The 60,948-nt window shown below is 38.9% G+C and overlaps 3 protein-coding genes across 3 annotated transcripts; all 3 read right to left on the bottom strand.

Moving 5' to 3' along the window:
* Nucleotides 1-35,896: 35,896 nt before the first annotated feature.
* LOC132115476 (alpha-2B adrenergic receptor-like) lies at nt 35,897-38,618 on the bottom strand. Its single transcript, XM_059523973.1, has one exon. It carries the CDS (start codon nt 37,446-37,448, stop codon nt 35,931-35,933), a length of 1,518 nt encoding a protein of 505 aa, XP_059379956.1. The 5' UTR covers nt 37,449-38,618; the 3' UTR covers nt 35,897-35,930.
* A 3,935-nt stretch (nt 38,619-42,553) lies between these two features.
* On the bottom strand, nt 42,554-45,513 carry LOC132115477 (dual specificity protein phosphatase 2-like). The gene is made up of 4 exons (XM_059523974.1): nt 44,839-45,513; nt 44,201-44,331; nt 43,880-44,099; nt 42,554-43,791 (listed from the first exon to the last, which is right to left on the bottom strand). The coding sequence occupies exons 1-4, from the start codon at nt 45,230-45,232 to the stop codon at nt 43,541-43,543; spliced, it is 996 nt and encodes a 331-aa protein (XP_059379957.1). The 5' UTR covers nt 45,233-45,513; the 3' UTR covers nt 42,554-43,540.
* Nucleotides 45,514-56,327: 10,814 nt separating this feature from the next.
* On the bottom strand, nt 56,328-60,606 carry LOC132115140 (izumo sperm-egg fusion protein 1-like). The gene is made up of 9 exons (XM_059523541.1): nt 60,200-60,606; nt 59,533-59,607; nt 59,297-59,380; nt 59,158-59,178; nt 58,775-58,864; nt 58,537-58,652; nt 57,581-57,734; nt 57,329-57,497; nt 56,328-56,476 (listed from the first exon to the last, which is right to left on the bottom strand). Exons 1-9 carry the CDS (start codon nt 60,417-60,419, stop codon nt 56,380-56,382), a joined length of 1,026 nt encoding a protein of 341 aa, XP_059379524.1. The 5' UTR covers nt 60,420-60,606; the 3' UTR covers nt 56,328-56,379.
* Nucleotides 60,607-60,948: the final 342 nt, after the last annotated feature.

The following is a 60,948-nucleotide window of genomic DNA, read 5'->3' on the forward strand; positions in this document are numbered from 1 at the left end:
AAAGAAGTCTCTTCTGCTCACCAAATCTGCATTTGTTTGATCCAAAGTACAGCAAAAACAGTAAAAATTGTCTATTCTGGTTCATGAAATTCAGCCTATCTTGGTCTTCACATATCACCGTCTATTGAGGTCTTCACTTAACATAGAGTATCTTTTTATGGTCCTGCTGATCTGGCTCATTTTCTATTTTTGGGGGGGAATTCCGTTTCCTCTGTGGGTTTTCTCAGTTAGATGGAGTTCTATCAAGCCTGCTCAGGAGTTTAGCCTAAAGCATGTTACGTGTTGGCGTATGCTCTTAAGTCGCTGCTAGGACCCTAATTCTACCTCTATCATTTAACCTAAACTAATGGCCTCTCTTAATCTATTCGGTGGTTTTGAATTCCCATAATCCTCATCTATTGCCATGTACATGACTGTCCCATCGTATTCAGATTAGACTCTAAACTATTTCACGTAAAACCCAAGGTACAATATAATACTCTTTGCAAACTACTGATGGTGGTCCTTCACATGTTCCTAATCCTAATTCCTAAGGGAATCACGGTCTTTCTCATACAATAGCCTATCGTGATCACACAAGGCTTTTAAGTCACACAGCCAGTCTGGCCTCACTTTACATGGCCTAACGAGGCTTCACATTACTCTCCCTATAGCAGCTTTTGCTCATCTGACCAATTGTGACCTTCAGGTAAGGTATTATTGTTTACGTAACTGTCTATTATGGTCCTTTGTGAAACTGACCTGGGATGTTTTTCTCGGCCTGCTAGGCTTTTCCCGTGGCCATTGTGGCGTTTCATTAAGGCCTATCGGGGCCGTTCCATTTTCTGTGGCCTATCGTGGCCCCTATTTCTGTTCGGCCATAATGGCCCATCTCCTCTACTCTATAAGCTAAATCCTTTTAAGATATAACCTGATACATTGTTAAATGCTTTAATAATTCCTCTTATTTTGACTATCTATTTGCAATTACTGGTGGTGGTGAAATACTAAGCATATTACCCCTTTCAATCAATGGTTTTTCATTCCATGACCTCCCCTTTGTTTGCCTATCTACGTGTCATTTTCTTTCTGTATCCGGTTTCTCTGGCCTTCCCCTCGTGGCATTCTTTCTGCTCATATCTTCCTTTTCGGGCTTAACCTTTGTAGCTATGAGGTAAGTCTTCTGCGTCTTCTAAGTCATCTTCATTGCCATATAAGATAATACGTTAGCTATAATCTGATTTTGTGTTATGTCTGGCTAGTGATCTATTCGCAAATACTGGTGGTGGTGAAATACTATTTTCCCCCTTTTCAAATAATCGTTACTACCTGCAGCTTAACTTAGCCTTTCTTTCTGAGACTTCCCCTCTGTTTGCCTATCTACGTGTCATTTCCTTCTGCATTCTGTTCCTCTGGCTTTTCACTCCGCGGCCCGCCGGGGCCGTTCCCACTCTGGCCCGCCGATGCTATTCCATGGCCCATCGTGGCCTCTGTCACTGTCCAGCCTATCGTGGCCTCTGTCTTGGTCTCGGTCTCGATGTCTCTCAGGCCCTGCGGCCCATCTTCTTCACCACATAAGCTAATACTTTAGCTATAATCTGTATGCTGTATTTTATGTTTGGCTAATTATCTCAATTTATCTCTTTTGTTCACGTTCCAGGATCCTCTAAGAAATACTTCATCTAGGTGTGTATTACATTTTTCTTTTCTTTTGGGGTAGGCTCCGCCCTGCCTTCGTCTTCGGCAAGATTAGCTGGAAGCTACAAACTTCAGATCCACGCTACGGATGGGGCCTACACCAAATTAATTCTGTTTTTGTATGTTTTGTAAATAAATTCTTCAGTCTTATCTACACATCCCAAGTCTTTCTAGTAGAACTGCATTGATGATGAAACAAACAAATCCACATCTTGGATAGCCTGAGGGCGAGTACATTTTCAGCAAATTTTTGTGAGGGCTATTCCTTTTAATACTGCACCATGTGATTACTAGCTTGATTCCAGGGTTTCCTTAGGGCAAAGCCACAATTAAATGTATTACAGTTTAGCACTTAATGAGCATTGCTTTGGGGCATTAGTCCCTCTTCCTCAACTTTGGCTTTTAAGACCTGCACAATTCCACTCATGCAAGGGCACACTTTTTCTCCTTTGCCCAATATGCATAAACATCCTTTTCCAAAGTTGTCAAAGTGCTGCATAATCATAAATCACAAATAAATCCATGCTACACACATACACAGCCATGTGAGCTGACTTCAGCATAAGCATTTTTCTGTACCACTGCTTGAGCATTCTGCCACACACACACAAAGACCAACACTTCACTTTATAACACACATCGTCTTGCTAATAGAGATCCATTCAGCAAACCCCCCAAAATAATAGCTTGCACTTCCACTTTCTGTAATAAAAGAACTTAGAATATAACAAGAAATGTACAGCACTTTGATTCATGAAACTTTGTTCCACTCAATAATGAAGAGGCAGAAGAAAGTAAATAAAACAAATTTGACAGATACTCAATCTGCATATTACATCTAAATCAACCACTTGCATACACACTGTCACACAACTGTGTCAGACTATTTATATCTCACATATCTAAAGTTTATATATCACAATTTTTATATATACAGTAATCATATACATCATGAAATAAAGAACTACAAGAACAACAACAAGAAGATAGTTGTGACTTTTAAAACAATTGTTTGTTTGATTGATTATTTAAAATAATAAATAAAGAAATATAAATTCTGAATGGCAAGGAAAAAGTCAGAATTGTGAGATAAGGAGTCTCTATTACTCCTATATATTTTTTATTTATTCCATGGTGGCAACAAGCTTCCATAGTAACTGTGATCTAGCAAAATCATGAAAACTAAACTGATTAAATATATCACAATATAAAATACTTTATAACATTAAATAACTCAGATTTTCCTGAATGTGTAAAAGATGGTTTGAGAGTTAAAGGTTTGTGATGAATACAGTTACAAACTACATGAAAACATGCATGACCTCAGAACTCATCCTCAAACATGAGACATAATTGGTGCTCTTTTCATTCACATGTGAATTCACATTTTGGAGATGCCAGTGAGTGGTGAAGCCCATAAAGAGATGGTGAGGATGACTCATATCAGTAATTCCAGAGGCACCAGTGAAATGACAATATTACAGCTCCTCAACACCCATTAAAGAGTAGAATGCCAACACCTTTAGTAACCTTCCAATAAAGCACTTTCATTTTGTGTAGCCATGAAGCAAATTATTGTCTCATAAAATTGGCAGTATTTTTCATCGTTCTCTTCTGGTTTCTTTCTTTTTGTTGGTCTGTCTGTCATTTTTGCTTCCCATACCTTATCTGTTTCCCATATGGAAAGCTTTTGTTTGAGTACACACAGTAACTATGTAGTTCTCTGCATGAGTTCTACTCAGGCTGAACACCTCAGCGGCAATTCCCTGTTTCCATGCTTTCAGTGTTCAAACATTACGTCCACAATGTCTGTCAGGTTTGACTGGTGTGGCAGACCACTGCTCAGCAGCATTCCTTGGCTATACACCTCTAAAGGTCACGTAAATAAAAAGAGAAATAATCAATGAAGTTGTGTTCACAGTAAATGGAGAAGTGCCTTAAAATGCTTGAACCCCGATAAATGCTGCTATATTGTATAATATAAATGGTTTAATAACAGTTTTTCATTATGGTTACACTTGAACTTTTTACAAAGGATGATAACAAGGATGAAGGTTTTAAAACAGAAAAAAATACAGTTAATTGTACCCAGCATGTGTAAATGTTACCTGAGAGAGAGAGAGAGAGAGAGAATAAATAAATAAATAGAAACAACTCTCCTGAATTGCACATTGCATTACTCAAACTTTTTAATTTAATTTTGAGTTCAGGTGTTTTTCCTGAGGTCTTGTACACAGGACTCATCTCTCCTATCTTTAAAAGTCGAGACAAAACCGATCCCAATAACTACAGAGGGATCTGTGTAACCAGTAGTTTGGGAAAAGTATTTTGCTCTATGATCAACTCTCGGATCGTTCTTAAAGCAGCACAATGTCATCAGCAGATCTCAGATTGACTTCCTCCCTAAACATTGAACCACTGATCATATTCACATACTACACACACTTATAAATAAACATGTACACCAAAAGAAAATTGGAAAAATATTTGTATGCTTCATAGATTTTAAGAAGGCTTTTGACTCCATTTGGCATAATGGACTGCTTTATAAAATCATTCAAAGTGGCAGAGGGAATAAAATATATGACTTAATTAACCTGTATAACCAAAATAAATGTGTAGTAAAAAATTGGACAGCAAAGGACAGACTATTTTCCTCAACAGAGAGGAGTGAGACAGGGCTGCTGCCTCAGCCTGACTTTATTTAACATATATATCAATTAATTAGCAGATCTACTGGACCAATCAAACAGTCAAGGACTACAATTATTTGACACAGAAGTCAAATCTTTACTGTATGCAGACGACTTGCTAAATCTAAAACACCAGAAGGTCTCAAAAAGACCCTTGACATTTTAACTAAATACTACCATGATTGAGCCTTAGACGTTAACATCCCAAAAACTGAAATGATATTTCAGAAAAATATTTATTTACTTTAAACAACGCCACACTTCAACATGCTTTACAACATACTTATATTGGTCTGGTTTTAACTCCCACTGGAAATTTCAAATTGGCAATTAAAACATTACTAATAAAAGCCTGCAGGGCACTGCACGATATATGAACAAAATTATTCAAAATAAACATCCCCATCAGAATTTGGACAAAGATCTTTGATAGCATCATACTGCCCATTGCTCTGTATGGAAGTGAGATCTGGGGCCCAGCGATTAACTCCAGCCATAAGGACCGGCACAAACACTCTTTAGAAGCTCTGCATGAACAAACCCGATTCCAAAAATGTTGGGACACTATACAAATTGTGAATAAAAACAGAATGCAATGATGTGGAAGTTTCCAATTTTAATATTTTATTCAGAATACAACATAGATGACATATCAAATGTTTAAAATGAGAAAATGTATAATTGTAAGGGAAAAATACATTGATTTTAAATTTCATGGCCTTCAACAAAAAAGTTGGGACAAGGCCATGTTTACCACTGTGTGGCATCCCCTTTTCTTTTTATAACAGTCTGCAATCGTCTGGGGACTGAGGAGACAAGTTGCTCAAGTTTAGGAATAGTAATGTTGTCCCATTCTTGTCTAATACAGGCTTCTAGTTGCTCAACTGTCTTAGGTCTTCTTTGTCACATCTTCCTCTTTATGATGCTCCAAATGTTTTCTATGGGTGAAAGATCTGGACTGCAGGCTGGCCATTTCAGTACCTGCATCCTTCTTCTACTCAGCCATGATGTTGTAATTGATGCAGTATGTGGTCTGGCATTGTCATGTTGGAAAATGCAAGGTCTTCCCTCAAAGAGACAATGTCTGGATGGAAGCATATGTTGTTCTAGAACTTGGATATACCTTTCAGCATTGATGGTGCCTTTCCAGATGTGTAAGCTGCCCATGCCACACACACTCATGGAACCCCATACCATCAGAGATGCAGGCTTCTGAACTGAGCGCTGATAACAACTTGGGTTGTCCTGGTCCTCTTTAGTCCGGAGGACATGGCATCCCAGTTTTCCAAAAAGAGCTTCAAATTTTGATTCGTTGGACCACAGAACAGTTTTCCACTTTGTCACAGTCCATTTTAAATGAGCCTTGGCCCAGCGAAAACGCCTGCGCTTCTGGATCATGTTTAGATATGGCTTCTTTTTTGACCTTTAGAGTTTTAGCCGGCAACGGTGAATGGCACGGTGGATTGTGTTCGCCGACAATGTTTTCTGGAAGTATTCCTGAGCCTATGTTGTGATTTCCATTACAGTAGCATTCCTGTATGTGATGCAGTGCCGTCTAAGGGCCCGAAGATCACGGGCATCCAGTATGGTTTTCCAGCCTTGACCCTTACGCACAGAGATTTTTCCAGATTCTCTGAATCTTCGGATGATATTATGCACTGTAGATGATGATAACTTCAAACTCTTTGCAGTTTTTCTCTGAGAAACTCCCTTCTGGTATTGCGTCACTATTTTTCGCCGCAGCATTGGGGGAATTGGTGATCCTCTGCCCATCTTGACTTCTGAGAGACACTGTCACTCTGAGAGGTTCTTTTTATACCCAATCATGTTGCCAATTGACATAATAAGTTGCAAATTGGTCCTCCAGCTGTTCTTTTAACTCTTATTGCTGCCTGTCCAAACGTTTTTGGAATGTGTAACTCTCATGAAATCCAAAAATGAGCCAATATTTGGCATGACATTTCAAAATGTCTCACTTTCAACATTTGATATGTTATCTATATTCTATTGTGTATAAAATATAAGTTTATGAGATTTGTAAATTATTCCATTCCTTTTTTACTCACAATTTGTACAGTCTCCCAACTTTTTTGGAATCGGGTTTGTAGAGTTCTAAAGAAGCATCCCTCATGTGTACAGAAACACACATAATAACGCCTGCAGAGCTGAGTTAGGCCATCTCCCCCTAAATCTAATCATTAAAAAAAGAGTTTTAAAGTTCTGGATCCACTTAAACTGTAGTGCAGAAGATTCTCTTCATTTTAAAGCACTAAAAATACACAAAAAAGAGTGATCCAAAAAGTCATCTTTGTGTAATAGTATCAGATCTGACTAACAAAGCACTTGATATCACCAATCCTGAAAAACATGGAAGAATCAAATAAATTATGAATGAAGAGGAGATTTACATACAGCACTAGAAAGAACAAACTAAAGACCAAAGTCATCTCCAGTGTTATCTAAAACTCATAACAGAGAGTACAGTCTGGCTGACTATCTGCTTTCAGTCAGGAATATAACACACAGACATTTACCGACTGTGACGAGTGGGGCGGGGCCGAGGGACATGGGAGCGAGGCCGGGGGAGTGATTGGAGATGAACTACACCTGTTCGTCCCACCGGTCTCGAGGCCCATGGAGGAGATGGAAGGATATAAAACTGGAGCGACGACAGTGAAGGACGAGAGAGGACCAGGCCTGGGCTTTTAGTTGTGGTTTGGTTTTATTTTATGCGCACCAGTCGTCCGTGAGGGGCTGGTGCGCTGTTTTGTGTTTGTTTTGTTATTAAAATGTTTTTGATTGTCCGCCGGTTCCCGCCTCCTTCTTCCGGATGAATATGAAGGTTGATATCGTTACAGTGGTGCCGAAGCCCGGGAGAAGGAGGGACGCGCTGCTGAAGATCCCTCGCCGCTGTGGTGAATCCGCGGTGCCATCGAGCTGGCGAGGAGTGTGCCGCCATGGACGCTCGAGGCGGTGGACTGGAGCGAGTTGCCGGGGACGGGCGAGCTCGCTACCGGCCGCCCACGATGTGGAGAGACGGCTGCCGTCCGTGAGGGAGCGGAGGAGTCGGCGCCGTTCGCCAGGTGGCCGGAGCCTGCTGCCTCCGCCGGAACGGGGAGGAGCAGGGAACGGGGGACTCCTGCCGGCTGCCCAAAACCGGAGGAGCCGTCGCCGTCCACCGGGCGGCGGAGGAGTGTCGTGCCGTCCGCCGAGGGCCGTCCAGTGCCACCGCCAGGCACCGCGGAGGAGATCACCCAGCTGGTGGAGGGCCGAGCAGCGGTGCGTCTGGGAACCGGAATTTTTTTTTTTTTTTTTTTCCTCTCTCCCCTCTCTCGTCTCTGTCGCTCCTCCTTCCATCTCCTTTTCTCTCGCCTCGCCTGTCCTACCCCCAGGTTCCCGCAGGTCCCCGGGAGCGGCCCCCCCGGAGGGAGGGGGGGGGGAGTAGAGCGCAGTCTCGGGAGTACCCCCCGGCCTGCGAGGGGCGATGGGGGTATGTGACGAGTGGGGCGGGGCCGAGGGACATGGGAGCGAGGCCGGGGGAGTGATTGGAGATGAACTACACCTGTTCGTCCCACCGGTCTCGAGGCCCATGGAGGAGATGGAAGGATATAAAACTGGAGCGACGACAGTGAAGGACGAGAGAGGACCAGGCCTGGGCTTTTAGTTGTGGTTTGGTTTTATTTTATGCGCACCAGTCGTCCGTGAGGGGCTGGTGCGCTGTTTTGTGTTTGTTTTGTTATTAAAATGTTTTTGATTGTCCGCCGGTTCCCGCCTCCTTCTTCCGGATGAATATGAAGGTTGATATCGTTACACCGACCAAGTACAGACCTGGTTACCTAAAGAGAGCGAATCTGTAATGAGTGTAGATCAGGATCAGTTCAGACGGAAGAGCACTTACTCTTCCACTGTGACAAATACACATCTCTAAGAGACTCACTGTACAGTCAAATACAGCAGAACACTCCTGAGTTCCAGTCACTCCCTGAACATGACAAATTAAAAATATTACTTGGTGAAGGACCTACTTCCTCTGTGGTAGCACATTATATTTACAAATGCCACAAACTAAGAGGTAAAGAGTGAAAACATCTACATTAGTATATTGGTGTATTTCACATGTATTTTTGTTTTGTTTGTTTTTATTAAACTATGTACAATGCTTTGGCAATATGCATCTAAGTATGTCATGCCAATAAAGCAATATGGATTGAACTGAATTGAATTGAATTGAAAGAGAGAGAGAGAGAGAGAGAGAGAGAGAGAAACAGAGACCAAAGAAAAGAGCCCCAGCAAACAGAGAGATCGCCATCCAGGAAAAGAGTCAGAGCAAGTTGCAATCTTCTTTTATCCCTACCTTGACCAAGTGACTAAAAGCCAAGACTGAGACATTCAAACTGACTTATCAGCAAATTACAGCTTTCCCCACCATACAAAAGGTTTGACAATCAGCAGACCCCTGAAGTACACACCTCATGGCCTGCAAGCCTTTATCACTATCAGCACCTCTGGGCCTTTAAGAATTCCAAATAGCCCTTTTGTTATGGAAGATAGGTGATAGGGTTTTCAACCCTACAAAAGTTGCCCTGAGTAAATACAGCTGGATAAAACAAAAAGGCAATAATATCAAAGAGAAGACCACTGCAGACCTTCATGAATGTGTGCCAAGGTCAAGACTCTTAAAATATCAAATAATTTGACCTTTTTATGATAACACAGGGATAATTCAGGTTGTAAAATGTCATGCGGTACAAACCTCCAGAAAAACAATAATTAATGATTTATTATTTTCTATTTAAAAAATGATAAAAACTGATTCATATTTTTATTGACAATCCACTGCCACCGACTAGGAATGTACTTTAAGACAAACATTACCAGGGTAGTGGTTAAATTACCATGCTGAATTTAAAATTGTCAAGCAGGAGAATATTTTGAACACAGCTTAGAGCGGTGTGACTGATTGTCATATTTGAATTCTTCAGAAGTAAACTGTTGGCAAAACATCTAAATTTTCAGCATTTCCGTGTTTACATTTTTAGCAGTGATTCTGGAAAGCTGGAACAGTAGCTTGGAGGGCCTGAACTTGAGCCAAATCAGCACAGATTGCTGTGAACATCATTTATGAGAAGTCTGATTCTCCCATGCACTCGCTGAGAAGAGTCACCCATGAATATTTATACTGTGTAGATGCGCCATAACGTTTAACAATTTCAAAACCGCTGTCGCCATTGTGGGAAAAAAAGGAACAGGGAGGGTGGATCTGGGAAGTGTGTGTCTTAATCAGAAAGGCTGCATGAGGAAATTTTGGGTGAGGCAAAAAAGTATGACTATTGTGTAAGATAGGACTAAAGGAGAGAAAAGAATAAAGAGACATCTGGAGATATGAGAGGACTAACGTCAAAAAATTAGAAAAAAAAACTGAGATGAAGAAAAACAGCTGAAACAGCTTGGAACAGAGTGAGAGGGATCGGGAATGGGTTCATGCAGGAAGACATAGAATAGAGAGAGCCATGTAATGTACACTAAAAAAGGAAACAAAACCATTTTCACTCAGAAATTGCTGATGATTTTCAAAATTAATTGCAAAGAAAATGGCAAATAACGCATTGAAATAAATGTAAAATTTTGAAGTAGAAAACTGAAAATATTTTCCTTGTAAAACAATAATCTTCAGTAATCTTTGTACATGGTAGAAGGGTAAAGATTTGATATATTGTTTCTTAAACTTTAGATATGTTTATAATGACATTCAGTTCTGTCTGAATGAAATATTATTTTCTTTTCTAATTATCTTTAATGACATTGCTTTTTTCAGCACCTTTGCAAAAATTTGGTACAATTTAAAACCCCAATAAACATTACATAAAATATTGATAAAAAAAAAAACATTCAACAAATACACCAGAATAGGTAACAGGGTTAAAAATATTAATGATACATCTATATTTACTATAAATGAAAAAATATATTTATATATCTATATATCTATATGGAGAACGTCTTGGTTACGTATGGTAACCCTCGTTCCCTGAAGGAGGGAACGGAGACGCCACGTCGGTGACCGACGAATTTGGGATATCGCTTCGATAAACCAATCTACTTTGAGTGTAAACTAAACGAGCCAATGCACATTGGCATGCAATTATTGCATCCAGCTGCCGCTGATCACTGCGTGAGTATAAGAGAGCAGCAGGTGCAATGCATACCAGTTTTTCGCTGAGGAGCCGAGCCGGGGACCCGGCAGCTCAGCGGCGGTACAGCAAACATGGCGACGGGACGTGGCGTCTCCGTTCCCTCCTTCAGGGAACGAGGGTTACCATACATAACCGAGACGTTCCCTTTCAGTCGGTCACTCTCGACGCCACGTCGGTGACCGACGAATATGGGATCCCTATCAAAGCGCCATGGGTGCTGCCCCTTCCAGTGCCCTGTGCGAGCCGCCTGCGCCCCTATTAGGTGTAGGCCGGGGCTCAGAACAAGTAGCTCCACTCACCATTGTCAAAGCACTACCTCACTGGGTCAGATTGGATAACACTGGGAAAACGTACCCGGTCCGCTTGGAGCCGGGACGCTGCGGAAGCCCCATCCTTCCTGAAGGAGGTCTCGGAGGCAAATACACATATAGCATCCGTTTAGGAGTATACGGAGAAATTTGAGGTGATTAGAACCCTCTTGGGAAGGCAGAAGTCTGCCGGGGAAACACGGGCTCTAAGGCTATACCGTGGACTATACACATATGAGTACCGCTTAGGTCTCAATATGGAACCCACCCTTCCATGGTTCTCACAGATTCATCATGAAGGTCTGGCGCCGGACGTTCCGCTGCGTCCAGCTGCTTAGGTTGATGGAGGATCTCAACAGGGTCTACAATACGGACACTCTGGAGCGGTTTAAGCAAGCCGACACTAACCGGGGCCTCTCAGTGCCACTACCCGTTTGAGGTGAGAACACAGGAGGATACCGGCTCTACACGAAGGCTATAGAACCTAGCGAACGTGTTAGGGGTCGCCCAGCCCGCAGCTCTACAAATATCTGTCAGCGAGGCGCCACGAGCCAGCGCCCAGGAGGATGCAACACTTCTAGTTGAGTGAGCTCGCAACCTGAACGGGCAGGGCACACCCTGAGCCTGATAAGCCAGGGTTATGGCATCCACAATCCAGTGGGCCATCCTCTGCTTAGAGACGGCACTCCCCTTCTGCCGGCCTCCGTAACAGACAAAGAGCTGGTCTGAGGTCCTGAAGCTTTGTGTCCGGTCTACATAGCACCTTAATGCTCGGACGGGACAAAGCAAAGCCAGGGCTGGGTCTGCCTCCTCCAGGGGCAGCGCTTGCAGGTTCACCACTTGGTCTTTGAAGGGTGTAGTGGGAACCTTGGGCACGTAGCCAGGCCGGGGCCTCAGGATTACCTGGGAGTCAGCCGGCCCGAACTGTAGGCACGAATCGTCGACCGAAAATGCATGCAGGTCCCCTACCCTCTTGATGGAGGCCAGTGCAAGCAGGAGCAGAGTTTTCAATGAAAGAAACTTTAGCTCAACTGAATGCAAAGGCTCGAATGGGCCCTGCTGTAGTGATTTAAGCACTAGAGACAGGTCCCAAGAGGGTATACAGGGGGGGCGGGAAGGATTTAACCTCCTGGCCCCTCTAAGGAACCTGATGATGAGGTCATGCTTACCCAGAGACTTCCCATTCACGGGGTCATGGTACGCAGCAATAGCGGCAACCTGGCCTTTGAGGGTGGAGGGAGACAGCCTTCGCTCCAACCCTTGCTGCAGAAATGATAGCACGACCGCAATCGGGCATCTTCGGGGGTCTTCTCGGCGAGAAGAACACCACTCAACGAACAGGTTCCACTTCAAGGCGTAAGCGTGTCTCGTAGACGGTGCTCTCGCCGAAGTGATGGTGTTCACTACCTCTTGGGGTAGGTCACCTAGAACCTCCGCGTCCCGTCCAGGGACCAGACATGGAGTTTCCAGAGGTCTGGACGCGGGTGCCAGATGGTGCCCCGTCTCTGAGTCAGTAAATCCCTCCTCAGAGGAATTGGCCAAGGAGGTACGCTCGTTGTAGAGGGCCCAGCGCGTTCCGTGGGTTGCTCCACTGGATCGGAGGTGCAAGAGGAGCGGTGGTCCCCAGAGGGTTGGTTCCCTGCGGGGTTTGCCACCACTGTGACCCTCAAACCGCCCGAGCCACTACCGGAAGTGGACCTCGTCTGTCCGCCAGAATGAGCCCCAGATCGCGGCAGAGGCAGCGGGACTCCGCCCCCCTGAAGGTAGCGGAGCCTGGTTCGCAACTCCGAGATGGTCATCTTCCCGCAATGGGAACAGGACTCATCCACGAAAGCCACCTCAGCATGCTTAACGCCCAGACACGTGAGGCAGCGATCGTGACCATCACCCTGGTGCCAGGAAACGACCGCACCCAGAAACGCACGGGTGAAACGGCATCCTTAAAAGGACGACCCGTCGTCTTTAAAAAGACGCACCCGTGAAGCTCTTTTAGAGAAAATTTGCTCTTTTAGGAAATTGCTCTTTTCAGTGCTGAGGCGCACAGGGGAGATGGCCGCTTGCCACACGACAGGGATAGTGCAGCCTGAAGTGTGCAACCCACTCGATACTGGAACGACCGCCGCTGTAGCGCCGTCCCGCCAACACAGAAAGCTTCCCAGAGCGTGCTGAACTCGCAGTTCACCGTAGACACAGTTCAAGGTAAGCAGAACGACACTGTCGCTCGGCTTCGAAGCGAAAAGCTGGTATGCATTGCACCTGCTGCTCTCTTATACTCACGCAGTGATCAGCGGCAGCTGGATGCAATAATTGCATGCCAATGTGCATTGGCTCGTTTAGTTTACACTCAAAGTAGATTGGTCTATCGAAGCGATATCCCATATTCGTCGGTCACCGACGTGGCGTCAAGAGTGACCGACTGAAAGGGAACTACCGTTCAAACATTACTTACTAAATCATACATTTCTGTTTCAGGTTGTGCTCATTTTACACCACACGATTTCCAATGAAATGTATCAACTCAAAAAATATAGTAAAAATATGTGTCTCTTTGTAAAGCACATGCTTGTTGTGTATGGTAAAGCAATACAGCAATTTAAGAGAAAAATACAAGAAAATCTCTCACTGCAGCTGTCATCTACTAGAACCTACAAAGAGTCATGCATTTTTTATATGAATTGTGGGTTGGTTTGCTTGTATGGTGAGGGTCAGCTGAAGTTCTCCATGTGTGAAGAATTACAACTGCAGTGTAGAATTTCATCTGAATCTCCCGTCTTCAGTAAGCAACATCCCAGCCTGTGAGCAACTTGCCTTCTGTCAATAAACGAAAGCCATTTTTGTAGCATACTTCCTGCTCCCCACAACATCTTTTTCTTAGCAAGCAAGCCAAAGATATGAATGACACCAGCTAATTAATCAAATTCTAATACGTTAACAAACACAGAAAAGCCAAAAGCACTGAGCTGTCTTTCACAAGTTTTACTGAAACATCTGCAAGAGCCCAGATTGAGGCTGGTACCATAAGATGCGTAACTGTGGTGCTATAAGTGACAATGCAAACAAATATCACAGTTCCAAACCTGAGGGAGGGATGACAGCATGTTCGGCAACTGTTATTATGACTTAACATCCAGTGAAACCATATGGTGATTCACACATCACTATGTGTCCACACTACTCAGAAGATAGTGTATAATTACCAAGAGTCTAAATGAAAGCTTTGCAAATTACCACATTTTCCCTCTGTGCTGGTACAGTAAGTAATGAGTGTGTGCACGCAGAGGCATCCAAGAGATACAAATAAGACAATGTTCCTGCCCAACTACTCATGTGGAGGTGGACAGGAGTGGCTAATTGCTGTGTTATTGGCCCAGAATGAACGTAAAACTTAATTAGACCTTTATGCACAAGAATAAAAAGGAAAAAGTTCATAATTTAAAAATTTCATCAAAGTATAAAAATACTGCGGATTAAAGGGATACTCCATTCAAACAATGAAAATTTTGTCATTTATCACTGTCGTTTCAAACCCTTAAACGCTTTGTTCGTCTTCGGAACAGAATTTAAGATATCTTGGATGAAAACCGAGAGGCTTGAGACTGTCCCATAGACTGCCAAGTAAAATACACTGTCAAGGTCCAGTAAAGTATGAAAGACATCATCAGAATAGTCCATCTGCCATCAGTGTTTCAACCATAATGTTATGAAGCGACAAGAATACTGTTTGCAAGCAAAGAAAACAAAAATAACCACTTTATTCAACAATTCCTTTGTCAACAGTCTCCTCCGTGTCTCTCCACATCACAGTTTGCTGCGTATGCTCTTCTGTATCAGCTGCGGCACAAGGATGCTTTTCATACTTTTCTGGACTCATTTGACAATGTGACTTACTTGGCAGTCTATGGGACAGTCGCAAGCTTCCTGGTTTTCATTCTAAATATCTTAAATTGTGTTCTGAAGAAGAACAAAGCTTTCCACAGGTTTGAAACAACGTGGGGGTAAGTGATTGTTGACAAAAAAATTATTCTGGGGTGGAGTATACCTTTAACACTATACAAAAGCATTGAATAAATGTTTTATTTATCGTGTGTCATGATAAAAGGAATAGTTGACCCAAAAATCAAAATTTTCTGAAATTTTTTTAAAATTTTACTCAGACCATCCAATATATAGATGAGTTTGTTACTTCATTGGATAATAATAATCCACAAGTAATCCATACAACTCCAGTCCATAAATGATTGCCTTAATGCAGTGAAAAGTGACTTTTCAGTGCGCGAAAGCAATATGTAAATAAATATATAAATATGATGGATTTGTTTTGTACAAAAAAAAAAATCTGCGTTTCACTTCAAAATATGTTAATTGATTGACTGGAGTCATTTGGGTTACTTGTGGATTATTATGATGTTTTTATTATTTTATTATTATTTTATTATGATGTCAACATCCTTTGTTACCTTTATTAGCTTTGTTAGACTGCTTGAGTGATCTCAAGAAGATTGGAATTTTCTATGTCTCAATGATAAAAAGACTGAAATTGTTGTTTGGTCGTGCGGGACATTTAAGTGATTGTGCAGATGCTCTTGGTACTCTATGTTCCCATGTTTAACCTTTTACCAGGAATCTCGGTGTAATTTTTGACAGTGCTTTTAAATTTGACAAACAAATTAGTTCAGTTGTTAAAACTAGCTTGTTCCACTTGAGACTTCTGGCTAAGGTCAAGCAATACATGCTACGCAAAGACTTTGAAAGAGTCATACATGCCTTTATTACGTCGCGATTAGACTACTGTAACTTTTTGTATGCCGTTTTGGATCAGTCATCACTCCAACGGCTATGGTTAGTGCAGAACGCAGCAGCTCGACTTTTAACCGGGACCAAAAAACGTGAACACATTTCATCTGTATTGGCCTCACTTCACTGGCTTCCTGTTTGTTTTAGAATTCAATTTAAAATTGCATTAATTGTTTTTAAAATCTTGGGTGGGTTGTCGTCTTCATATTTGACGGAGCTTCTACATGTCCACACACCTGTCAAAGTACTGAGGTCTTCTGACCAGATGCTCCTCGATGGGCCCAGATCTAGGCTAAAAACAAAGGGGACAGAGCATTTGCAGTAGCTGCTCCTAATATCTGGAATACTCTACCAATTTATGTAAGAAAAGCTAAGACTATTGAAATTTTCAAGTCCTTGCTTAAGACGTATTACTATGCTTTGGCTTTTAATTCTAGTTGAGCTTTGATATCTTGACCTGTTGGTTATTTTGTTTGCACTTGGTGTAATATTGTCTGTATAATAATTTTTTTTTTTTCTTTGTTGGATCTTGTGAAGCACTTTGGTCAATTATGATTAATTAAAATATGATTTTTTAAAATTTGTATATAAATAAAATTGAACTTGAACTTATATCAACTCTTTGGACTCTCATTTTGACGGCACCCATTCACTGCAGAGGATCGTTTTTTTGAGCAAGTGCTGCAATGCTACATTTCTCCAAATTTGTTCCGGTGAAGGAACAAACTCATCTAAATGTTGTATGGCCTGAGGGTGAGTAAATGTTAAGAATGAGTAAATTTTTATTAGTATTATTATTTTCTCTTTTAATGAGTATGAAATTACTGTGACAGATAATTAATTATAAGTCCACCTTTGATTCATGAATGTTTGTTTAAATGTCACTTGCTGTTGTTCGGTACAGTAGATGCTTTTGGGATTTTAGACAACCATGCAAAGTAATTACCAGAGTCAATCAAGTATGCTTAACAACCTCAACATTTTCTTGCTTTTGTGCGACTGAAAAAACCTAATGTATTGCTGAACTGAGACTTGGAAAACAATGTAAAATGAATTTCTGTGCAAATTTCCCAGCACAGAGTCAGCCGTGTCCAATGTGCCTTCTCATATATTTCAATATTAACAAATTCACTGACAAACTTAAATACCTAAATGACCCATTGTACACCCCATCTACTTTTTAATTAAGGTTGCAAAGAAAGTTTGGTGAAATTCCAATGTAGCCAGACTGATGTTAAGCCCAGGAACTGCCTTTTGAATTTCAAAGTATTTTATATTATGCTTGCCCCTCTGATCACAAGCTCCCCTGAAAGTCTTAATCTGTATTAATTCTACTTTACATCATACAGGTTGGTCCAAATATCTGAGCCTGCCATTTAAAATGCTTATTTTTTTTTCCTATTTTTTAATAGTCTATATAAATATAATAAAAAATAATAATTAAATAATAAATTAATTTATATATATATATATATATATATATATATATATATATATATATATATATATATATATATATATACTGCTTGATGTTAAAGTGCTGCACAGGTGGATATGGACTCTGACATAGGCTTTGTCAAACAAATAGGCCTATCATTACATAAAATTTTTTGGAAAAAGTTCAATTAAAAGATAACATGCCTTGCCATTTATGTGAAACCTGATGGACCATGATTTGAGATCCAAAGAGCATGTTCAGCAGAAGAACTTAAGTGCATATGAAAAATGAAAGCATTACACATTACTTAGCAAAGATAAAAATCCAGGAAAATCCAGGTAATTTGCCAGGTAGAAATCTGGTTATTTTTAATGATTATGACTGTTACAGTGCCACCAGTGGTCCAATCTCTACAAAACTTTGCATGTTTGTTTAGAATCATCTGTCGCATGTGCTCACATTCGTGTGAGTTTTACTCACTTTATAGGCTTTAGGGTATATCCGGACACACCCCCTTTCTAAACGACCCCATTATAGCTACCAAAGGGTAAATTTCAACATTTTATTAATTATTATTATTCCTATAGAGTCCAGAGATTGTACTACAGTCAGTTTTTCGAGAAAACCTAGGACTAGTTTGCAAAAGGAGTTTTTTTGTTGTTGTTGTTGTTGTTTTGTTTGTTTTTTTACGTATTCTCAATTATTTAACATACATTAATTGACAGCAGCAGTTCTAGACACAAAGTTGTTTGGAATGAGGAGGTCTATCAGATTGGAGACTGCTGATCCTTGGCTATGCGCTTGAATCCCTTTGTGTGTGCTAGTCTTGATACAACATTAACACTGAAGTGATAATTTCAATACAATATAGTCACTCAATAGCAATGCTATTGACACATATTTTGCAATTCTAACTGTGTTTATTTCCGTTGTTGGTATAAGTGGCAGTGGCTTGTAATAGATAAGAAATTTACAGTTTTTAACCATCGTGCTCTTAAAGTTTATTTTGTTTTTCAGCAATCCTACAGCCTGAAGCACTGTAGGGAAACCACCTTTACACTTTAACATCCAAGTGAAAGATACAACTCCAAAATGTCAGAAAAAAATTAAAATAAAATAAAGCCAAATCACTAAATTGGGAATAAGCATCACCCTTTGTGTCAGTATTTTGTTGAACCACATTTTCCTTTAATTACAGCCTTTAGTCTACTGGGATATGTCTTTGCTAACTTTGCACATCTAGACTTTGCAATATTAGCCCACTCTTCTTTGCAGAACTGCTCAAGTTCAGTTAAATTTGATGGTGACCGTGTGTGTACTGCAGCCTTCAAGTCATTTCACAGATATTCAATGGGGTTTAATTTTGGGCTCTGACAAGGCCATGCAAGGACATTCAACTTTTTCTCCTTCAACCACTGTGTGGTCAAGTTTGCTGTGTGCTTTGGGTCATTGTCATGTTGGAAGGTAAACCTTCTTCCCATTGACAACTTTCTGGCAGAAGGCAGCAGATTTTCCTAAAAAATTTCATGGTATTTTGCGCCTTCCATTTTTCTTTCTATCCTGACAAGTCAAGTCTTGTGACAAAAGATAAAGATTGTGACAAAGTAACCGTAAAGCATTAAATAGGAAATTAGTGTGTCAATAATGCAAAAAGGTAGTTCATAATTGAATTCAGTTATGTCATCATCCAGCTCAGTTCAGTTTATATAATATCTGTACCATCAAGTCGACAAAATCTTTGGAAATTAAGTGTCCCCAACTAAGCAAGCCAGAGGCGAACCAAAACTCCATCAGTGACATAATGGAGAAAAAAAAACCTTTGTTAGAAACCAGTCTCAGTTAGGGGGCCAGTTCTCCACTGGCCAGAAGAAACCTGCAGTTCAATTCCAAGCTGCAGCAAAGTCAGATTGTGCAAAATAAAAATCTGTTTCCTATGGTCTTGTGTCTGTGGCCGTCTAGGAGACAAGTTCTTGAGTGTGGAGATGTCTCTGGTGATCATCTAGCTGTCCTAGTGTCTGCAGATATTCAGGGCTGATGAGGTCATCTCTAAGTTATAATCCACCATCTGGGCTGGATACGTACTGGATTCGGGTGATTGCAGTAACCATCTGATCTGGATACAGACTGGATCTGGTGGCTACGGTGATCTTGGAATAAGAGAGAAACAGACTAATATTAGCGTGGATGCCATTCTTCTAACTTTGTAGCAAGTACATTGCGTATTATGGGAATTGTTCTAGGTTCCAGTTTTCCTAATTTATGCAGCCTAAAAATATTTTTTTTGTCCTTGATTTGAATATTAGAAATGTGTTAGTGTGTTATGTGTAAACCAGGTTAAAGAGATGGGTCTTTAATCTAGATTTAAACTGACAGAGTTTGTATGCCTCCCGAACAATGTTAGGTAGGTTATTCCAGAGTTTGTGTGCTAAATAGGAAAAGGATCTGCCACCCGCAGTTGATTTTGATATCCTAGGTATTATCAAATTGCCAGATTTTTGAGAATGCAGTGTACATATGTTCAAATACTGAGGTGCTAAACCATTCAGGGCTTTATAAGTACTAAGCAAGATTTAAAAATGTATACAATGTTTGATAGGGAGCCAGTGTAGTATTGACAGAACTGGGCTTATGTGGTTTTACTGTCTTAGACAGGGTTCTGGGTTATTACTGTACATGCAGAGTTTTTAGGTCCTATTATTAACACCTCTGTTTTTTTTTTCTTCTGAATTTAGCATTAAGAAATTACTCCTTATCCTGTTTTTTATATCGGCTATGTTTTCAATACATTTTTCGAATTGGTATGTTTCTCCATTCCACAAAGAAATATAGAGCTGAGTATTATCAGCATAACAGTGAAAGCTAACACCATGCTTCCTGATGATATCTCCCAAGGGTAACGTGTAAAGCGTGAAAAGTAACGGCCCTATACTGAGCCTTGAGGTACTCCATACTGCACTTGTGATCGATATGATACCTCTTCATTCACTGCAACGAATTGATGGCAGTCAGATTTGAACCATGCTAATGCACTCCCATTATTGCCAGGAAAGTTTTCTAGTCTATTCAAGAGAATGTTGTGGTTAATAGTGTCGAATGCAGCACTAAGATCCAGTAGCACTTATAGAGAGATAAAACCATGATCAGATGATAAGAGCAGGTCATTTGTAACTCTAAAGAGAGCAGTCACAGTAGTATGATATGGTCTAAATACTAACTGGAAATCCTTACAGATACTATTTTTCTCTAAGAAGGAATATAATTGTGAGGATACTACATTTTCTAGTATCTTGGACCGAAAAGGAAAATTCAAGAGTGGTCTGTAATTAACTAGTTCTTTGGGGGTAAGTTGTGTTTTTTTTTGATGAGAGGTTTAATAACAGCCAGTTTGAAGGTTTTGGGGACATACCCTAATGACAATGATGAATTAATAATAGTCAGAAGGGGATTTATGACTTTTGAAAGTGCCTCTTTTAGGAGCTTAGATGAAATAGGGTCTAACAACCGCATGTTGTTGGTTTAGATGATAGAGTTGTTGGTTTAGATTATTGCTTTCCCAGTAAGCAATACGAAATACCTCTACTTTTGTTTTTCTCCAGGCTGCTCTCTTAGGGGTTTGAGTGTGCTCATTATACCATGGTGTCAGACTGTGTTCCTTAATCTTCCTTAAGCATGAACGAGAAACAGTATCTAAAATGCTAGAAATGTTTGAGTCCATAGTCCATGAGTGCTCCAGTCCATGCTGCAGAGAAACAGACCCCATAACAGGATATTACCACCTCCATGCTTTACTGTAGGAATGCTGTTATTTGGATGGTGAGTTATATTGGATTTCCATCAGACAAATCGTTTGGTACTGAGGCAAAATAATTAAATTTTTAGTCTCATCTGCCTCAGAATATTCAAGATTTGTTTTGGCAAATCTCAATCATGACTGCATGTGGCCTTTCTTGAGGAGTTGCTTTTTTCTTGCAACCCTCCCATACAGCCACATTTGTGGAGAATTTGTGATATTGTTGTCACATAAATTCCAGCAACTGCTTCAGAGTGGCTGTAGGACTCTTGGTCACCTCTCTGATCAGTTTCCTCCTTCTCATTCACCCAGTTTGGAGCGATGTCCTGATTCAGGGAGGATCTGTGTAGTACCGAATACCTTCATCTTTACTCTGTTTTTTTTCCATCTATGCCTGTCCACAACTATATCCCAGAGATATTTTGACAGTGCATTGCCACCCATAGTTGACTGTATGCTTCATTTGCAGTACCAAGGACTGAAATGCAATGCAAAATGCAAAATGACCAAAGCTGATCAAAGTTGAAAGTCAAATGGCTTTTTTATTGCCATCGAGAAGGTGATTAGCTACACCTGATTGGGTCATTTTTAGGAAAGGGTGATAATTTTTCCAACTCAGTGATTCTGTTTTCTCTGACTCTTTTCATGGTTTTGGCGATCTCTCTTTGTTTGCTGGGGCTCTTTTCTTTGGTCTCTCTCTCTCTCTCTCTCTCTCTTTCTCTCTCTCTCTCTCTCTCTGACATGTTGGTGTTATACCTTTTACTTGGATGTTATAAGTTGCACTGATTAAATACAGCTGGATGAAACAAACTGTGTCCGTCTTTATTTCAGGCTGCAAAGCAACAAAACGTGATTATTTTAAAGAGGAGTGATTATTTTCTATGCCCACTGTGTGTGTGTGTGTGTGTGTGTGTGTGTGTGTGTGTGTGTGTGTGTGTGTGTGTGTGTGTGTGTGTGTGTGTGTGTGTGTGTGTGTGTGTGTGTTTGTTTTTGTGGTTTACGAGGACTTTTGACCTGAATACGCACCGGCACTATGGGGACATTTGGGTTTATGAGGACAGAGGCCATGTCCTCATAAATCTGACAGCGTAGATGTCATTTACTACGTTCCAGACGCTCCCTCTCAAAGTTTGGCGCCATGTCCTTACATACCACAAAACCCTGAAATTTTACCATACACAGTGTATCCCTGATTTCGAGAGTGCGCCCCTTTAGCCAGGTCCGGGTATTACACCCGCGTCATCAAAAATTTGCATTTTGCATTTTGCATTTTGCAAAAATTTGCATTTTGCTTTGGGGCCTGTGATTGGACAGATAGGTACCGGTAGGCGGGAAATCACGAAAACAAAATGGCGCCAGTGGGCGGAGCTTCAATCGGCTTTAGTGATTGGTAGGATCTGTACCGGTAGGCGGGAAATCGTGAAGACAAGATGGCGCCAGTGGGCGGAGCTTCAATCAACGCTGCTTGACTGCATACCATACTGCATACACGTGAGTTAATACAAAATACCAAGTAATTATTATAATTCTCAATAATTTATCGGTTGTGAATTAAATATGTGATGCATAGTGATTATGCAATGAAACGCATTCCTTAAATATAATATAATAAAGTATCAAAATATCTTGAAAGCATATAACACGAAACGTGATGTACAAACTATTATCTCATTAGCTTATAATTAGAAGTATAAACACACAGTTTACTCATAGGCGTACATCATAGATGCTAATTTAAATACGTATTTAGATTTTAGATCTTAGATCTTAGATTTTTAGAAGTTTATATTATAATCAACGTGTTAATCAGAGGTGTAACGTTATAGTGATGCGTCACTTTAATTTCCAGTTTGGATCGGATAGAAACACCACGTGTGAAGACCTGTTTGAACCATTTCACCTGCTTGAAGCAACTGTTACTGGAAAGGTAAGTTATATTGCTGTTTAATCGCTTGTGGGTTAGTCTGGCTTGTTTGTGCATGTCTTGCAAGATCTTCGCTGCTCATTTTACAGTCAGAAAGGAGCTGATGGAACGGCGCTAGCATAGTGATTGTCAACAGATTGTCAGCAGAGAGTCAGCAATGTTGTCAGTTTCAACTTGTTTTCGATTTCAATAGAATTGTAACTGGAACTTTTTGAACACATAAAATAGTCTATCCATCCTAATAATGCATTGTCATGACGTCTTTTGAAGGGGAGGGGAATGGATATATATTCTATTATATTAATACCACGTACAGTATCCTGACATTTTGCTGTTAAATATAACTGCAGTTCTGCTGGGTATTAAATATATTGTTCAAGATGCCCTCTTATTACTCTTGAATGTAATAACATATACTCTGTACCAATAGAACTGTCAGTCTTAATGTTTACAGAAAACAAACTTGCTTAATAATTTGTCAAATGAAATGCAATATTTAGAATTATTGAGTGTCTTTTTCTGTGACAGCCGACACTTCAGATAATGGCTGAAGTGAAACGGCGAAGGAGAAAGCCCAAGCCTCTGGAGGAGGCCATACAGTTTTCCCTTCTTAAAAAAGACAAAGAAGGGCTTGATGGCAGATTTATCAATGATTCTAAAGGTGAGTTAAATAAGTGAGTTTGTTTCATAAAGCTGTGTCAGATACATTATATGCCATTTACAGTGAGGATTTGACTTTTTCTCTGTTGTTGTGTAGGGAGAGGTGTGTTCAGTTGCACTGAGTTTGATAAGGGAGATTTCCTGCTGGAATACAGAGGAGACCTCATAAGCAAAGAAGAATGTGAGCGGAGGCAACGAGTATATCATGACGCCCTCAAAGTATTCTTGTTTGAATTTCGTTACGATGGAAAACTCCTCTGGTATGTACATGTATTGAATGTACAGTACTGTGCAGAAGTGTTGGACACTTTATTTTCACCCTGTAAAAAGGTTTTAAGCCAGTTACTTTTATATTTTGCTGCAATGTGTCATTATGAAATATAATTTTACATTTCCACACATTAATTGTGCCATTAATTGTTATAATCCAGTGAGATCTGTATGCACATGGAGTCTGACAACAGCCAGTGCTCCACACGGAGATCTGATCTCACCATCATCGAGTCTGGGGTTAGGCTACATGAAGAAACTGCGGCAACATCTCTAAGATGCTTTAAGAAACCTTCCTGTAAATTTAACTGAAAAACTTTGCAAATGTACCTAGACAAAAGCCGTTTTAAACACACAGTGTGATCACACCAAATATTGATTTGATTTAGTTTTGATAAATAAAATATATTCTTGACATTATTTTTGAAAGCATCCTGACTTTACAGCCTTTTTGCACATGTGCCTAAAACTTTTCATAATACAGTAGCTTTGCAGGAAGGTTTCTTCAAGCATCTTGGAGACATTGCTGCGGTTCTTCTGGATTTAGTTTGTCTCAGTTTTTTCTGTTTCTTCATGTAATCACAGACAGACTCAATGATGGTGAGATCAGATCAGACCGGCTGTTGTCAGACTCCTTGTTGTGATACAGTAATCTCACTGGATTATTACAGTTAATGGCAAAATAAATCTGTGTAAATGTAAACAGATATTTCCTACTGACACACTACAGCAAAATTTATTTAAAGGAACACTTCGAATTTTTGGGACTTTATCTTATTCACCGTATCCCCCAGAGTTAGATAAGTCCATACATACCTTTTTCATCTCCGTGCGTGCTTTAAGTCTGTTTGACGCACCCAGCGCTAGCCTAGCTTAGCACAAAGACTGGATGTAAATGGCTACAGCTAGCATACTAATCCCAATAAGTGACAAAATAACGCCAATATTTTCCTATTTACATGTTGTGATTTGTATAGTCACAGTGTGTACAAATAACAAGGTCATATGAGACACAGCCATTTTTTAAACGTTTAAATACTGGGAACTATTTTCTCAGAAGGCGAAGCACTGCTACTTGGGCGGAGTGATGAGCGCAGCACCCGAGAAGCGCCGTTCTGTCAACAAAACCAACGTGACTAACTAGCTAGTAGCGAACGTGATTCCTGATCATGGCTAACTTTGAGGACTTGTCAGAGGATTTTTATTTGGTATCAAACCAAGATCCAGAACCATATCGTTTTAAGCCAGAATACACAGACGAGGAGTTACAAACTTTGGAAGCTGAAAGATAATGCCGAACAGACTGAGGTCGAGGGGAGAATCAGAACGGGAATAGCCTATTATTTCACAAACAAGGTCACTGTTTCTCAAAAATGAGTGTGGAGATGTCTCTGGTGATCATCTAGCTGTCCTAGTGTCTGCAGATATTCAGGGCTGATGAGGTCATCTCTAAGTTATAATCCACCATCTGGGCTGGATATGTACTGGATTCGGGTGATTGCAGTAACCATCTGATCTGGATACAGACTGGATCTGGTGGCTACGGTGATCTTGGAATAAGAGAGAAACAGACTAATATTAGCGTGGATGCCATTCTTCTAACTTTGTAGCAAGTACATTGCGTATTATGGGAATTGTTCTCGGTTCCAGTTTTCCTAATTTATGTTATATTTTTTTTGTCCTTGATTTGAATATTAGAAATGTGTTAGTGTGTTATGTGTAAACCAGGTTAAAGAGATGGGTCTTTAATCTAGATTTAAACTGACAGAGTTTGTATGCCTCCCGAACAATGTTAGGTAGGTTATTCCAGAGTTTGTGTGCTAAATAGGAAAAGGATCTGCCACCCGCAGTTGATTTTGATATCCTAGGTATTATCAAATTGCCAGATTTTTGAGAATGCAGTGTACATATGTTCAAATACTGAGGTGCTAAACCATTCAGGGCTTTATAAGTAATAAGCAAGATTTAAAAATGTATACAATGTTTGATAGGGAGCCAGTGCAGTATTGACAGAACTGGGCTTATGTGGTTTTACTGTCTTAGACAGGGTTCTGGGTTATTACTGTACATGCAGAGTTTTTAGGTCCTATTATTAACACCTCTGTTTTTTTTTCTGAATTTAGCATTAAGAAATTACTCCTTATCCTGTTTTTTATATCGGCTATGTTTTCAATACATTTTTAGAATTGGTATGTTTCTCCATTCCACAAAGAAATATAGAGCTGAGTATTATCAGCATAACAGTGAAAGCTAACACCATGCTTCCTGATGATATCTCCCAAGGGTAACGTGTAAAGCGTGAAAAGTAACGGCCCTATAGTGTCGAATGCAGCACTAAGATCCAGTAGCACTTATAGAGAGATAAAACCATGATCAGATGATAAGAGCAGGTCATTTGTAACTCTAAAGAGAGCAGTCACAGTAGTATGATATGGTCTAAATACTAACTGGAAATCCTTACAGATACTATTTTTCTCTAAGAAGGAATATAATTGTGAGGATACTACATTTTCTAGTATCTTGGACAGAAAAGGAAAATTCAAGAGTGTTCTGTAATTAACTAGTTCTTTGGGGGTAAGTTGTTTTTTTTTTTATGAGAGGTTTAATAACAGCCAGTTTGAAGGTTTTGGGGACATACCCTAATGACAATGATGAATCAATAATAGTCAGAAGGGGATTTATGACTTTTGGAAGTGCCTCTTTTAGGAGCTTAGATGAAATAGGGTCTAACAACCGCATGTTGTTGGTTTAGATTATTGCTTTCCCAGTAAGCAATACGAAATACCTCTACTTTTGTTTTTCTCCAGGCTGCTCTCTTAGGGGTTTGAGTGTGCTCATTATACCATGGTGTCAGACTGTGTTCCTTAATCTTCCTTAAGCATGAACGAGAAACAGTATCTAAAATGCTAGAAATGTTTGAGTCCATAGTCCATGAGTGCTCCAGTCCATGCTGCAGAGAAACAGACCCCATAACAGGATATTACCACCTCCATGCTTTACTGTAGGAATGCTGTTATTTGGATGGTGAGTTATATTGGATTTCCATCAGACAAATCGTTTGGTACTGAGGCAAAATAATTAAATTTTTAGTCTCATCTGCCTCAGAATATTCAAGATTTGTTTTGGCAAATCTCAATCATGACTGCATGTGGCCTTTCTTGAGGAGTTGCTTTTTTCTTGCAACCCTCCCATACAGCCACATTTGTGGAGAATTTGTGATATTGTTGTCACATAAATTCCAGCAACTGCTTCAGAGTGGCTGTAGGACTCTTGGTCACCTCTCTGATCAGTTTCCTCCTTCTCATTCACCCAGTTTGGAGCGATGTCCTGATTCAGGGAGGATCTGTGTAGTACCGAATACCTTCATCTTTACTCTGTTTTTTTTCCATCTATGCCTGTCCACAACTATATCCCAGAGATATTTTGACAGTGCATTGCCACCCATAGTTGACTGTATGCTTCATTTGCAGTACCAAGGACTGAAATGCAATGCAAAATGCAAAATGACCAAAGCTGATCAAAGTTGAAAGTCAAATGGCTTTTTTATTGCCATCGAGAAGGTGATTAGCTACACCTGATTGGGTCATTTTTAGGAAAGGGTGATAATTTTTCCAACTCAGTGATTCTGTTTTCTCTGACTCTTTTCATGGTTTTGGCGATCTCTCTTTGTTTGCTGGGGCTCTTTTCTTTGGTCTCTCTCTCTCTCTCTCTCTCTTTCTCTCTCTCTCTCTCTCTCTCTCTCTCTCTCTCTGACATGTTGGTGTTATACCTTTTACTTGGATGTTATAAGTTGCACTGATTAAATACAGCTGGATGAAACAAACTGTGTCCGTCTTTATTTCAGGCTGCAAAGCAACAAAACGTGATTATTTTAAAGAGGAGTGATTATTTTCTATGCCCAGTGTGTGTGTGTGTGTGTGTGTGTGTGTGTGTATATATATATATATATATATATATATATATATATATATATATATATATATATATAGTTGGGTTGGGAGCTGGGTCTATACTAAGCAAGCTATGATGACTTTCACCTTGATATTTTATATAACCGACTGGCTGAGGCCAGCCTAAAAAGATGCTCAGGACAGTTGACGGGCCACTGCTGCACATCGTCACGAAAGCTTATCTTTTTCATGTGTTTTTAAGCCTTAACGCTTGTCGATTTAAACATTAAAGCATTCCAAAACAAGACGCGGAAAAGCTGAACAGAGTAGCTGGTTACTCGCGTGCTGTTTTCGGTCCGCACGAGAGAGAGAGCCGCGTATCACGGACAGCGACACTGAACCGAGCTCTCTTCTGCAAATTTCTCCTCGAAGTCCCTCCTGCACCTGAGCGAACAAATACAAATCGCAGTTTGAACAAACAAAAAGATGTGAAAGAGCCCAATTCAGTACACGCGGTATTCTGGAAAAAAATGGGATGTGTAGTATATTGGATGCGTTCATCGTCTCTTAAAGTGACTGCGCCTAATTTAGCTACTGCTGCTGTAATGTTAATCCAAGAAAATGAAAATGAAAATCACTCACTGCTCTTGACTGAATTACTTTGTAGTTTTAACAGTCAAATCAAAAATTATTCAGAGACCAGATATAATTTTTGATATATAGCAAAACTGTAATAATGTGAGAAATGTTGAAGGTGTCGGAATAAATGTACACTGTAAAAAATAATTCTGTGGCTTAGTAAATATTACAGAAATTTGTAACTTTATTAACTTAAAATCTCTGAATATCGTGTACTTGATTGTTTGAGTTAAACTTACCAAAATAATTGAGTAAAAATCCAACAGTTCATTTCATCTAAAATTTACAGATATATTTAAGTTTTTTCAATAAAATTATTTAGTATTTGACTAACCAATTATTTATTTATAATATACTTAATATATTTGTGAAATTTCTATCAAAATATTTGAGAATGTTGAATTAAACTGATCTGTTTCAAGAAACAAAAATATTACTTAATTCAAATCAATATTATTAATATATTTAACACACTCTTAAAATTTGAGTAAGTTTAATCAATTAAAACAATGCACCCCTCCCCCACCCTCTGACGTGAGGACAACTCGACGGTTGGTTGAGTCAGTGAGCGCAGGCAGTCTCCAGACAACAGCTCTCTTCTCAGCGTCGCAGATTTGGTGCATTTCCTCTGTGAAATTCGGGTTTATGTTTTATTTTATCTATAAAATCTTTACTGTGCTTTAAATCATATTTAATGAAAAACAACATACAGAGGCGTAATTCGACACTTAAACGAGAGTCGCGCCTGTCTTTTTGCATGATTGAAACGCTTTGCATAAACACATGACTTTATTCCTAATGATAATAAATATAATTATTATCATTTGGATGATAAAATGTCCTCAGAACTGTCACTGTTTGTTTATTGGCAGGTTATGTCAGTCACTCGCAGTATCTATCGGCTGTGAGTGAAACTCAGGACGGCGGTATGAAGTTCAAAGTTCCGGCACGAGGACCAGCGCTGATCCGGTGGATATTGGGTTGATTTGATTACACTTGAATTAGGCTACCTGAATTTTTAAATATTTAATTTTTACTTATAAAATGTTTGTTAAATGAGTTTAAATGTAGGCAATATTGTATACAGTGTAAAATGTGCTGTATTGCTGTACTCATTGACAATAAAGGCCAATGTCATGTATACTGGTGGTTGTGTGGAGTACTATTTTACAAAGGTTTAGAGAAAATAAAAAGTTAATATTACTCATTAATAAAAACAGTTAATATTACTCATAAATATTGTTTTTAAATGTTTAAATGTTCAATTATTTCTACTCAATTTTATTTGTTAATGTACCAGATGCAGTTACTCAGATTTACTTAATTTTCTTACTTGCATTTAATCAATTCATACAGTATATTTCATTGATTTCACAGCTTTAAAATTTACTCAATTTTTTTGAGTGTAAAAATGTTTCACCAATAAAATTGAGTAAATAATAGGTAAACTTTTTACAGTGTAGGTTTGATTGTATATTTCATTTTTACATTGAAGACTATGCAGTGCTATTTTACATTTAATTATTTGGTTTCTGTACCTTGACACCTACAAACATGAAAAAAAAACTTAAACATTGTGTAAATAGCACAAATAAATTAAAATAAACGAACATACAAATTAAACAATTTCAAACAGGGCCCACTGGTACAACCTTCACCGGGTCCCCGCTGACCCCAGCTACGCCCTGCTCACGCCTGTTTCACACATACTCCGTCTGCAGTGCGTATGCAGCCCGTGTGCGTTACATATGTGGTGCAGCATGGACTCAATGTGCTTTCACACAGGACCCGTTTGCAGTTCGCTACTCGGTACGTAAACGATCGCACGCAACTGGAATCCGTTAAAATGGGTGCGTAAAAAATATGAAACGCATTCGCACTCCAGACGGAGTATGTGTGAAACAGGTGTAAGGTTGTTTGCACCTTGTGCAATGTGGAATTAGTTTACAGCTTTTTCAAGCACTTTGTGATGCATTTTGGAAACAGGAGATGAGCCCCTTTTCCAATGCACCACCTAGCTTGATAAACCCCTTCTCAAAGGCTTACTGTTTGTCAGTTTTATTTGGGTAACACACATATTCTGAATGCCTTCGGCGGAATTCGAATGAGCCATTTTAATTTAGATCAATCTAGATTATTCTATATTAATTTCAAAATCACAGTGAGATTAATCTAGATTAAATATATATATATATATATATATATATATATATATGATTATTTTAAACACATAATAAGTTTTTATATTCAAATATTTATTTTCTGGTCTGGTCTTGTTGTTACCCTTGCATGACTTACCTGGCTACTTGTCTGCATTGGTCCTCCATGCAGCCATCATTCCTCAGCATCCTGTTGTGCTTTTATTGCTTTGGACCCGTAAGTCCTTACCATTACTCACCTCTTTCTCAGATAAGTATGCATTGCTCATGCATCTGTTTCATTTACTATTCCATTATCAATAAACACCATATCCGTGGCAGCTCCTGTCTCTCGTTTCTCTTGTCCTGCTAGTTTTTTTCTTCTTCCTTTTCATTTACTGTTCACCTTGATTTTATTTTTAATGCAGCCAGAAACATACCAAAATTTATTGAAATAAGGAAATTTACGACTTGCTCATCATAAGTGTTTTATATGTTTATGTATGAACTGCATTTTTAAATATTTTTGAATAAATTAGTAGAACCATGAAACCATTTTAAGAAATATTAATACATGTTTATGTTAAACCATAATTCTTTTCCAGTATTAAATTGATTTAATGAGCTTTTGTCTTTTTTTTATTTTACTTAGCTTTTGTCAATATTATATCAGGACAGTTCACCCTTCTTTTCTAATAAATTAATAGAACCAAACAAAAATATGCCCTTTTGCTTGATCTCCTTCACAATTAATTGATTATATATTTTGCCTTTTTTTACATTCAATCAAAACATGAGTTCCTTCTAATCTGTCAAACATTACAAAAATCATTCCCACCCCCTTTTTTTGTAATATTTCCTCATTTCCTGAGAAGAACTTTTAAATGACCAGAGAATCAATAATAGTAAAACAAATAAATAAATAAAAACTCCCTTTTAGCTTTTTTCTCAGATAGTGAAGACACCACTGAGGCCGAGTGCTGTCCTAAAAGAGCTATTCTCAGTGGATTATGATCCAGTTGTTAGACATGATGAGATGTGGTACGTGATGAGGCTGTGACTGAACACACTTTGTATTTCCTGTTTGATTTTCTATGCCAAAAACAAAAACAACCCCTCCTCCCATCCATTCCCAGCCATAGTCCTGCAAATCCATGTTTAAACCCAAACACATGAACATTATAGAATTTCCATGGATAAGAATTTGGGTGAGGGGTAAAAGACAAACTGCAGTGCTGTCATATTTGACTCGAGATATCTCCTAAACAAAATGGTCGAACTGTGAAATGCTAAATGGATTAGCTCTTGTTTGCCGAATCATACAGACATTTTAAAGACCGCTCTATGGGTTTTATGAGATGTTTGTGTGTGGGTGAATCTAATGTTATTTATTGATTGGTATGTTTTAGGATTAGTACAGTGCAAAGTCAGTTACAGGGAGGGTAATAAGGAGATGAGCCCCTTTTCTAATGCACCACCTAGCTTCCCCCCCAAAAAAGCATTACAAAATGTTAACTTTAATGTGAACTAACACTTTAATGTCTTTAAACGAGAGAAAATATTTAAAATAAAGCAATGCAAATTACATAATCAAAATAGAAATAATATAGTTTGAGAGCATATGGGAGACTTTGACTCAATCACATCATGTTTCTGTTCCCTGTTTAGTGTAGATTTCTTTGCAGCATGATGGATAAGGAGGCTTCAACCAAAGCATTTAGCACTGATTAACAAACACCTAGCTCACATTAGGCCAGTCTTTAATGGTTTAAAGGTTAAACTGGAAATCAATAGGATTTTTTACTTCAGGAACCTTACTATTGCTTGACTCTCTAAATTCTCATTGGTCAGTCACATTGTGAGGTCATTTATTCCCTGAAAATGATCAGCATCAGTAGGAAAACTGTCTAACAGATCGCTTATTAATAGAGCTGTAATTTTGTTGTTGTGTTCATCATCTTGCCAGGAAAACTGTACACTGTAATGGATTATTAAATAATAAACAGGTAAAATAAATTATCTTTTAAATATTTGTCTTGTTAGAAAATGCCTCAAAGCCACTTGCTAGGAACTTTCTAGGAGCTTTGTATTTAGTGAGAAAGTAAAACCCAAATAAACATGTAATAAGCAACATAATGTACATCCAGCTGGGTTTTGATAAATAAACCGTTTTTTTCCACAAACAAAGCTCTAAAATCTTTGGGAAGATTTATTATGGCTCATATCAGTCGTAAGATTCTATGACATGACATTAAAGATTTACTTCATTGTCCCAATACACATTTAGATTCAGAGACTAAAAACAACTCATTCACTTTATTTTGCAAATTGAGAGTGGGCTTTGGATGCAAAGATGTGTTTGCATGTCTTCTAATAGCTCTCAGAAATAAAGGTACAAAAGCTGTCACTGGGGCGGTACCTTTTCAAAAGGTACATGTTTGTACCTAAAGGGCCCATTTTGGTACCTTAAAGGTACATATTCATACTTAAAGTGTACATATTAGAACCTAATAGAAAAAGGTACTGCCCCAGTGACAGCTTGTGTACCTTTATTTCTAAAAGAATGTACCCCACACTGCCAGCCTCTTACTCAACCACTAATTAGATTATTTTGTTCAAAAAGTAGGTTTCAAATGTTCCCAAACTTTTCTGTTCCTGCATTACAGGACAGACACTGTGTGCCTGAAATGTTTGTTGTAGTTGTTTTCTTATGAATTTTGCCAGCAACTATTTTTCATTTTATTTTGTCTAATTAAAAGATTTTCTTAGCAGCCAGGCCGATGCTCTGGGAAATATGTTCATTTCCTTGGAATGACGTTTCTGTATTTGTAGATGAATGATTTCAGTCCTCTGTGAGTCAAAGCAAAGCAATCAAAAGTTTGAGGCTCTGCCAGAGCATGATCTTACAGGTAAATGCTTAAGAAAAAGAGTAGGCTACTAATTAATACAAAATTGTTTACACACTTCATACCGAGACTTCATCAATTATTAAATGCAGCATCTTCCTGCAATTACCAGAAATGAATCTCTGTCCCTGTTAGACTTCAGAGTCTGGAGCCTGCCTCTTATCTTGTAAAATACACATAATATATATATATATATATATATATATATATATATATTTCCATTCCACTATTTTGCACTATAAATGCAGTCTTGATAAAAAGGCAATTAACATTAAAGAAGCTGAACCTGTATTTTAGTATTAAACAGTCCAGTATTAATCCTAAATCTCATGCCTGCATTGTGTTCAGAAACATCACCATTTCTAATGCAATCATGCCTGTGAATATTTTTTTTTTTTTTTTAAAGATTGGAGGGTGTCAAATTGACCTTAAGGGAAACTAAGATTTTATCCAACCATATCAACATACATAAGCCAAAGCACCAATTAATCTCATATTCTAATACTTCAAAACATCTTCCCTTTTGAATTTCCTCTCTCTACATATTTGGATTAAAATCTGTAAAAATCATACAAATGAATAAGGAAAGTGAGTCATACTGTTGTCCAGTGTTGTTCCACATAAACAACAGGGTTCTGTTGACAATTTCTTTTCTAGAGTTGTTCTAGAGAAGGAATGTTAAATGCCTGGTTTTCATAAAGCCTTGCCATTAGTACAACCGTACTCTCTTTGCATAATTTTCAATGTGTCCCAATGACGTGTGCTGAGATAAAAATCTGTTCATCTGCATTAAAAGCACCATAGTTATTCACTGAAAGCAATGAGTCAGTTGGCACGCACAGCTCAGCGGTTTTATTTTTCAAGAGCAGTGGGAAACCAACAGCATTACACTGAAGAAAGAGGAGTCCAGGAGGCAAAATGGATACAGTTACCAGGATCTCATCAATTGCAAAGCTTATGAGAATGCAGCCTGAATGCAATGTCCTGCCACATACAAATGTCATACCAGAAAAGTACAGTAGAAGGCTTTTTATATTGTGTTGTAGCTGAAACGATCTCATGTTTGTTTTCCCCTTGGGGAAAAAAAAGGAATATATATATATATATATATATTAGGGGAAACAATAAGAAATAGCAGGTTAAATAAATACAAAATCATTTACATAAGAATAATTTACAGCTCTCCTCTCCTCTAAAACATGTCTTAACTGTCTCAAAATTATTAGTTCAAAAGGACCTGCAATGAAACAATTCTTATGAAATAAACTCTGGTTTAAGAAGATATTAAATGAGTTTAGCAGCATGTAAAAGCATTGGCACTGGAAGTAGCTGAATCATAAGCACTGGCAGATCTGGCAAACCAGTCACATTTATCAAGCACATACATATATAGTTGAACTGGTGCCAGTGGAATCAGGGAGGGATGTGAACTCACACACCATTACACAAAAAAACTCTGCACAACAACATTCGCACACCCTCTCACACACAGCATACATTTCTAAACAAACACGGCAATCAGACACGACGCATACCCATTCACTACATTTCGCGCACAAACACACACAAACACACACACACAGGGATCATTAGCAAAAAGACATTGACCAACGAAATAGAAAGCATCGCTGCTATCAGCCCTTAGTCCCAAAGTATCACCCTGCTAAATGTTCAGACATTTAGGGTGCAGTAGACCAGTGTACACCAACAAATGATCATTTGTTCTTTTATACAAAGCAAAGTGCTGAACTGAGTCAGAAACAGCACCTCCAGTGAAATCAGGAGGTGTTTGTGTCATCAGACAGTTACCAAAGTCTAAAGTAACTTTTGATGAAGCAAAAAGTCTTCTCATAATAATAATGAAAATGACTTTCGAAATGAATACATATCTAAAGTTCCTGTAATAAACATTTTTCAATCTTAAAGCCTGCTGCCAACCTGTCCAAGATGGAAAGAGAAAGAAAGGCTTCCTTCCATGGCAGGTATTCTGTATTCACAGAGCCTTTCTGTATCACAGAATGCCAGGAATACTTCCCAATGGTCCTACCCTGGAGGTCTGTGACTAGAAGCCTTCATGTCTATTCGGAGAAACTTGCGTCACCTCTTTCCTACACATTGCCCCTGGCAAGGATTTCCACAGAAGCATTTCACGTCTTTTTTTCCTCAGAAATGATGCTGTGTAGGCACTGGTTGACCAATCAGCATGGGAAAGCTTTAAGTAAAGATTCTGAATGGTGTAGCTCTGAAGTCCTTAGAGAAATCCATTTGTGCAATGTCCCCAAGTCCTGGTGTTTTTAGAAAGGTGAGAAAAGAGAAGGTGTGCAATAGTCCTCATAATTTTCGTTTTGTTTTCAGCTTTGGTTTTTCGTGGTCTGTGAATATTTTTGGATTAGCCCCATTTTATAGCACGTATACCAGGAATCCAGTGCCTGAGGCAGTAACCTGGACCAAAAAAAAAAAAAGTGTCCTCAGTTCATCGGGCTGCACAAAAGGCCCTTCGTTTTCATTGCAACAGTACTATTATTGTGCTTCTTTTAGTCTTTTTCTGAAGTCTGTGTTGTGAATAACCGTATATTTGTTGTCTGAGAAGATGATTCACTTCAGGAGCTTCAGAAGAATGTGCCTTTGATGTTCTTGCAGAGAATCTTTTTGAAGGATCTGCGGAAGTCTTTGTTGAAGATGGTGTAGATGACCGGGTTGAGGCAGCTGTTGCAGTAGCCGATCCAGAAGAAGAACTTAAACAGCGGATCTGGCAAGGCGCACGTCTCCGGGCACACAGCTTGTAGGCTGTACGAGAAGAAGAAAGGGAACCAGCAGATGACAAAGACGCCAATAACCACCGCCAGCACAAAGGTGAAGCGCTTCTCTCGGTTCACCATAGCTTTGCGCCGTGCGGAGTTGGGTGTTCCTTCCTGCTTCGTCTTCCGGGTCACCAATTTGGCCCCTTTGGTGGTGGCGATCATGTCTCTGTATTTCTGGATGGTGGCGGGGGAATGGATGCCTATGGGTGTCATGCCCGGGGTACAGGGGACCTCTAACCCCCTCCCACCTTGCTCAGTGTCTGAGTCAGAGCTCATGCTCTCTCCGTTATTGTTGTCAGGCTGTTTCATGGTCTTCTTCGCCTTTTTCCCCTCTTTAGGTTTATTAGGAGCCATTTCGGATGAATTTGAAGGAGACGGGGAGGGGCACGATGTGGTCGGTGTCAGGGTTGTCAAAGGGGGTTGCAGATGTTTTTTGGAGACTGGGGGGCTCGCGGTCTGCTCGGTGGACTCCACTTGGGACACAGCCAGAGTCGGAGGCCTGTTTTTTTTCTGCAAGGTAGAGGGCGTTTCATCTCCTCTTCCATTTTGTAGACCCTCCGTGTGGACCTTGTGCTGAGGAGTTGCGGCATTGGCCGGGACCTCTTTGCGGGGCTCCCCTGGTGGACATCGTGTGCGCTGCTTGGCGATCTGGTAGATCCGCATGTAGACTAAGATCATAATCAGACAAGGAGCAAAGAAGGAACCAATAGTAGAGTACAAGATGTACCAGCGCTCATTGTTGAGCTCACACTGTGGCAGCCCACCTGATTCCCCTTTGTTCTTGTTCATGGAGAGTAGTGGTGGGAAGGAGATGACTGCTGAGATCAGCCACACCACCAAAATGGAACATTTGATGCGTTTGGGCGTCCTCTTTGGGCCGTATGTGACACGTGAGATAGACATGTAGCGGTCTAGACTGATGGCGCACAGGTGTACTATAGAGGAAGTGCAGAACAACACATCCAACGCCAGGTAAATCTCACACCATACAGTGCGGAAATACCAGTAGCCCATCAGTTCATTGGCCAGTGAAAATGGGATGATGAGGGTGGCCACCAAAATGTCTGCAGCTGCAAGGGAGACCAAGAAGAGATTCTGGGGTCCTCTGAGCGAGCGGCTAGTTAAAACAGCTATGATGACCAGAATATTGCCAACAATTGTAAAAAGAATCATCAGTGTGATGGCTGTTGCAAAGGCTGCTGTGGCTTCTGGGGTGTACGGAGGGGGTTTTAACATACTCTGGTTACAAGTCGGTGAAGATGTGCCTCCAGTGCCACTGATGTTGTGGCCATGCAGACTCGTGCCTGCCAAGCACGCGCTTGCCATGACTGCCACAAGGCGGCAACTGAGAATACACGTGGATTAACCTTCTCTATTAGTAATCCAAATGTGGGCAATATAAATGTAATGATTTCGTTTAGCTGTTTTATCTTTCTTCTTCTTCTTCTAAGAACTTAGTAAAATGTATTTTGTTGAAATTAAAAGATTTTACGTATAATCGAATGAATACATCGCTCACTTGCGAAAAGATTGTGTCAGTCATTGTTACGTCACATCTCGTCGAGTGTAGATACATTATTAATTTGCGTCAAATTTGGAATAAGCGTCATCTGGGTTATTGAACAGTTATGGAAACGTGCAATTTAATTTAAAAGACAGCCATGAAAAAGAAAATTAAATGTCAGAGAGATTACATCTATTAAATTATAATTTATGGTTCTGATAAATTATCTTTTATGGTTCTGTCGCTAAATTATCAACTTCTGAACGTTTTGTAGAAGACAGATAACGTGAAAGGAAAAAACTAAAACTAAAACAACAAACAAACCAAACGCCTAGTGGAAAAAAAAACGCGAGCAATGGTGTCACAAATAGATTGATCTGACAATATGAAAAAGCTGCGTAATAGTGTGCTTTTATAAATTATATCTATCTGAGTAACAATTATTCAGTTATAATATTTTAAATATTCTAAAGTTCAAATTACGAATAAAAACGCTATTAATTCTCACCAAGTGCTTATAAAACAAATATATTGGAATGCTTAAATCTAGGTTACCCAGATGGTCAACCCTCCACGGAGCGCAAGCTTTAAATATAAATCTCCAGTGAACACGTAGCAGCGCGCGGCGTTGTGCCAGTTTCCCCTCGCAGTTTTCACAAGTTTGCAAAAAGAATTTGAGTGCAACAACTACCCTGATAAAGGATGGAGTCTGTTGTTGTGCCGTTGTTACATTCCTGAATGGAGAAAGTCGGCTTAATGAGGAATCAGAGGCACGCCAAAATGAGTCGGGTATGTCCAAGCACTAAAAAGAAGGATAATGTTTAAAAAAAAGTTTGCCATCCGTCTTCCGCCATGTGTCTCCCGTTTTAGTCACAGTATCTCAGTGAGCAAGCTGAATGCCTCCTGCATGCCTCGCGCATTACCTCAGTGACAGTTTGAAGTGTCGGTGCAGCTCGCGCGCGTCGCTCTGGCTTCATCTCTACGCAACGCTTCTCCTCAGTAACCCAGTATAAGGGATGTCAGGACGGGCGTCATGAGGCGAACTCTTCCCTCCCACTGAAAAACCTGACCTATCCCAACACTCTAATGTCAAACATAAAACAAATACCGGCGTGTAGTGGATGCAATTCAAATAACGCATTTTGGAAAATTTAAGAACTCCAAATACTTATCCAAAATGGATAAAAGCAATGGTTTTGAATAAAGACATTTACCTAACGAAGAGTGCATGATTCATTTTACCATGTGTTCGAGTGAGAAGTTTACATTATACATATGACCACCTCAAACTGGACTGTAAAGCATAAAGTATGAAAAATGAAAGGTTGTTTTTTTGTTTTTTAGTAAAGGTGTATAGCTTTTCACAACTGCAGAACAACATTTAATCATTACACTGCTGACTTCATCACCAAAAAAACTACATAGCATACTGTAAAAGCAACAAATCTATTTGAAACGTTTCAAACTTTAATGACAGACTGAGCTCGTCAAATGAATCGTGACGGTCGAGCGCTTCATTTCGGAAAGATCAAGTGTTTTAATGCGCTCTTCAGATGAAGTGCCACATATACCCAAACGCAATTTAGCGTGTCCATTAGGATTAGATAATTTCTGTTTCCTGAATCACCCGTATTACCGTCGTGATTTTTGTAAAGAACAAAGGACGTTGTGTCAAAAGGGTCGAACCATTTCCAGTATGCAAAATATATTAAATAAATATTTGCATGAAGCGCTCTTCTGTGGAGTACTGGGTTTTAGAAAAAACATGTGCGTATTTTAGATAGATAGATAGATAGATAGATAGATAGATAGATAGATAGATAGATAGATAGATAGATAGATAGATAGATAGATAGATAGATAGATAGATCAATGGACAAAACTGTATATTTAACCATAATTTTTGCAGGTGTATTATATTTGGCAGGTGATCCAGCACTCAAGCATCAGTGTATTTTATCAATGTATTTTCAGTTTTTTATCTATACAAAAGTAAGTTTTTTCAGCTGCGTTAATGTCAGAATACCACACGACCTTGTGACTCATTCATTTGATTGTGTTTCTTTTGAAACATTCTGCGTGATCCAAAATTGTGTTAAGCCTATTCTATATAGGCTACCTTAGTGAGTTTAGCGTCATATTTCAATGGGTTTTAGTGTTGTTTAAAAGTCTTTACGAAAATAAATAGCCTACATAAATTCAGTTGACGAAAACTCCATAAAACTGCGCAATTGTGAAGACAACCTCGTTTTCTTCCGTTTTTAAATTCAGCATGGCGTGTAACCTGATTAAGGCCTATTGACTAAAATGCGTGACTTATTTTTTATCATATAATTTTTATCCATTCATGTATGCCTTTGTAGATCCAGGCACTCCTGAGAATGAAGTTCTCTTTGGAAACGGCATTTACTGTACTTTTTTTCCCCAATAACCTTCAAGCGGGTCATGATGTTCCTTCTGGAGAGAGGTCATCTTCTTTTTAGTAGTGAAAGAGTGATATATGAGATATATGAGGCTGTTTAGTTTGCCAACCTTTGTGAAAAAGAAGTGCACTTAATGGTATTGAATGTATAATTGAAGTGTACTTCAAATCTTAGAAGTGTATTAAAACAGCTGTATACTTTCATATAATATAATATTAATGAAATAAAACCTGAAGATAGAGAACTTAGTGTCTTCATGTCTTTAATATGCAAGTACACTTTTAAAAAGTTTGTCATATATTATTTCCATTATAAGTACTCTTAAAAGTATGCTAAATGTACCTCTCTTTCACTATATATATATATATATATATATATATATATATATATATATATATATATATATATTAACTAAGAAATTAGCAATGTTATCTGTTTATGACACCTCTGCAGCTCTGATCTCTTTAATATTGCAACACTAACTTGCAAACGTTTGACGCAAGTGATATTTTTTATGTAACTGAAACCTTATATATATATATGATCTGTTTACCTATTAGCCTATGACTTGCATCTAAAATATATTAAAGACCAATCATGTCAGAGAGTTTTTTAAGTTCTTTTTAAAAAGAGTTGGAGGGAGATTATGAACGTTGCACTTTTCTACTGTTAATTCTGCGGTTTCTAATGGCAATGAAAGCAGTAGCTGCATACCGAGCAGCTTTTAAGGACATTAATTTGAAGCGAACTTGATTCCCAAAGAAAAGTAAACCCACTGTGGCTGTATCATGAGCAAACTGATGGCATGAGAGTTCACAAACAGAATTAACCCTGGGCAACATGCAGATTTTCCAAATTCTCTTAGCTGACAAAGTCCACTGGAGCCGACAAGACTGCCAATATTCTCATAGCCTGTCATAAGCATTATTTTAATTACTTGTTTATGTATTCAAAAGCAAAGACAGAAAAAAAGACAGAAATTGCTGTGGTCTGAATAATAGTGTCAAATGAAAAGTTTGAATATGATATAGTCACTGTATAGGAACTTTAACAGCCTAAATATGTACTGGGTAAAATATAATTCAGAAATATTGAGAGGCCCTCAATGGAACTGACACAAAATGAAACAGATCCAATTTACAGCTGCCCGAGTAAGCAAATAAGTTCAAATGTTTGCTAGATAGCTTCACACCAGAGCTGTTAGTTTCAGAGTTGTGCTGGAGATGTGAGAGAGTGTGTTCATGACCATATCAGCTCTGCCATCACAGGATCTGCCTCACATGGGCAACCACAATCTGTTTCACCCTAAGTGCTTAGAACTTCCATCAGAGTTGGTCAGAAAGCTAAACCCATAAGTGTTTTCCATGGCCACGCTCACAATGAAGGAGTTGTAGATGCTGATGGCTGTAGGCAGCAACGAGCTTGTGTAACACAGTCCTTGATTGTTGATCTCTGAATTGCACACAACACTCCAAAGTTATAAAACAAAAACTGTATTTCTTGCTTTACTTCTTCACTGGTATTTGCTCACCTTCAACGCATTCAGCAATCACAGGGATGTTTGGGAATTAAATCATCATCAACATCATCATCATCATCATCATCATCATAAATCGTGTTCGTTAGAGACCTGCTCTTACTCAGGTTTATAGTCTAATACTGCCACTTTGTGGTCTACTGTATTAATGCTTTGACATGTACAGTCAGCTCCTTTGACTTCGTCAGCAGATGGTGCTGTGGTAAAAGATTTCAGTTGCTTATATCATGTACGTAGTACAGTTGTGTGATTACCACAGCAACGAGCAAGAGAAGATAGTAAATGTGTGCCAATGACTATTGCAACAATGTGAGATTAACTAAGAAATTAGCAATGCTATCTGTTTATGACACCTCTGCAGCTCTGATCTCTTTAATATTGCAACACTAACTTGCAAACGTTTGACGCAACTGATATTTTTTACGTAACTGAAACCTTTTTAGTCACAACACACTGAAGATTACTGTTTCAAGTAAATGCTATTATTTTTATCTTTCTATTCTACAAAAAATACAAATAAAAATTTATCATGGTTACCACATAAATGTTAATTCAGACAATTGTTTTCAACATTGATATTAATAAGAAATCTTTTTTGAACACCAAATCATCAAAATGTTATGCATATTAATTTTGAAGGACCATGTGGCACTGAAGAAATACTGTAGTAATGACTGCTGAAAATACAGCTTTAGATATTTCATTTTTTAAAGTTATAAATATTTTTATAGTTAAGCTATTTCCTGATCAAATAAATGCAGCCTTGGTGCAGACTTCTTTCAAAAACCTAAAATAAATATAATATTATAATTGAATATAACTGTGGCCACATTTCTCATATTAAGTCTAATTGCTTGGGCTTTAATTCACATATGGAAGGGGGCCCACAAAGAAGTTGAAGCCCTGGGGGCTCTTAGGACCATAAGGTTTCTGAAAAACATGATAATAATAAGACAAATACATTCACTTCTGCATTAAACAAATTAATCCATTTATTTACAAACTGAAATAAGTGAACCACATAGCTTACAAAAGATATTATTATCAAAACAATTGTAATTTAAAGTGCATTTCTTGAATGAAAATATATAAATAAATATTTACAAAAAGAAAGGAAATAAAATAACACTCTATAAAAAAAATAATAAAATAAATTACAAAAAGGCTTTAGTGCCTGTTATCTATCGCAACAATTAAACTTACTTTTAAAATGACCTAAGATCACAGTTTGTCAGGTCTTTGCCCTTTTAAACTTGCTCGAGACTGACAATTAGACAGTAACTTCATGGAAAATCTTGACATTTACCAAAGCGAAGACTAACCACACGTCACAGCCTTATATGGTCACAACATCAGTCACCGCAGTCAAATGGAACTTTGACTGATGCAACATTGTTCACAGTATGATGTGCTCTGTGCACATAACATCCTAAACATATATTACTGTTGAAGCTAAAATGTAAACAAAATACTTTATTAGCCTACATTACTACCCATCTTTGCATGGCAGAAGTTGTTTGTCTGTTTCATCAGTATCTCATTTACAAGTTATCTTGGGTCAGTAGTACAGTGTCAAAATGACGAATGTCAAATGTCAAAATTTTCCATGAGGGCTATTGGGTGTAGCAGTGTGTCAGCGATGCCGCTGTTGTTTAGAAACACAGAAAGGCATTTATCTATGTATAGTTTGTATTGCCATGAACTATCAAGAACTGGTAGTCAGTTGATGCCATCTAAAACATTACCCAAACAAGTCGAGTTATGTCATGGTGTAGTTCAAAGGGTGAGATGCCTCATTTGATCCCCTTATTAAATGTCTCATGTCTCTCTGTTTGTACAGCCATAGATGGCATCAAACTAAAACTCTCTGAAAGCACCTTTGCAGATCTGTCACAGTCTTTGAAGTCAAAGCTGTGGCCAGTAGATCTGTTTTCTGAAAGTTAGTGCGGCCAGTTTAAAATGTGCCACTGTTCTCTCTGTTTATTACAGAATAGGGGCACAAAACATCCGTCTCGAACTGAAGAAGTTGGCCCATGAAAGCTAAGTTTGGTGAGATGACTTGTCTGCGGCGTTTTACGAAGTCAAAGGCCTCATTCAGACTGACGCGTCGAGCGTGAATGAGGTACGCCAGGCAGATGGTGGCTGACCGGGAGATTCCTGCTTGACAGTGGACCAGCACTCGACCACCACTCTCTTTTATCGAATCTGCAGAGAGGTGAGCATTAGTTTTAATGTCATTATTATATTTCTGAAGAATCAAGACACGTCTTTTTGTCGATACCACAGGACTTACCGATGAAGTGGATGGCCTCTGGAAAGAGGACGCGTATGTCTGCAGCCAGACTGTCCTCCACCTTCAGAGTTTTGTACTGAAGTTCCTCCTCGAACAGGTTGGGACAGGAAGAGGATACGTTGAGCACAGCGGTGATCCCACATCTCTCCAGAGTCTCCCGTCTGGATGAGTGATGTGCGCTGCCCAGAAAGAGGAAAGGGAGGATTTCGACTGGACCACCCTGGAAATCACAAAAGAACAAAAGTCAATGAGTGCATTCAAAAGACATTGTGATTTAAATTGAGTTAATTCATTATGATTTCGAGATTTCTGAAAGCCAACCTGATCATAGAGAGGAGTCTTTCTTCCGGAAACAATGGGCTCTGAATCATTCAGAGCAGGATGATTTGAGCAGATGACAGTAGGGCTAAAGCAGAGCTCTGGATATTGTGCGAAGAACCCGTCAAATCCACCTAGAAATGGTCAAAGAAAACATTTTGGTGTTAATTCTGTGGGTTTTGTTTTGTCATTGTATGTGTGTGTGTGTGTGTGCATGCGTGTATATGTTACCTGACAAAACATTTTAACAGTTTATAAAGCAAAGCTGCTTATGCAGTTTGCAAATATGATACATTTTTCAACAGATAAATACAGCACTATAGAATCTAATTACTTTCGTCGAAATAGAAGACCATATAGTCTGTCTGAGTCATGTGAGTCATGTCAAATCATATTATTCCAAAACAAATCAGATGTTACCACATGAATGTTTTGTAGTTTACCTGCCATTTTTACAGTGAAATGTGCGTGTGTGTATCTTTAAACGTAGCTAATTTAGATGTTTTAGACCAATTTTACAGTGATAAAATATAGCAGTTTAACTGAATTGCAGTATCCCCCCACCCCCCCCCACCCCCCCCCCCCCCCCCCACCCCAAAAAAAAAAAAAACACGGACAGCATGTAATTCTGTGACGTTTACCTTGTAAGAAGCAGATGTGCGTCGAGGCAGACTGGACCTCTGACTGAAGGGCACTGAGGAGGAGACTGGCCAGACTCTCGCTCTTCAGATCTCGGACCGAGCGACTGTTGTCATCCAGCACCACCAACGGAGAGAAGTCCCCGTTCCGCAACTGGGCCAGGAGCGACTTATCGGCCACCAGCCACTCCAGACACACAACGGAGCTCTTGGACCTCCGTCTCAGCATGGAATTCCAGTTGACGTTGCGGGACTCGAGGATGTGCGCTCGGGAGAAGGCGAGGAACGGCCGGCAGTCCAACACGATGCATCCCCCAGACGCGAAGAGCTCAGAGGGAGTCCGCAAAATATGAACTAACTCACTGCTTGAGATCTCGAGAGGGTCGCCGATACCCATGACCTCTCTAGACAAACAACAGCCGTGAGGAGAAACGGATATTCTTCACAGCATCCACGACAGCGCGTGCAGTGTATGGGAACGAACCTGTTAGTCCACTAAAAAAGAAGAACTATAAACAATAATAAAACTAGATGACACAATATTATTTGGTCCGTATAGACCTGGTGTGTTTTCACAGTACTTTTACTTTAAAAAGATAATCGATTTTTTTTTTTTTTCATATAATCGTTCCCTGTATTTCGTCAAAGCTTAGTTGTAAAGTCTTTTATTTGTCAGTAGATGTGCTTCTACAGTACAGGCGGGGTTGGAAACAGTATTTGTATCGCTTCTCCTCCACCACAGCCACGCCTTCGTTTTCCACATAAGGAACAGACGTCACGCACGGAAGCACCATATATGGCCCGTTGACTAAGAACGACATTCCATATATGGCTCTTTACGCTCTCACCTCTTTTCCCACCGGCACGTGGTCGTTGGGGTTACCCGTGTTTTTTATTTTGTGACGTTAGTTTAAGCAGTACCATAGAGCCGTAAAACCACAGCACACTCACGCACACACGTGAAGTGTAGAATACGGTCTATTATGAGACCATTGTGGTTGGCCTGAGGGCCTTGGGCAAGATCACATCTTTAAATCAGGAACATCAAAACCACGCGCTGAATGCGATGATGTATTTTCATGCTTGGCCGTACCATGTAATTTAGTGTGGGTAAAATACACCGCTCTGCAACTTTCCATAGGTGTAGCATACAGTTTCAGTGGGTGATGCAAGCTTTCAGCAGATAATAACTGCTAAAATGACAAATAGACCCAAAAGATGCTGAGAAAAAAAAACACACAAACAATGCAGATGTAGCCTACTTATTGCTGCAATACTATTTGTATAGGCTACAATATAAGTGCTTTGCAAACAAAGAAAAATAGAAATGAAGATATCTGTCAAGTTTCTAATAACTTCAGAAAATAATAAAGAACAGTGGTCAGATTAAAATAATATATTATTATTTTATTGTTTTATTGAACATAATGCATTCCAAAGTACATAGAAAATTTCACATCATGTGATTGAATCTGACATCTGTAGATGTCTGGTTGGAATGAACCCTATACATTTCTTGTCGATTTGATCACAAAAATCTTAAGAGAGCAGATATATATTAGATGCAGTAAGCATATTTGCAATGCATTTAATTGTATATGTAATACGTTCTTCATCTGACTTCGTCAAAACCCAGCAGATATGATCAAGGTTTTTATAGACATTAAAGTAGAAAAAAAATATATAAATAATATTTAGCAGGAGTGTGTAGCATACATTATAAGAATATTTTTTATCACAATTTTAGTCGTTTTATTTAGCAATAGGCCTATCTGGTGTCTCTGAGACCCCAGATAAGTAATGTGATATTTAAAAGAGGTTCTCAAATAGAAATTTTGATTAGAAGCAACTCTCATAAGATTAGGAAATGTACCATGACATCAACCTTATGTATTGTGTGATATTTGTGTGATATGTGTATTTCACATCACTGTATATATATATATATATATATGTCTGTGGATAAACATTTTTTACCCATTCAACTCATCTTAAAATCACAAAACCAAACTAAACTATTAGGATTATATGCAGACAATATACTATATAATTAGCTCCTTATTAATTTAACAATTTTGAAAAGTTTACACTAAAATCAATTCTATATGTGACTGGACAAACGCAAAGACAAACAGATCAATTTCAAATGTACATCTATTTTTAACCCCTAAGAGCAAACAGCACAGTTGCAGATATTAAGGAGCAGGTTGTTCTCTGGATGCTTAAATGATTTTAAAAGCACAACCTCCCACGCATGCACCTCATTGTGCTTGTCCAGGACTCAGTGTCTAGCCAGCTCATTCTCCATACACGTCCACACAGAAGCACTATAAAGGAGGGTTTGTACTTGTGAATGGAACAATGTGCAATGGAGAAATAGGCCATGTGGTATAAAGTGGAAAAACAACATGAACTCTGAATGCAGGATTATGTTTGGAATTAAATGGGCCAAGGGGCTGGATAATGTTTAACAGCAGTCTGTAATCTGAGGTTGCATTCTCAATCTCTCTGTCCCAATCACATCTTATTTGTCTTTCTCTGCACTTTCCCCTCTTTTTTGGCTCTGCACCTTTCTCTGCAGCTTTTCAGACTAATATCATTAGTTTTGAATGCAATGTATTTGGTATTCATTGTTTTGACCTCTCCACACCTTCATCTATCTATGTTTGAATTCTCCTTTACAATATAAAATATATTATGGAATAATTTTTTAATCACACACTGCCAGAATTTTACAAGATTCAAGATAGCAATGTTTATATATATATATATATATATATATATATATATATATATATATATATAGAATTTGGCAAATCAATGCAGACTAGGATATTTTCTGCCATTACATGAGAAACTGTTGTAAATACAATAAATAATAGTCATATTGTGCTGCAGTGTGGGATAATAGTTTAAGTAATGTCATTAGTGTTCACTTTGGCTGGGAACTTGGACCTTTTTACAAATGAATTCAGTTTCTCCTAGCAAGAACACAGTTGGTTATTATGTAGCAAAAATTACACAAGTTTATTCATTTGCATTTTTATGTTTGCAATTTGTACCTTATGACCTGACTCACATTATGTTCTTCCAGGTTAAGGACAAATTCATCACAACACAGATACTTAAGTAATTGATATGAAGTCTGATCATAACTGATGTTTTTAACTTCAAACCGTTGCTTCTGACTATGTGTAGTTATATTTAGCAATATGTTGTGGATTGAGGACAACAGTGTGGATGGACTTGATGAAGCATTATTATGGTTTATTGACTGGCCAGAAGTGAAGAACAAGACATTAATTAGATGGACTGGAGTCATGTGAATTACTTGTGGGCTATTGTGTTTTTATCATCTGACGGCACCCATTCACTGCAGAGAATCCATTGGTGAATAAATCATGTAATGCTGAATTTAAGTGTTTCGATGAACAAACAAACTCATGTTGAAATGGCCTGATGGTAAATTTGAGCAAATGTTCATTTTTGGGTGAACTTAAACCTTTATGGGTGGTTGGGGATTTTTGGTGAGCTGAGTCAGGTGAACTATTAGTCTGACTCATCAACCGGGACTGCAACTTAACATTGGTTACTGCAGTCAACAAACATCATTTTAATCGTACGTCAGAAAAAAATATATATATAAAAATGCAATTAATTCATGCTTGGAAGTCTAACATCACACAACTGCAGTTAATGTGTGAATATATACGTCATTAATAAAACATAGATGCAGATAGTTATTTGACCACAGTCATTTCCTGCTTTTGTTCACACTGCAGTCACAGTATGAAGTCAGCATTTATTGTAATCAATTGTAGGACCACTACTTTAAAAATAACTGTGAAAGTACAGCACCTTGTAGCCAGGAATAAAATGTAGATTCAAATAAAAGTACAGAAACTAGTAACCAAAACTTGAAGGTAGAAACTTATAGCCAGTAATAAAACAGACATAAAAAAAAGTTCACCCACATTTATTTCTGCACAGTGTGGAACGTCCCCCACGTCTGAGCTCACTTTTAATTAATTTGAAATGACAACAACAAACATTACTACTAAAATGTGTGAGGATGTGCGTGTGTCTGAGTCACATATCTGAAAATGGAAATGATGCTTCCTCATTTATGATTGATACAGCCTATCAAATATGATACATCACAAGAATACAGACTAAAATAGCCTTGTGGTCAATCTAACCAACATGACTTAAAATGACATAAAAATCATTATGCCTCATGCTGAAAAGAGAGGATATTCTTAATTCTCATGTTCTGTTGCAATTGATTTGAATGTTTTTATATGCGGGGTGTCAGAAAATTTCTGTGGTGTAAGTGTATCTCATAATATTAATTTAGATATTTAAGTCTTTGTCTTATTTTTCCTCCGACCTCATTAAAGGTGGCAGATATTATCGATGCTTTAACTATCTTGTTTATCATGTGACTGGTATCAATTTGACTAATTCTGTTTCAGCTAAACTGACACAACTAAAAATAAAAAATAAACTACTAATGATCAGCTAAGAAATTAAAATAAACAGATGGCAGGAGTGTATATCTACACTTTTTAATAATTTTAGTATTGATTGCTTTCCAGGTTCCACGAGACCCCAAACTCAAGTAATGATATAATAGCTTCTCAATTAGAAATGTTGAGATTAAGATTAAGAAATATTGTATCATGATATATCAACTTAATATATCATGATATATCAATGATATATCAAATCTTTCTTCGTCCTAGCGTTTGTCCCGCGCAGGTGCAGGGTCCGCTTTTTGGCAGGCCGCTCTCCATTTATTCCGGTCTGTAGTGTCCTCCGGGGCGACTTGCACGTCCTTCATATCTTGCTTGATCCGGTCCATCCATCTCATCTTTGGGCGGCCACGTGGCCGGTTACCGGGTGGGTCAAGGCGCATAGCTGTCTTCGCCACTGAATTCTCATGGCTGCGTGTTACATGGCCGTACCAGCGAAGACGAGCCTCAAGCATCTTCTCCGTAATCGGCGCTATTTCCATCCGCTTCCTGACGTCGATGTTCATGACGTGGTCTAGCCTTGTCAGCCCGAGTGACCAGCGGAGCATATGCATTTCCATGGCGTGTAGAAGCTGGCCATGTTTGGCAGTCGCTGGCCAACATTCAGCTCCATACAGGGCTACAGGGCGTACAATGATCTTATAGATTTTGGACTTTAGGCGGATGGGCATTCGGCGATCGTATAGCACTCCCGTGACTTGGCGCCACTTTGACCAGGCGGCACTCACACGTGCGCGGACATCTGGGAGGATGTCACCGTTCGATGAGAGTATTGATCCGAGATACTTGAAGTGTTGAACTTTCTTTAAATCCGTTCCGTCGATGCAAATGCTACCATCAGTCTGGGGGCCACACTCCAGGTACTCCGTCTTTGTGAGGTTGAGTCGCAAGCCATTTGCATCCAGGCGATCTTTCCACTGCTGCCCTTGGTCTTGGAGGTCTTGCCGCTCCCTGTCGGCAAGGAACACATCATGAGCATAGAGTAAGGACCATGGATGGGGCGTCTGGAGGTCCTGTGTCACTGTGTCCATGCATGTGATGAAAAGCAAGGGCGAAAGAGCCGATCCTTGGTGGACTCCTACATTGATGTTAAAAGGAGGTGATATCCCAGCTGTGCATCGAACCACGCTCCTGACGTCTTGGTATAAGAGTTGCACCAGCTGATGTAGGTTTCGGGTTGGTGGTGACGTCGGAGGGAGGCCCAGATGAGGTCATGGGGAACGCGGTCGAAAGCCTTCTCCAGATCCAGAAAGACGATGCGGACTGGCTTGTTCTTTTCCCGGTGTTTTTCCATCAGTAGGCGGGCAGCGTGGATGGCGTCTGTGGTCCCTTGTCCTTTGACGAAGCCGCATTGATTTTGGCTGATTTTAATAATGCTGCGGAGGCGGCTGTCCAGGATGCGTTCAAAAATCTTCATGGAGTGGGATAGGAGTCGAATCGGCCGATAGTTCTTACATTCAGCAACGTCCCCCTTGCCCTTCCAGATCGGCACCATGGTACTGATCGTCCAAGCGTGTGGGACTTTGCCCTCAATAATGATCTTGTTGAATAAGGTGGAAAGGACCTCGGCTCCTCTGTGCCCCATCAACTTTCAGGCTTCAGCAGGAATGTCGTCTGGGCCGGTGGCTTTGACATTCTTCATCCTCTTCACGGCCTTCGTGACTTCAGAGATGGTGACTGGCGGTACAGTTCCAAGGGTGGGATCCAGGCTGTGGATAGGCGGATGCGGGAACTCTTCATTTGAGATGGCTGCGAAGTACTCGCTCCAGCGGGTGAGTATAGCACACGGGTCTCGCAGGGCTTGCCCATCGGCGTTCTTGATGTGCATGACTCGACCAATGGCTTGGGTCGCTTGGTGGCGGGAGTTAGCAATGCGGTAGATCATCTTTTCTCCCTCAGGTGTGCCTAGCCTCTCGTATAGATCGTCATAGTGCACGGCTTTCGCCTTGGCCACTGCCCGTTTTGCGGCTGATTTAAGTGCCAGATAGTGTTGGAAATCATCATCCAGCCGTGTGCGGTGCCAGGTCATGAACGCCAGTTTCTTTGCCTTGATTGCCTCTTGGACGTCCTCACTCCACCACCAGACTTGCTTGTCCATAAATCGCCGTCCTGGCTTCGTCGAGCCAAGGGCACCGGTGGCAGCATCACGAATGCTGGAGGAGAAATCGTCCCAGATTTTTTCAACTGATTGGTCGAAATTGATATCCAGTGCTTGGAGGGCCATCTCAAGCTGCTGCTTTTGTTTGTTCAATTTCCACCACTTGACCCGCTCAGGCCCAGTGATTCTCGGTCTGGGTTGTTGCTGCAGATTAAGTTGGAAGTCGAGGACGAGTGGCCGGTGTTGGGGGCCGATATTCTCTGAGGGGATCACCTTGGCGTCGAGCGCCAATTTCAGGTCACCGCGTCGGATCATCCAGTAGTCAATCTGGGTTCTGTGGCCGCCACTGGTGTAGGTGGCCAGGTGGCTCGATCTCTTTTTGAAGAAGGTGTTGACGACGACGAGGTCATGGGCTTCGGCGCAATCCAAGATGCGGGCTCCCTCGTCGTTGCGTGTACCTAGCCCCTGTCCTCCATGGACTTGGTCATATCCTCCACGATCTTCGCCAACATGGCCATTTAGGTCTCCTCCGACCAGGATGTGTTCGTCTGTGGTGATTATCTGTAGGTGAGCACCAAGGGTTTCCCAAAACTCATCCTTCTCTTGCTCGGTGCAGCCGACTTGAGGGGCATAGCATGAGATGACTCTGAGGGTGGTTGGGCCGGAAACAATCTTAATCGAGATTAGGCGGTCAGAGATGTTTTCGACTTCGACAATGCTGTCTCGTAGTTGTTGACAGACGACCACGCCAACTCCATTTCGGCTCGACGTGACACCATGATAGATGAGTTTGTAGCCTTCTCCAATGTCTCTTGCCTTGCTCCCTTTCCACTTGGTCTCTTGGATACACGCGATGTCGATGCGTCTGGTCTTGAGAGTATCAGCCAATTCATGGCTACGGCCAGTGAGGGTTCCGATGTTAAGTGTGGCTAATCGGATTCGGTGGACTCTCTTCTTTAGCCTGCCCCGTCCTTGAGCAGGTAGCCCTCGTCCATTTTTCACACCATCCGGGCGTAGATGACGCACGTCACCTAGGGGGAACGCCCTAGCTTGATCGGTTTCTTGGTTTGCTGCTGCCATTTGATGCGACCAAGGAGACCCAGCCGATGTGTCGCCTCATCTGTCGCTGGGACCAGAGCCACCGTTAGCCGAGTCCCCGGGGGTCCTCGTTTCCAGCCGACGCCGCGAGGAGGTGGTGGTTGGCTTTTGACGGCCCTATGATATATCAATGATATATCAAAAATATCTTGATATATCAAAACATGCTATATTTTTCACTGAGCTGTTACAATAGTTCTCTGAAATCCCAAAAAGAACATGAGAAATGTGAGAAAATGTTGAGAAACCTTTTGAATCAATGCATTGATTGACATTATTTCTGCACAGTATTTCAAAATATTGTAAAATTTCGGTTGATGGTTAAGAATAAAAACTTGTAGGTGTTCAACTTAGACTAAAATTGCAAAGCAAAACTAAAACCACTGTTGTTAAAGGAAGAGGAGGAGGATCCTCCCATGCACTGTTTGTCTTTCTCTGAATGTGTGTATAAAGAGCAGCTGAGTTCAGCTCCCTCCTCTTTTCTCCTTCACTCCCTCAGTCTTGAATTTCCCTTGATTCACTCTGTCTCTCCCCCGTCTTTTTCCCCGACAATTTCTCCCACAACTTCCATCCCACACTCCTCCTCCTGTCAAGCTCAAGAATATGAGGTTTTGTGTTCGTACTTGCCTGATATTAGTCTGAATTTCAGCGCATGTCTTTACATGTAAAAGAACTGGTTTGTATTGCAACACCATCATCACATTAAATGAGAATTTAGTGAAGACTCACTCCACTTGAAATGAGACCAACTGTTCATGCTTTGACAAGTGTAGTGTGTTAATTTAGTGCAATTAATAAAAAAATGAATATATTCAAATAAAATAAATACAATCATGCCTCCTGGCCTGTATATAAATTACACAAAATGGGATTTTCCTACCATGGCAGTAAGTCAAATACCATGTTGTTGCTCAAGTTCTTGATGCTACTTCAGGTAATATGTCTATAAAAACTGAAAAACAAGCAACTCAGAATGAGTTGGAACTATTTGTGTTAGATAAATAACATATAAAAGAGATATGTTTTCCATTGTTTCCATTCACATCTGTTTATTTCACTATATGCATGTACACCTGTCGCATTCAGTGTGTGTGTGTGTGTAACATTGAATAATATGTGGTTTTGTGAGGGAGTTAGGATGAGGGTGTTCATTCTGAGTGCGTAAACTGTTGTGAGGATGGTGCTGTGGGCTGAGGTTAGAGTAACGGGCCATGTAATGTCACAACTTCCTGTTTGGCAGAGAAAAAGATATAGAAATGTCCCTTATTGCCGTAGCAACAAAATAGGGCCCGTTTACTATCGGAAAATAATTCAATAATACAAAACTGTGACGACTGTTTTTAAGACTAGATATCCTGGATGAATCTTTGTACATATGATAATAATGGCATATACATTAATTTTTCATAATTTAAATACATTTTAAATTATAATTTAATTTTAAATTATAATAATAAATTCCATTTAAAAATAATTAAAACAATTTAAATGTAAATATTTGATACTTTAATCATCTGGTAATCAGCAACAGATGTGTAGACATGCATATTTTTTATTATTATTATTATTAATAATTAATTTTACTATTTCCTTTGTTAACTGTGGATCAAATGATTTCTGGAAGTCATGAATGTTGACACATCCCTAATATTAATACTCTTGACTATGTCTTGATGTATGTAGCTAAAATAATGTTTGCTTGAGGGATGTCCCCTCCATATTTGTTTAATCAAACGTCTCTGTCTAAATGAAATTGATGAGTAATCCAGTGAAAATTTTACTTATTCTATATAAGTGTTCTATTTCGTATTCTATATTCTGTTCCAGAGAAAACAATCAAACAAGTCATGCCAGAAAGCTTGAGGAATAAAAAAGTGAAGGTAACAGCGTGAAAAACAAATGAAAAAAAAGAAAATGTTTTGGAACAACTATTCGACCTGTGTCTACTCTGGCAGTGTTTCTTGCCTCCCGTGATGTCACCCGTCTCAGTCAAACAATAGGAAAATGCAGAAAGAAGATAAACAATAGATGAAAGCATCAAAATCACAACTGAGCAGAGCTTTCAAAATGGATCACTTCCTGCAACTTAAAGGACTTTCCCCAGAATCTCCAGTGACATGATAATATAAAGATATTATAAACATTAACATTGCGATTTTCTTCAAAGCTGCTGTGAAACAATGAAATACTGTGGAAAGTGCTATACAAATAAAATTGACTTAACTTGAGCAATGTTACTCCTGATAAATGTTGTAAAGTGCACAGGAGACTTCAGCCACCTGTTCACGCCGAACAACACAATACTGTAACTGAAAGAACTGAAAAACAGACCCATCTTCAATCAGATGTAATGAAGCCGTACTGAACAGGAAGTCTGACAGTCTCTCATTTATTAACAAAGGGGAACTTCACAAGAAAACAAGCGCTTGAGAGTTTTCAGCGTACTCTCCTCTGGCCAGAAGAGCGAATAATCCCCAGGATTAACCAGTTGGCAGGGGAATATTAATTCTAGAAAATCATTGTAATCCAAGAGATTAACATCTCCCACTTTATCTTTCGCTCTCTCCCACGTGTCTGCACAACCAAAACGTGGCATTCATTCTTCTGAAACGTGTCTTTTTTTATTACTAGTGAATTTATATATTTTACATAGGGTGACTGTGTGTGTGTGTGTGTGTGTGTGTGTGTGTGTGTGTGTGTGTGTGTGTGTGTGTGTGTGTGTGTGTGTGTGTGTGTGTGTGTGTGTGTGTGACATATCAGGACACAACTCTGTATAATGACATGGGTATGACACAGGTATTACAAGGAGAGGGTGACTTATGAGGAGATAACCAATGTCCCCATTTTTCAAAACGCTTATGAGTTTCCTGTGAGGGTTAGGGTTAGGTGTAGGGTTGCTGAAGGGCCATAGAATAAACAGTTTGTACAATATAAAAACCATTACGCCTATGGGATGTCCCCACCTTTCACAAAAACAAACGTGTGTGTGTTTGTGTGTGTGACTCAGTGTATAATTGAATAACATATGACAGGAACTGGTGGACAGATAATAATGAAAATGACATTAACCACTGAAATAAACCCCAAATAAATTACCCATGAAAATCTACCTCCAGAGCTTGTCCCTACGTTTGTCACATGACTTCATGGAAAATAACGATGTCACTAATTTCAGTTTAAACTATTGCCAATTGAAGTTTCTATTCATTTCTTAAATTTTTTTTTTTACTTACAATTGCTATCAATGTTTCATATATACAGTATATATATATATACATTATATATATATATATATATATATATATATATATATATATATATATATATATATATATATATATATATATAAATGAAAGAGAGGGAGAGTTTTGAGTTCTGTATAGTTGTGAATACAGCTGTGATATATCAGCATATGTCAGATATTTTAGTATTTATGACTTAAAGGACTTTCCCTAGAATCCCCAGTGACGTAATAATATTAAGATATTATAAACATATAAATACCGTTAAAAGTTAGATGTTTTGTTTTGTGGATTGTGAAATATTGTTATAATTTCAAACAACCATTTTCTGTTTTATGCAAATCATCCCAAAGCTGAGTTTTTAGCAGCCATTCCTCAGTGTCACATTATATGCAATATGTCTTTACTTTAATATATTTAAAAGTATTACATAAAAATAAAAATATTTCTGACCCTAACATGATTTTAACATATATACATATATATATCTTTTAAATGTACACATTTGGAACTCATCAGTCTTCTGTGTGTCTGTGGTCTTTTATTCATGTGTCTCTTTGGATCACATCCCTCATTCTGTCACTCTCATCAGCTCGATGTCCTCCCCTTCCTCCTCCTCTCCTCCTCTCCTGCTGTCTCTCCTGTCCTCCTGCCGCTTCATGGTCATTCTGTCAGAGCGACACAAAGCAACATGACAAAATGGATGCAAACAAAGAGTACTTCCTTCCTAATGCTGTCTCTCAGCAGGGTGCCATCACAGATCACCCACTGTCATTCTCTCCTCCCCTCCATTCTCGAATTCCCTGCAGCTCAGCTCATACATACAACTTTATATATAGATTTTTTTTTTAATTTCCTTGCAGCATCTTTTAACATATATGTTGTAATGTATCTTACAAAAAAAGTATCTTACATGAATATACATGTTGTAAAGTATGTTACTTAAAGTATCTGTAGTCTGCAAGACAACAAAACACACACTGGAATTCTCCAGAATATGTTTAAACAAGGTACACTATTATTGATAGTTGTGTTATTGTGCTATTAATTACAAGCACTGATATTTTAAATAAGCCTTTATATTCAGTTTAAATTAAAATTATAATTTAGTTTAAGTTTTAGTGAGTTTTAGGGTGTTAGAAAAAAAAAATACAACTTAATGGAAGCTTGAATGAAGTGAAATTCGACTGAAATATATTACTGTTACTATATATACAGTAATAGTAACACAAAATATGCAAAGCATCCAATAAACATTATCAATAAAACACATCCACATCCACATTTTCTTTTTTTCTTTTTTCTTTTTTTTTTTTAATAAATGTGTTTTGTGAACCAAATCCAGGTAACACCCACAAGTCCTCTCTGGTCAATAACAGCTTGATAATCGAATTACTCATTCTGTCCTTTCTTATCTTTATTTTGGCCCATTTGCTATTTTGTTGTTATTCAAATTATATTAAAAAGTCCCATTTTAATAGGTTCGCTGCTGTGCATCTAACCAGCCTGTTATGACATACCTGAGGTTCACTATGATGACAAGGCTGCCTGTGATGCTGAGTATAGTCAGTAAACTCAGTATAATGATAAAACTGCTCCTCTGAAGGCTGTGAAGTGTGGCATCATAACCCGAGGGCAGGGACGGAAATGTCACCATCAGTCTAGGGGTTGAAGATGGCAGTGGGTTGACTGAGGGAAAGAGAGACAGATGAGAGGAGGACAAATCTAGACTAGACCTCATTGAGTTATTACTTTTAATAAACATCACTTACCTTTCAGTTTGAAATACATGCGGGACATTGCAGACCCCTTTTGATCCTGTAGGAGGCAGCGGTACGTGCCTTCCTCATTGACTTTCAGCTGATTGAGAACTATTTTAGACTCCTCTGTCACCACCAGCACTTCATACTCCCCGTCTTGTGAAAGCTTGCAATGAATAAAAAAAAGTCTGTGTTTTAGTACAATTTCGTAATTAGATTCAAATTAAAGTCAGTGTTATCTGGTCTGTGGATCTCTGGAAAGATCAAGTGTATTTAAAACTGTAGCTTATCAACTGTTTCTTAACAAACTTAAGTACACTTCTAAAAAGTGCGCTTTGTAATAATGTCAAATTAAAAGTTTCACCTTAAAGTACATTTTAAATCATCATTTTAATAACCTTTTGTCATACTTTAAAGAAGTAGCTACTCTTATTATGATGGGTTGACTCAAAAACTAAAACCCATGTAAAGTGCTTGATTATAATTTTAACTGCAGTGTTATTCATAATTACATTTAAAGTTAATATATTGTAAATAAAACACTTGTCAGTAAATGATGCAGTACACTTTAACCAAATTTTAAAGACAACAAAATTATGAAATTAGTTATGAAGATGCACTTACATCCTACGTAAATGGGTCAAAAGGTACTCTTAAATAAAATAAATAAATATTCATAAATAAATTTAAACTGAAATTCATTTTCATTCATTTTCAAATAACACACAACAAAGTTTCTGCAAACATTACATTGAGTACACACTTAAGTATATTCTTTTAAAGTATATTATTGTAATGAGTACATATCTAATATATATATATATATATATATATATATATATATATATATATATATATATATATATATATATATATATATATTTTTTTTTTTTTTTTTTTTTTTTTTATAATTTTTTGTTGGATTCTTTGAAAACAGCAGATGTGTTTGCGTGTCTGTGTGCATGTACATTCTTTCCGGGATGCCAGGAGTAATGGTACTCGGTCTGTCCGACTATAAGAGCGTGCCAGGGCAGGAAACAGTCCAGCACCACCTCCTCTCCTTCATCTGCCTCGAGATGATGCTCTAATAGAAACAGAGAGAAAGAGAGAGAGAATACAAAGAAGAGAGAAGGACAAAAGAGTGTGATGTGTTAATATAGTCAGCTAAAATCATCCTGGTGTGTGTATCCGGTGGCGTTTTCTCACCTCCACAGTGTAGAGGCGGCGTGGCTGACAAACACGTATAGAGCCCATACTGACAGGAAGTGCAGTTCATCACTCTTTGATACAATAGCCCTTAACACACAAGCATCTGTATTCAATCACACTCCTTCAGCGAGTTATAAAATACACATCATCATACTCATACTCTGTATACTCAACCATTTCACATTTCATTTATTACGTTACTTGCTGTTTCTTTGTATACTCATATGTCAAAATTTACAAGCATTTATGGAGAATAATTCATTTCTACACCAATATCTTTTCAGTGTACTAAAGAAAGAATATGTGTCTACAAATCTTGACTGTTAATATATTCAGAACAATATTATAGAGAAATATCGGAATCCGGAATTTGTACTTACCACATTTATTTGGACACAGACCTATGAAAACAAGTAATAACAAAAAAGATAATTAATAAGATATGCTAATAAGATAATTAGTGAGAATCAGATGTTCTGACCAGTTATTGCTGTAAAAACTGTATGTCCACCCGCCTACCTTGGGCAACAAAAACCTCCAAATGTTTCCGAAGGATTCTCTTTCCTTTCTCCACAATATTAATCATATCCCACTGAATAGAATCTAAACAAAAACTACACAGCATTAGATTTAAATGGTTTCAGATGTAAAGTATCTAAACATTTTTATGTTTTTGGTCTAAAATAAAAAGACTAGACATTTTTTTTTGTCTTAAAAGGTGAAAGAGTGTATAGTCTGCATCCAAAAGCGTTCACCTGTCCTGTCTTCTTTCCAGTGCCTCTTGAATTCACTCTGATATTCTGTCTGAGCACGATAGAGTGTGGTAGGATCTAAAGCAAACATCAAATAGCATTACACATCATCATTTAGAAATATGATTGGAAGACATAAAAAATTGGCCAGTCTTGCACACAATCATTTTTCCAGGTTTCTTTTTTCTTTTTTTTCTTCTTTTTTTTTCTTCTTTTTTTTAAAATAGCAAAATCATCAATTTGTTATTGTTGTTAATTTTATATATTTTTTATTATGTCTTTTTGTCAATTTTATTAGTTGATTATATATGTGTGTGTTTTATTCATTTTTATTTCAGATGATAGTTTTATTTCAGATTATAGAAAATGACAGTTTTAGTTACACAATATAATATCCCTAGCCTGGGGAAGTTAGGTATTGTATTTTTTCAGTAGTAGTATAATGACCCCTTTTAATTAATACTTTAATGAAAAATCCAGCATATATTAGTGTCTATTAGCATAACAGTAAAGATAACTAAACAAGAAAAAACAAAAGATTACTATCCATAAAATCAACTGTTGAGAGAATGTGCTCTATACACTATAATTTCTACTACATCTTAAAAAAAAAATTACAGATCTGAATAACAGTATCTCCCAGCTACTCCTGATTATATAACTGCAGTACCTATGACTCCATGAAACAGTCTGCTGGTGTCCCGATAGTTGACATAAGCATGCTCAATGATTTGCTTCAGTTGGATCTGATCACGGACAGTGATGTCTTTAACAGAGGACAGGAAGTCTTCATGCACATAACGAACCACCTGGTCACACTGCAGACATGACCACACACTGGGACACGAACCCAGAAACAAAAGCCAGCCAAAAAGAAATACAAAAGCCATTTAGTAGAGACAGTGAGTTGTGGCCTTCAAAATATAAAAAGTGAATATTTTTATCATTCTTTAGAAATGTCACTTCAGAGTCAAAGAACGCTTATGATGTCATACATGCAGAAACATTCTAAATTCCATAGCAACACATGCTATTTAGAAATGTACATAAAGAGGACAGTCACAAAGGATACAAATCTGACAAATAAACATAAACAAATAAACAATAAACAACTCCAGTCAATCAGTTAACATCTTGTGTAGTGAAAAACATGTTTGTAAGGAACAGATTCATCAAGAAATTCAACTGGAGGAAGCGTTATCATGGATTATGGCCTGGTATTTTAGCCAGGAGCCAAAGGTTTCAAGTTAAAACTTCACTTTACATGAATTAACAGATTGGAGTTGTGTGGACTACTTGTGGATTATTGTGATGTTTTTATCAGCTGTTTGAACTCTCATTCTGACGGCACCCATTCGCTGCAGAGGATCCTTTGGGGAGCAAGTGATGTAATGCTAAATTTCTCCAAATATGTTTAGA

Source organism: Carassius carassius, chromosome 34 (genome assembly GCF_963082965.1).
Source record: "Carassius carassius chromosome 34, fCarCar2.1, whole genome shotgun sequence".
Lineage (NCBI taxonomy): Eukaryota > Metazoa > Chordata > Actinopteri > Cypriniformes > Cyprinidae > Carassius > Carassius carassius.

Coding starts and splice junctions, on each gene's coding strand:
- LOC132115476 (XM_059523973.1), bottom strand. CDS start 37,448: ATGGCAAGCGCGTGCTTGGCAGGCACGAGTCTGCATGGCCACAACATC.
- LOC132115477 (XM_059523974.1), bottom strand. CDS start 45,232: ATGGGTATCGGCGACCCTCTCGAGATCTCAAGCAGTGAGTTAGTTCAT. Junction 44,332..44,838: donor GCACATCTGCTTCTTACAAG/GTAAACGTCACA, acceptor GACCATTTCTAG/GTGGATTTGACGGGTTCTTC. Junction 43,792..43,879: donor AGAGGCCATCCACTTCATCG/GTAAGTCCTGTG, acceptor ACCTCTCTGCAG/ATTCGATAAAAGAGAGTGGT.
- LOC132115140 (XM_059523541.1), bottom strand. CDS start 60,419: ATGGCTTTTGTATTTCTTTTTGGCTGGCTTTTGTTTCTGGGTTCGTGT. Junction 59,608..60,199: donor ACTGTTTCATGGAGTCATAG/GTACTGCAGTTA, acceptor TGTTTGCTTTAG/ATCCTACCACACTCTATCGT. Junction 59,179..59,296: donor GGAGGTTTTTGTTGCCCAAG/GTAGGCGGGTGG, acceptor TTGTTTTCATAG/GTCTGTGTCCAAATAAATGT.